Raw genomic sequence first — 71,700 nt, 5'->3', positions numbered from 1 at the left:
ATTGAATTGAAATTCTCATTCTGCGTCGCCGCCATGTGCGTATTGTAACAGGGGTGTAACAGTATGTAAACATAGGCACTGCGCATGCGCGTTTTACCCATATTCTATCGCGATATTTCATTTTCCTATCGTTGCCCAAAATTACACCGGTATTACCGTGAACGGTATTGTAATGTTTGCATGCCTCAAACATTAATGATCACACCTTCAGTAATTCTCAGTTCCATTCTTTAATTCTCAGGCTTGCAGCGATAACACAGTCTGCAGCGCTAACTTGTTCATTTTCCATTTCCTGTTCGACCTTTTCAAAATAAAACTTCTGTAAACATCACAATCACCACCTTTTTTCTTTTTTTTTTTTTAAACAAACTTAGGTATTCAGCGAGGTGAATTATTAATCTGAACCTATGACAACGACACCTAATAAATTACCAGAGGTGGGACCAAGTCATTGTTTTGCAAGTCTCAAGTAAGTCTCAAGTCTTTATCCTCAAGTCTCAAGTCAAGTCTCAAGTAATGTCAGGCAAGTCAGAGTCGAGTCTCAAGTCACTGGTGTAAAAGTCCGAGTCAAGTCACAAGTCTGAAATTTTGAATTTCAAGTCCTTTCGAGTCATTAAAAAAAACGAAAAAAAGCATGTTGCAGTTATGCTAAATGTAAATATTAGACCATGTAATTTTTAAATCTGTGTTTTTCTCAACACATGACAAAATAGTGAACTTAGAAAATATACACAAATTGTGAAATTGCACCTCTTTAGAATGCAGCTCAATTAAACCTAGCTCCAAGAATAATTTTCACTGACAGTTCTGAGATAAGCTGCATGTTATTCTTGGATGCGGTTGTAGGACCGGCTTTAAAATCGCATGACAAAAATATCATACACATTAAAAAAAACTGCATCACCAACGGAGCCTGGAAAACATTTGCTAGTTAGATGAAGTCAGCTATCTCATCTTAGCATATTTATATGCATATTTATAATTATACGGTTCTTGGAGTGAGTGCATACACTCATGAAGTTTAGTAACTTCCGGTCACTGCAACAAGCCCAGGTACAGTTTACCGCCGGATGGGTACAGGACCTTGAAACGCACCGTGTAAAACGAAAGACCATCGTACGTATCATAAGTTTACCAGTCTCACAAATCGTCGTCATAAATACACATTCGTTAACCGTTTATTAATAGGACCTTTGAGCTCAATGGTAATTAATTAGTAGTGGAAATAATTTCTGGTACCCATCACAGAAATGTAGCAGTGACAACAATATTGTATGCTGTAATCGTACTGGGCAATTAGTGATACAAAAAACCTGTTTTATCCTGTGAATAAAAGTATATGTTTTTGTCAATGTACCATAATAACAGAAGCGAAACGCAATATTGTGTCAGGACAATTCACTATTTATGCACAATAAACAAAGGAGCATAGCGCGACAATTTCTGTTCAGCGCCAGACTTGCTTGTAACCTATATCACTAATTATGTTATGAAAATGACGTATTAACTACAACAGCAGACTGACCTTTGTGGAAATGCTTGGAGCAGACTAACCTGTGAGCTGGAGTGTTCTGGGACGTTATATTTGATCTTTGAATGGCTGCAATCCAGGCCATCCGTCGCCTGTTTGTCACTTCGGAAACATGGCTCGAACAATTTCTCTTAAATGTCGTAATCCGATAACAACCGATCTCTTTACCCGTCGGCTTCCCGTGGCTGTCATGCGACCGGCTATTGCAGTTAATAATACAACAGCTTCTTGACATTTTTGTGTTTCTTTTTATCGCTGTGTAACTGATTTTAATTGAAAGCCTGCGTGCGCTAGTACTTCTTGCCACGAGTTCCCAGAATCCTTTGCGGTTCTACCCGTGAATGACGTCACATTTTCAATCTTTATATAATATGCGTGTTAAATTTTATATTTGGGGTGAAATATCAAGTCTTTTCAAGTAAACCGGTTCAAGTCCAATTCAAGTCCCAAGTCATTGGTGTAAAAGTCCAAGTCAAGTCACAAGTCTTAGAACATTTTTTCAAGTCAAGTCTAAAGTCATAAAATTAATGACTCGAGTCTGACTCGAGTCCAAGTCATGTGACTCGAGTCCACACCTCTGTAAATTACTGAACGTTCTTATTACTTGAGTTTCTCCACACCTAAACATCACTTAAACAGCACTGCGTTTGCGCAGATCTGTGACTAAACACTATCAACATTCAACACTATAATACTGGTTACAGTGTTAGATTCAGGAACAACAAACATGTTACACGCAGCATAACCTTTAACTGGTCACTCAGATATTCAAGTCTTAGATCTGATGTAATCAGACAAATGCATAGGTGCGCGTCTGTTTGATCTGACTGGGTATCTGGGCTTGTCTGTTAAGGCGGGGTCGACATGCCGTCCAGGTGGGGCATCTTCAAGTCCATGTCTGATTTTCTTGAAGAATGAGGCATTCCTGACAATTGAGTGTCCATCCCGTGTAGCTGTAATTTCAGAACCCTTAACCTTAGTCACTTTGTAGGGTTTTGCATTGTATGGTGTGGATAATTTGTTGTGCTTGGGTTGGCGATGCAGCACTGTGTCACCCAGACTTAGTGTGTGTGGTTTGGCACGACGAGTTGCATCTGCGAACACCTTCATCTTGATCTTTGCACTATCATCCCTTGCTCTCACTTCAGCATCTGAACACTTCCGTGGAGTGGTGTTAACGAAAGGGAGCTTGGTGTATAGCTGGCGTTGAAACAGTATTTCAGCTGGTGAGCTCGCTGTTGTGCTATGAGGTGTAGATCTGTACTCACGAAGAAAGATGTTTAGTTGCTGTTTCCATGGTGTGCCCTGCGTCTCGGCAACTCTCAGTGCTTTACCTAGGGTTCTCATGAATCTCTCAGCAATGGCATTCGCCTGAGGCCAACAAGGTGTGATTTTGCGATGATGGAATCCTAGGTAGTCTGCAAACTGTGAAAAAGCCTCACTGTTAAAAGGAGGACCATTGTCAGTTTTTACTGTCCTTGGGATCCCAAACATGGAGAACACTTTGTCAATTACTGGGATAACAGAAGATGCTGATGTTGAGCGTACACTTTCAACGACTGGATAGCGAGAATACTCGTCTGTGATAACGAGCAGGTATTCCCCCGTAGGGAGTGGTCCATAAAAGTCTGCACTGACACTGTGCCAGGGCATTTCCGGTAATGGTGACATCTGCAGAGGGTCAGTGTGTGTGACAGGTGTGCTAGCTTGGCATGGCAGACAGTTTTGAACTGCAGATTCTGCTTTCCGATCGATCTCTGGGAACCATACTTTGGTACGTAGCAACGCTTTGGTCTTGACGGTATCCTGGTGCCCTTCGTGTGCCAGCTGTATTGCTCTTTCTTGTAGGACAGTTGGAATGACTATCCTCGTGTCTCTGAGGATGAAGTCAGATGAGTCGGCTACTGTTAGTTCACTTTGAACATGTTTGAATGATTTCAAAATGTCAGCATGCTGGGATTTATCTGTTAGATGCCACGTGTTGTTCCTGATGTGACCGATGACTTCCTGCAGAACCTGGTCTTTCAGAGTCTCTGTTTTTATCTCGCGAAGTGTCATGGCTTTTGGGGTGGAGTGATAAGAGAAGAAATTGACATACTCTTCTGCAACCTTACATGCACGAGCACTTTCATTCTCCTGTGTTGGCACTGGATGACGTGACATAAAGTCAGCTGGATTATCTTTTCTGTATTCCACTCTGAAGTTATATGGCTGAAGTCTCAGTCCCCATCTTTCTATTCTGGCAGGTGGTTTTGATCTTGGGTTATTCCAGATGATTTCGAGTGCCTTGTGATCGGTCACCAGTGTGAATGGATGTCCATAAACATACAAATGGAAATGTTCGCAATTCCACACAATGGCGAGTGCTTCTTTCTCAGTCTGCGAGTATCTCGTTTCCACATCCACATCACTCAGTGCTCTGCTTGCATATGCAATAATGTGCTCCAGTAATATTCATTGCGGTGGTGTAGTTTTCAAACCTCTGAAGCCATTTCGTCCAGCGAGGTCCGACGGAACCGAGGTCGGTCTCCGTGTCGAAGGGTGGAAGTGGAGTAGCGTGTGCAGCCATGTTCTTGTCTCTTAAGCTCCGGGTAGGGCAACTTTCTTCGTCTTGCTTTGGTTGTAACCTTTACTCTCGTCGCCAATGTAATGTTTGCATGCCTCAAACATTAATGATCACACCTTCAGTAATTCTCAGTTCCATTCTTTAATTCTCAGGCTTGCAGCGATAACACAGTCTGCAGCGCTAACTTGTTCATTTTCCATTTCCTGTTCGACCTTTTCAAAATAAAACTTCTGTAAACATCACAGGTATGATATAGCCCAGCCCTACTGCCCAAGTGTCCCCTCTCCCCACTGCCTTTCAGTGGCAGGCAGCAGCAAACAGGTCATCAGAGGAGGCCAATGTGATGATTAATTTTAATATCGTCTACAATATTTCCAAAGAGTGCAAAATCACTTTAAGCACAAGATTGTTAGTTAATCATTTACAAATCAATATTGTCTGTATGGACATAAATTTACCCCCACAAAAAGTGCACATGTAAAACTGTGGTGTTAAGCGATGCGGTTGAAAAATTTGGATGCGCCTAACTTTTTTGCTGGTGCACCAGTGCAACCGTGGCAAAAAGTTAGTCTAGAGCCCTGCCTAGTGGCCCCCGTAAAGATGAAGCGTCTTAGATCCTCCCCTCAATCCTGGTTAAATGACTCTATATGAGATTTACGTTGTATCTGTCGTCAGTCTGAGAGGAGGTGGAAAAAAGATAAGCTAGACTAGACTAGACTTTGCCTCCCAAGCCCTCTGTGAGCAAAAACCGTGACCTAGGACAGGCTGATGGCATAAGATGTAAGTACAACTCCTTCGGTTTCATATGCAAAAAAAATTATTGCGCTAGCCTACATGGTTCCAGTTCTACAGGGATTTAAAAATAGTTATGCAAAACGGAGCGTGCCCGCTCCGACCGGTTTTAAATGGTTAATGGAAAACCAGTTATTGTGGTCATCAAACATGCAGAAATCTCAAACAGTGGAAACAGTGACTTTTTCAAATTATGTTTTGGTCTGAGCAACACTCCAGATTACAAAAAGACTGACTTTACTGTCATGCGTGTCAAAGAAAAGCATCAAATACTGTGTTTTGGGGATTATTTTTCAATGGTTGGATACCCAACACTTTATCCTGATCTGTTGATAAAATGTGAGAAAAATGAATTTTCCATAACTTTGTTGGAGTTTCTTGAAAACTGCTGGAAGCTGTATCCTGTTTGCTTCAACTGTTTGGAGTTTCCATTTTCTGAACTTCTACATTATGAAGCTACATTATGAAGTTTCAGGGGAAACCTCTGCGGATAAGAGCTGTGAGACCTTGCCTCATCCTATCATGTGTCATATTGAGGTCACCTGACACAAGATGTGAGTCGGTTTTCTCTTTCCAAAATGTGGACATTGTCATCCTAGACAGAGTCACCTTTGGCCTTTAGATGCAGATGTACCGCTGAGTGTTGTCCTGTCAAGGTGGCTCTATGTTGTGTCATCCTGTTATGAATTGGCTTTTTTTGGTTTCTCTCTAAAGGCCCCTCACATCTGATGATGAAATGATCATGAATGACATCACAGCCTATTGTTAGTCAGTGGTGCTAGTGTCATCATTATGCAAATGTACTGTTTATAAGGTTGGAAACCTGTAGTCAGCTGAGACTGAAGAAGTTACTTGGATACGTGATTAAACGTTTCTCCCACTGAAAACGTCCAGATGAACAGAATTAACTTTTTAAGATCCAGACAGGTTTTATTCATTTGAAAGCCTCATTCTTAGCCTTCTCCAGTCTAACTGGAAAACTGAAAAGAAGAGGTCACTGTAAAAAACATAATAATAGTACCAAATAGTTGATTTTTTCCATCCATCCATCCATCTTCATCTGCTTTATCCGGGGCCGGGTCGCGGGGGCAGCAGCCTAAGCAAAGAGGCCCAGACCTCCCTCTCCCCAGCCACCTCCTCCAGCTTATCCGGGGGAATACCAAGGCGTTCCCAGGCCAGCCGAGAGATATAATCTCTCCAGCGTGTCCTGGGTCTGCCCCGGGGCCTCCTCCCGGTGGGACATGCCTGGAACACCTCACCCAGGAGGCGCCCAGGGAGGCATCCTTGTCAGATGCCCGAACCACCTCAGCTGGCTCCTTTCGATGTGGAGCAGCAGCTGCTCTACTCTGAGCCCCTCCCGGATGGCCGAACTTCTCACCCTATCTCTAAGGGAGAGGCCAGCCACCCTTCGGAGGAAGCTCATTTCTGCCGCTTGTATCCGCGATCTCGTTCTTTCAGTCACTACCCACAGCTCGTGGCCATAGGTGAGGGTAGGGACGTAGATCGCCCGGTAAATTGAGAGCTTCGCTTTTACACTCAGCTCCCTCTTCACCACGACGGACCGGTGCAGCGTCCGCATTACTGCAGCTGCAGCCCCAATCCGTCTGTCGATCTCCGGCTCCCTTCTCCCATCACTTGAGAACAAGACCCCGAGATACTTGAACTCCTCCACTTGGGGCAGGAACTCATCCCCGACCCGGAGTGGGCACTCCACCCTTTTCCGGCTGAGAACCATGGCCTCAGATTTGGAGGTGCTGATCCTCATTCCCGCTGCTTCACACTCGGCTGCGAACCGTTCCAGTGCGAGCTGGAGGCCCTCACCCGATGAAGCCAACAGAACCACATCATCTGCAAAAATCAGAGATGAGATTCTGAGGCCACCAAAGCGAAAGCCCTCCGCCACTTGGCTGCGCCTAGAAATCCTGTCCATAAAAATTATGAACAGAACCGGAGACAAAGGGCAGCCCTGGCGGAGCCCATCACCCACCGGGAACGAGTCCGACTTATTGCCGGCAATGCGAACCAAGCTCTTGCAACGGTTATATAGGGATCGAATGGCCCGTAGCAATGGGCCAGACACCCCATATTCCCGCAACACCTCCCACAGGACACCCCGAGGGACACGGTCGAATGCCTTCTCCAAGTCCACAAAACACATGTAGACTGGTTGGGCAAACTCCCATGCACCCTCAAGTATCCTGGAGAGGATAAAGAGCTGGTCCAGTGTTCCGCGACCAGGACGAAAACCGCATTGTTCCTCCTGTATCCGAGGTTCGACTAACGGACGAACTCTCCTTTCCAGCACCCTGGCATAGACTTTCCCAGGGAGGCTGAGGAGTGTGATCCCCCTGTAGTTGGAACACACCCTCCGGTCCCCCTTCTTAAAGATGGGGACCACCACCCCGGTCTGCCAGTCCACAGGTACTGCCCCTGATCTCCACGCAACATTGCAGAGGCGTGTCAACCAGGACAGCCCTACAACGTCCAGAGCCTTCAGGAACTCAGGGCGGACCTCATCAACACCAGGGGCAGTGGCGTGTCTAGAAAATTTTTGTTGGGGGGGCAGGTAGGGGCACAGATTTGGAGAAGGGTGGCAGATTTAATTGGCAGATAATGTTTAAAAAAAAATTCTACCAACCCTTAACCATAATTCAATAATCCTATAAACCTAATAACCAAATGCACTTTTAACTCTTATTAGAATGAGATTTTAACCACTACGGTGCAAAGTTTTTAGATACTGCGTTGATAAAGTACAAGAGATACAATCAGTGCTTTGTCAGTGTTTACTCAGCATTCAAGGACAGCAATATTTGCATAGTATTTTTACTGACATATAGTGCACATATGTTTTGGGCAAAAACATTTTTGAATATTAAAATACGAACATTTGTAACAAACAATTGACAAATTAGCCAATGCCAATGCAAAACTTTATCTGCCTGTTAAAAAAAGAAGATAATCTTCTCACAAACTGGTGTTTGATTTTGAAACAGGAAAAAAGTGGGGAAACAAATGAAAAGACTAACATTTGAATAAAACCTGAAAGCAAGTAAATACTTTCTATGCTGCCTTATCGTAAACTTTGGTAATATTGATAAAGAACAACACTGGCTGATGATAAAATACAGTCAGCTGGCATGGTGACACTGCCAGTATTAACCTGCAGGGCTGGACTGGGACAAAAAAATTGGGCATTTTTACTACAGACCGACCCACCAGGTAGTAAAGCCATAAAGACTTTGACTGAAAACAAAACCTGTTGTGACAGTGATGTACAGTCTTGTTGGTATATGTATGATTTCTATACATTTTACGTCAGATAAAAACTTTGGTTGTAAGATTTAGATAATTATTTAATAAAAACTAGGTATTTTAAATGAGAATGAGAAAGAAAAGTATTTCTTTGTGCCCCCCTTTCCCTGTTAATGCCCTACCTGGCCCCCTGGCAAAACTTTGCTAGACCCGCCCCTGCACAGTTACCAGCTGTCAGCTACATAAAAAAGGATCCTGGTGTTATTTGTCTCTCAGAAACAGTTCATAACTTCCCTTCAACTCATTCATGTCACCTAAAAGGTAAACCTGTTTCTCCATCACCTGTTCAGCTCTGATGGTTCAGTAAGGACATCTCCTGGTTTCATCTTCATGTTTCCCTCTCACCACATATCTAAACAGACATCATGACCAGCAGCTTTACAGCTGTGGCTCCAGCAAACATCAGCTGATACTAGAAATTAATATTAAATACATTCTAACAACAGCTGATCAAGCTTAAACGTGCTGCTGTTGTTTAGCGCAATATCTGCTGGTTTCCTCTTTCTGGCGCAAAGTGGGCGATAAATAAACAAGAGAGAAAAGCCGATCAGCTGATCATTGATCAGTTTCATGATTGAAGTAGCAACAGGAGAGGGAGGGGGAGAGAATGAGAGAAGAGGCAGCTGTGCAGCATAAAGACAGAATAAATCCAGCTTTGTGTCTTTTTTCCATTCTAGCTAAAGTCCGGGACAAACCGCGTCTCTTCTCAGCTCAATACGAAACGCGTAATATTTTCTCTGAATGAGGGACCATTCCATTTTTTTAAGGAGCCGTTGGCAACTCTACTAACCTTATGAATAAAATAAAGTTCACTATCAGTAACATCATAGCACCCACCCAGCTGTATAAAAACTCCGTCAAACTGGCTAGAACGCAGTATGAGTTATTGCAACTGACAGTAAAAAGTCAGCAACATGAAAATAAACTCCACCTAAACTTGGTTTATATCTGACCCAGATAGACTGCAGGTCATAACTTCTTACCTGAAGTTCAGTTCACCTGACACTCGGACTGGCGGCTGCTTCGGGTCTCTCCTCCTGCCTCCCCTTCCCTCATCCACCTGTTGCCTCTGTGGAAGCCCCGTCATAGCCACCACCAAACAACGGAGTTATTTCTACACATCGACCTGCATCTGGCCAATCCACCACCTGTCATTGTTCATGCCATTACAAAAAAAAATAAAAAAATAAGTCACCGGGCACATGCCCGGTATGCCCGATGGCCAGTCCAGCTATGTTAACCTGCAACCAAATCTGCAGCTCCATACAGCAATGTTACGACTTAGATTATATCTTATAACGCATAACTCTTATGTTAACTGCCCTCAGTAGCATACTGTCTGAAATATTCCACAGCTGCATTAATTCTTTAAGTGTTATTTTTTTCCTTGGTATTCTAATTTCACCGAAGTTTACTAAACTCAACAAACTTGATATTACTTACCGGGACATTTATTCTGTCCTCATTTTCTTTCACCGAAAAATTGTTTCCTGCAGTGCCATCTTTCGCGCTTGGCTCTCCTACCTTTGCTAACGTGATGCGCATAGCGCAGAAGCCGATGCTGCATTCACTTACACTCGGATATCTGAGCGTCACCGTGAAAACATAATCGGACATTTGATATTTGATTGAATTTTATTGTTTTGCCTTTGGGGTGGCACCTGGGGTGGCCAGTCTGGTTTGGGGGGTGGCCTGTGCCCCCCCAGGCCACCCCGCTGGACACGCCATTGACCAGGGGCTCTGCCACCAAGGAGTTGTTTAACTGCCTCAGTGACCTCGCCCCCGGAAATTGGCGGGTCATTCCCCTCATCCCCAGACTCTGCTTCCTCCTCGGAAGACGTGTCAGTGGGATTAAGGAGGTCCTCGAAGTATTTCTTCCACTGCCTGACAATTTTCTCAGTTGACGTCAGCAGCGCTCCGCCAGCACTATACACAGTGCAGGTAGAGCACCGCTTTCCCCTCCTGAGACGTCTGACGGTTTGCCAGAATCTCTTCGAGGCAGTCCGAAAGTCTTTTTCCATGGCCTCTCTGAACTCCTCCCACACCCGAGTTTTTGCTTCAGCCACTGCCCGAGCCGCATTCCGCTTGGCCTGTCGATACCTGTCGGCTGCCTCCGGAGTCCCACAGGCTAACCAAGCCCGATAGGACTCCTTCTTCAGCCTGGTGGCTCCCTTCACCTCTGGTGTCCACCATTTGGTTCGGGGATTACCACCACGGCAGGCACCAACCACCTTGCGGCTGCAGCTCAATGCAGCAGCTTCGGCAATGGAGACGCTGCACTTATGGACACTCTTATGTTCGAACAGGGTGTTCGTTATGGCCAAACTGTGATTAGCACAAAAGTCCAATAACAGAGCACCGCTCGGGTTCAGATCAGGGAGGCCGTTCCTCCCAATCACGCCCCTCCAGGTCTCGCTGTTGTTACCCACATGTGCATTGAAGTCTCCCAGCGGATGGGCCCATGTCTCCTCTTCGGGCTGTGCCCGGCCGGGCCCCATGGACTAAGGCCCGGCCACCAGATGCTCGCTCTCGGGCACCCTCCCCGGGCCTGGCTCCAGGGCAGGGCCCCGGTAACCCTATCCCGGGCAGGGTAAATAAACTGTTCCGTCGGTGTCCTTTTCATAAGGGTCTTATGAATCGCTCTTTGTCTGGTCCCTCACCCAGGGCCAATTTGCCATGGGAGACCCTACCAGAGGGCAAAAGCCCCCAGACAACATAGCCCCTGGGATCCCTGGGACACACAAACCCCTCCACCACGATAAGGTAGCGATTCAAGGAGGGGTAGTTGATTTTTTTTTCAATAAATTCTTCCATTAATGATTTGATTTATTCCACATACAGTATTCATTCTTTAGTGGCTCTATAGTATAGTTTACACATTTACCTAAAATTTGACATGTCCCTGCTTAAGACCAGGTATTAATAAGGGCATTATCAAACAAACAAACAAAAAAACAAACAAAAAAACAGGTCAAAATGTGCAGATCTGCTGTGGCAACACATTCTGAATAAGGGAGCAGCCAAAATAAGTGTTATTCTCTTTATTTACATTTTAATTAAATAAATGATAAATGTATTTCAATTTGATGTTTTTAGTGTGTGAGTTCAGGAAGTTGGATTTCTATAGTATCACTCTCCTGCTAAGTAGTTTAGCTTGTTTCAACAATTTCAGCATCGTTTGGTATGATTCACATTGTAGGTCTTACAAATGTCTTTAAAAGCATGTATTTTGATGTTTTAAATGGTCCTGGAAACTAGTATCAGTGTATGTAAATGTGAAAAAAAAATTTGTTCGAGTTTCTTGAAGAGTTTTAAAAATGGATCCTGTTGGTTTCAGCTGTCTGGAGTTTCCATTTTTTAAACTTCTACATTCTGAACTTTCTTCAGCTCTGAACAGAACAGAATAGAATAGAAGAATAGAAGGGGGGGAAAATAAATAAATAGTGTTATATATTTACAGTGTGGGTTATTGCATGTAAAATTAAGTATTGCACATTGGTGATGACAGTTGTGTAGTTTTTAGGAAGTCCTGTGATATCAGGGTGGCTTTGGCTTTTAGGAAGAAACTATTTTTGAGTCTGTCATTCTTTTTGCTGATGCACCTGTAGCTCTTCCCTGAGGGAAGCATGTTGAATAGCTCAGAAGCTGTCCTTGATGATGTTTGTTGCTCTGCTGAGGCAGCGGGAGGAATAAATGTCCACCAGGGACAGGAGAGAACTGTAGGTATGAAACACTGATTTCAAATGCAAACTTTCTCTGATAAACTTACATCTCTCATTCTTTATACAGGTTGATGAACTGTGGTTTGTCAGAAATCTCCTCTCTGATCTCAGCTCTGAAGTCCAACCACTCCCAATTGAAACATCTGAACCTGACTTTCAACAACCTGAATTATTCAGAATTGAAGGAGCTGCATAGTTTTCAGGAGAGTTCAGGCTGCAGACTGGAGTAACTGAGGTCAGTCACCATGTTGCTCATTGCTCATTAGAAATTATTTTGTTAAAAAACGTAATTCTAACAGCCATTCCCCAAATCTCTGTGAATGGTACTCACAGCCACTGGTTGCCCATTGATCAACCAGTGGTTGTTGATCAATGGGCAAAACAATTTGCATATTAATGATCAAGGAACTGACCTCACAGCCCATTGTTCATTCTGTGGTTCTAGCTTCAGTCTTTGTGCAAAGATACTGTTTATAAGGTTGGGGAAACTTGCAGTCAGCTGAGACTGAAGAACTGAAAATGTCCAGATGAACAGAACCAACTTTTTGGGATTTCCTGACCTGGATGATTGAGCATGCATCAACACGCATAAAATGTCAGAGTATATATATAAATATGTATAATTTAAAAAAACCAACATATTCTCACAAATAAACACGATCTAAAACATCGTTACATATTTACAGTTCTAAGGGACTGATAAAAGGAAACCAAAAAAACTAATAAAAACTATACCAGACTCGGTCCTTTACATGCTCAAATGGCACATGGTGTATGAACATGACCCAAAAGTCAAATTATTCCGACCCAACAATTGGAATAAGCTGATAACTCAATACCTCAAGTGAGGGGAAAATTGGACAAACTTGACCCGAGAGAAGGAAATAAGATTATGAAAAGTTCAATCAACTTGACCTTTGAATGTGATCATTGAGCTACTAAAAGGACAACTTGAACAACTTATTTTTTTAACTTCAACAATCTCAAAAAAATTAAAGCTTTTACTGAACTTGTTTGTAGATATTAAACTGCTTTCTTTATTTAAGAGTGCAGTGTTGCTTCATATTAGAGTCAGAGTTTATATTATGGTATGTGTTTTCTTCTCTGGCAACATGACACTAATCAAACCTTAGCAAATAATCACAAATGTCTCTGCCCTCTTACACACTCTTCTCCACTGGTCTATATTTATTTGATTTTCGTGTTCATGTTCTTAGTTCTTCTGCAATAACATTAAAGGCAAAAATCATCTTCAAGTTTATCAGGATTGATCTTTGGCTGTTTTTAGATCAGAGTTCCTCGTCCTCAGGTTTTATAGTATCAGTCTAATTGCCTGAGATTCTGTATGAGCGGCAGGTTTTTTTCATTAAAATCATGTCATTGCAGTAAATAAACAGTAGAATCCAACAAAAAACTGCAAAGACAATATGATTTGTTGTAACACTGATCCTGTTTCACTTTGTTCCCTCTGCTCAAAATATCCCCTCGTGTTTTGTAGATTTAAGATGAAGACGCCTGTTCAGGAGCAGCTATTAGACCTGTTGGATGATTTGGGAGAGGAGGAGCTGAAACGTTTCCACTGGTACCTGCTGAATGTACCTGTAGGTGATTTTCCAACCATCAAAAAGAGTCATCTGGAGAACGCAAGCAGAATGAAAACAGTGGATCTTATGGTGGAGACATACACTTCTGGCCGTGTGATGGAGGTGTCCAGATTGATTTTAGAAATGACGAAGGAAGGTCAGTAGGAAAAAACACCTGGTTTAGTGTACGGACACAACTGTTGTAGTTATTTTTCAAAATGTCTTTTTAAAGCATTTTCAGTTTGACTTTATTTTCTTTACCTTGGTTTTGCTCCTCCATAGCTGATGTTTGAGAACAAAAACCCTCTGTTTGATTTTCAGGGTTTTTCTTTTTATTTCCTGGAGTGAAGTCATTCAAGTGTTTTTCTTACAAAATGGCAAAATGATTTAAAATGGAACTGAACTCTATCAGGAAATCGCAGAGCATCAACAGCTTCATCGGCACATAGGAGGCATCAGAGAGTCAGATTAAAGCAGGCACTTACAGGCATGCATGGGCAAAAGTTTCACCTCTACTGCACACTTGTATCGAACTAGTTGGGCATAACAAGTTTCCCAAGTACCAACTGTGGCCACAAGAGGATGCCAAATCATACAAAGCAAAAGTATATTAACACATTCAAGCTATAACAACACACTCCCCGCCTGGCATAAATTATTTTATACTGCTATTTCTTTTACTTTTCTGTTTTTTTTTTTACTTTTTCTGTATACCTCAGTCTTTGTAGTTTCCTTGGGGAACATAAGGATGAGCTGAGAGACTGGACCTAAGTAAATCAGTGGAGTATTTAGAAGACTGTTTATTTAAAAGTTTTGCAGATGCTGTTTCTGACACTCTCAATTTACCAGTCGATCTACGTCCCTACCCTCACCTATGGCCACGAGCTGTGGGTAGTGACTGAAAGAACGAGATCGCGGATACAAGCAGCAGAAATGAGCTTCCTCCGAAGGGTGGCTGGCCTCTCCCTTAGAGATAGGGTGAGAAGTTCGGCCATCCGGGAGGGGCTCAGAGTAGAGCCGCTGCTGCTCCACATCAAAAGGAGCCAGCTGAGGTGGTTCGGGCATCTGATAAGGATGCCTCCTGGGCGCCTCCTGGGTGAGGTGTTCCGGGCATGTCCCACCGGGAGGAGGCCCCGGGGCAGACCCAGGACACACTGGAGAGATTATATCTCTCGGCTGGCCTGGAAGACCTTGGTGTTCCCCCGGATAAGCTGGAGGAGGTGGCCGGGGAGAGGGAGGTCTGGGCCTCTCTGCTTAGGCTGCTGCCCCTGCGACCCGGCCTTGGATAACGCGGATGAAGATGGATGGATGGATGGATGTTTCTGACACTAGTCGTGTGGATGATCTATCTAGAAAGGGGTCAAGATAACAGTTAAGATCTCCAGCCACTATTATATTAGAATCCTTGTTATCTGTGAGCAGATCAAAAACTCTCTTAGAGAAACTCTGTTCATCTGTGTTTAGATCATATATATTTAGAAGTGGTAATGAGTGAGAATTTATAGTACCAGAGACCATTATATATCTACCTAAGGGACCGCTAACCACACAAGTCATCTGAAATGGGACATTCTTCCCCAATAATATGGTGACTGACATATCTGAGATACCCAGTTGCACTTTATCTATGTTGTGTGTCTTTTTTAATATGAGTCTCTTGCAGAAGGATAATACCTGCAGGTAAGGATTTCAAATGCTTGAAAACTTTCCCCTTTTTATAGGATTGCCTAGTCCATTCACGTTCCATGAGATCAACTGCAGGTTTCTCCCCTCTTCCTTTACATCACCCTGGACACCAGCCATTATAAATATAAATGAACACACGCATCTGAGCTATAAAACAAAACAATACCCCCCCCCACACGCACACACACACAGAATTATTACCCAATAATTCAGGGATGAGGATGGAAATAAACTCGGTCTCCCTTCTTCTGAGCCCTCGTTTATGTCAACAATTTTTATATTAAGTCTCTGAGAACGAGCCTCCAAGTCCAATAGTTTGGGTTGAAACTGATCAACAAGCTTTGCCAGGTCCTTGCATTTGGCTTCAAGCACATCCATTCACTCGTCCAGCGCATTGACCGCTAATTCCTGACCTTCCGTTTGGTTCTGTAAGTCATTCTGTATGGACAGCACTGACTGGAACCTGGCCTCAAAAGCATCAAACCGCTCATCAAGTTTCTCCAGGATTGATTTAGATATTGTCTTGCATATTTCCTGGCATATCTTATACATTTCACCCTTGTCATCCGGAGTGACAACTTTAGGCTCAACCAAAACCCTGCTGGTGCAGCTATCATTAGCATCAAGCTCGCTAACATTAGCGTTGCTAATGTATCCGTCGATGGTCTTATTCTTGCCTAGGTTTGAGGCTTTCTTCGGCGGTGACATTTCACATATGCAGGGCAATGATTAAGCCAAAGGTACGAGTCGATTATATCAGCTCCTGAATGGTTTTATCATGGTATCTTGTGTTTTATGGAAAGCTGCGGTGGAGAGCTCAAACCCACACATCTACATCACACACATGCGCACTAACACCTGGGAAATGATGTTTAAAGTGCTCCTTGTCATGTGAGCATGTGTAGGTCCTGAAGCAGAAAGCCTGGTTTAACAGAGAAATGATAATTACAGTGATGATACTCATCATCTCTGACTGGGATTTTAGGTTTTGTCAAATCAGCTAACACAAAGAAAACCTGGACTTCCCATGATGCTCTGCTTTCTTCTCCACTCCCATCTTTTCAGCCATGCTGTCTGTTTTCTAGATGGTATAAAGTTGGTATGAGGGTGGAATTCAGTCAGTGATGCACTGGGGTGAGGTCACCAAAAAGAACCAATCTGACTCTAACACTGACTTATAGCAATGGCCTGTGTTCAGGATCAACATGTTAAACATACTGTAGAATATTAAACAACCTTTAAATAATGCAATTAGTCTAGTTTAGTTTGTTTTGCAGCAGGTTTCACAGTATGTCTAGCCTCAAATTGATTTGATGTGTGAAGGCTCGCAGTGACATGAAATAACTCTCCGCAAATGTGTTAAACCAAAACTAACAAGCCTGTTCTCAAAATACGAGTAGAAAGTACAGAGAGTTGTTTAAAAATGTTTGGAGTAAAAGTAAAAAGCTGCCAGAGAAGTAAATACTCTACTTAAGTCCATTAACAAAATACTTTGTCACTTCCTGCCTCTGGCCAGAGGTGTACTGTACATAAGGAAGTGGCCACTTTGTACCTAATAAAGTGTCAGCCATGTTAAATGTGTGTGTTTCTCATGCTGTATGTCCACAGTCACAATGACAGTCAGTGACACTGACTGAAGGATGAACAGGTTAAGATAGGTTGGAAACTTGTTTTCTGTGAAAGAAACAAGGCTGTGAATCATTTCAGTCTATGTGTATGGATTGAAGTGTATTCGTGAAAATGTTGGATTGTTCCTTTATCAGTGTCTAACATTATGTGTATGAGAGCGATGTAATGTCCATGTGTGCATGCTGAAAGAGACTGTGCTGGTCTGACCCCCCTCCTCCTTTCAGGGTGGAGCCTGCTGGAGTCCGATGGTTGAGACCAGGTCTGAGGAAGTGTAAGTGTGTTTTTAATGTGATTCATTAAAAACATTCAACCATCTTCAAACTGTCACATCACTAATTCACATCTCTGATGTCAGGAGTCATCATCAAAGTGTCAATCAATGAACAGATGATGGATCAATAACTGCAGCTGGATTGTATTTGTTCTCTCCATCAGATTCCTGACAACTCACAATCAACACAAACACAGTACACACAAACCTCAAACTGTCTGATAACAACAGGAAGATGACACGTGTGGAGGAGGATCAGTCATATCTTGATCATACAGACAGATTTCATTACTGGCCTCAGCTGCTGTGTACAAATGGTCTAACTGGTCGCTGTTACTGGGAGGTTGAATGGAGAGGGGACATTATATATCTGTGAGATGCAGAAGAATCGCAAGGAAAGGAGACAGTAATGACTGCTGTTTTGGAGGGAATGATCAGTCCTGGAGTCTGTACTGCTCTGATGATGGTCCTTCTCGTGTCTGGCACTGTAAGAAAGTATCATCAATCTCCTTCTCTGTCTCTAACAGAGTAGCAGTGTATGTGGCACTCTGTCCTTCTACAGAGTCTCCTCTGACACTGATCTACCTCCACACCACCTTCAACACCACATTCACTGAACCTCTTTATCCTGGATTTAGAGTCCATCCTGGTTCTTCAGTGTGTCTGTGCTGAGTTGAGTGTAAAGAATGTCCTCCTGTTAGAGAAACTCTCTGACGGTTGAACAGGTAGTTCAGTCTGTACATGTCTGTCTCTTTCACTCAGAAACATGTGTCCAGATTCATGGATTCAATCAGTTGATGTTCTAAACTCTTCTAAATGACTCCTTGGGAACTTCTTCCTCTTCAGTCCATTAATGATGGAAGCTACAATTATTCCAGGATCCACATGTTCTTTTTCTGTCCTTTTCCACTCAAAGTTATTACAAGTGTTGTTAACTGTTCTTTATGAATCATGCAAGCAGTGTTATGTTAATATAAGTGCTGTATTAGAAATTTCAAGGATGACAAAATATAATATGATTAAAAAATAGTAAGTTACCTCAAATTGCTTTTTAATGGACTTCCGGTTGAGCTTTGATGGAGTAGGACGCGAGTCTGGGAGCTCCCGCCGATTTCGATTAAATTGTTATTTATTCGCGCGTTTTGGCCGTATTTTCAGTCCTGTTTTGGTTTGTGGATTGTCTTGTTGAGAAGTTTTACTCGGGCCGGCGTAAAATGGCAGCAAAAAATGTTAAAACCCGCAGTACTATTCAGACACAACTGAGGCCTAGTTTGCAAACCGCGACCACACCCTCGAGTGAGCCGTCGTCTCCTGCAAAGCCCCCCACATGTCAAGCTAATCCTGATATTGAGGCTCTCAAGGTCGAGTTGCTGGCTTCGCTGAGGAAAGATATCGCCGACATCTTTAAAAAGGAACTTCAGGATACTCTGGGTGATGCTTTGTCTACCATTAAGTTCGACCTGCAGGCGGTGAAGACGCAGCTGGCGATCGATAAAGCTGCAAATGACGCTACCATGTCTGAGCTAAAAGGTACGGTGAAGGAGATGGAGCACGCACTTACTGTCTGCTCTGATGATATAGCTGAGATGAAAAACACTATCAAGGGTCTCACAGCTCATGTAGCCAAGCTGGAAAGTAAGTGTGAAGATTTGGAGTCCAGATCGCGGCGCAACAATGTTAGGATAGTGGGAGTACCGGAGGGCCCTGACACGTGCACCACTGCCGCCGTAGCTTCCTTGCTAAAAGAAGCATTTGATCTGGGGAAGGAGCCGCTTTTGGATCGTTCGCACAGGACCCTCCAACCCGCACCTAAGCCTGGCGACCGTCCACGAGCCATTGTATGCAGGTTTCATTACCACACTGACTGTGTCGACATTTTACGACGTGCTAGAGAACGCCGACAGATTAAAGTTGGAGATCGGACCATCTCAGTCTTCCCCGACTACACCGCCAGGGTGGCACGGGCTCGTGCTGCATTCAACACGGTCAGGCAGCAACTCCGTGGCATTGACGGTGTTCGGTATGGCCTGCTTCATCCAGCGCGACTCCGCATCACATATAAGGGTGTCGAGAAGGACTTTGTTTCGGCAGAGGAGGCCAGTGATTATGTCAAAACTTTGATTTCTGGGTGAGCCTCGTTAGCTCCTCAGTTTGATACTGTAATGCTGCTAAGGGTTCACGGTCTCCTTAGGTTTAACGCCACCTGTGCATTGTTTTCTTAGGCCATTGTGCTGGTTATTGTACTGTTGGTGTGCTGGTTCCTTTTATTTTCATTGTTATTTATTGAAACTGGATCATATAATATACTCTTGAACTTCGGACCAGTCCGGCACAATCTTCTCCAAGCTTGCTGCATTGATTTGCATAGGACTGAGTTGTTTTTCGTTTCTGTTAAATTTTTATTTATTTATTTTTTTGTTTGGTTGTTTTTGTTTTAATTGTTTATCTATTTATGTATGTTGTTTTTGTTTTTTGTTTTTTTAAATTTTATGCACTTTCGGTGATTTGTTGGAAAGTTCTCCTTCTGAGGAAGTCATATTTTGTACTGTGAGATCTTTTTTTGGTTGGTTGGTTTCCTTTTTATTTTTTCCCTTTTTAAAAAAAACATGTTTACTGTTACGCGCACACTGTTATGCTGTAGAGAAGTTGGTGAGAGGTTATTTTTCCCTCTCTCGCTTTTATTTTTATTTAGACAATTAGTCCAGTCACTTCGGTGAATCATTTTTGCTACTTTGGGGGTACACTGCTGTCTCCTTTGTTCTGTTCTGTGGAGACTTGGGGGTGTATTTGTGTTCAGGGTTGGGTTGGGGGGGGGGGGCTGTCCCATTTCGGCTCTTCATGGCCACTGGCATTTTGGTTTGGTCTTTTTCCTCTTCCTTTTTGTAAATGGTTAATGGAAATATAGACCCCAGCATTGCTGGGTCAGGTATGCCTCTTAGATTCATTAGTTGGAATATCAGAGGTATGGGTAACCCTGTTAAGAGATCTAAGGTTTTTACTCACTTGAAACGTCTAAATTCTGACATAGCATTTTTACAGGAGACTCATCTTCGCATTAAGGATCATTATAGGTTATATTGCCCTTGGGTAGGTCAGGTCTTTCACTCAAATTTTAATTCGAAGGCTAGAGGAGTGGCCATTCTCATTAATAAGAAAGTTCAATTCACTTTGACCAATGTTGTCGCTGATAGGAACGGTAGATACATCATTGTTGCTGGTACCCTAATGCAGAAAAAGGTTTTGTTGGTAAATGTATATGCCCCGAATTTTGATGATGCTGAATTCGCTAATAGATTGCTGAGTAACATCCCCTTTCTGAATACACATTTGCTTATCCTTGGTGGTGATCTGAATTGTGTTTTTGATCCAATTTTGGATCGATCTAGTCCTCGTAATTTGACTCAATCATCTATGTCTAAAACATTCTCAGATTTTATGAAACAGAATGATCTTGTTGATCCATGGAGATTTCGCAACCCTTCAATCAAAAAATTTTCATTCTTCTCTCAGGTCCACCAGTCTTATTCCAGGATTGATTATTTTTTCATCGACAGAACTCTTAATTCATGTGTTAATTCTTCCGACTATTCTGGTATTGTAATATCTGATCATTCTCCTCTGCTATTGGATGTTCATCTTTCTACCCATAAACGTAGCCCTCCACTTTGGAGATTTAACTCTCTCCTTCTGGCGGATAAAGAATTTTGTGAATTTATTTCAGGCTCTATTGAGGAGTTCTTGTCCTTCAATCAGGATGATTCTGTCTCATATTCTCTGCTATGGGAGACTCTTAAATGCTACCTGAGAGGTCAAGTTATTTCTTACTCTGTCCGTGCTAATAAAAAGATTAATGCCAGGCTTAAAGAACTTATAGCTGCAATTAGTAACCTTGATCAAAGTTATACACTGAACCCTTCTCCAGAATTACTGAAGCAGCGCCTTGATTTGCAAGCAGAATTTGATCTTATGTCAACCAAAGAGGCTGAGCACTTATTACTACGCAGTCGTGGCTCATATTACGAATATGGTGACAAGGCTAGTCGCTTGTTGGCACATCAGTTACGACGTCAGGCCTCCTCGCGTGTGATCCCCATTATTAAACACTCTGATGACAATATTACTACAGATCCCTTGGAAATTAATTCTACCTTTAAAACATTTTACTCTTTGTTGTACAGGTCCGAATTTCCCACGGATAAAGCTAAAATGAATGCATTTCTTCATAATCTTTCAAACCCTGTTATTGGTGCTAATGATGCGGGGCAATTGGACTCCCCATTATCTGTTGAAGAAGTATTAAAAGCTATTACAGCTATGCAGTCTAATAAAGCCCCGGGCCCGGATGGGTTTCCAATTGAATTCTATAAAACATTTATTGGTAAATTGGCACCATTGCTTTTGTCTGTGTTTAACGAATCCTTGGAAACCGGTTCATTACCACCTACTTTCACACAAGCAACCATAGCGCTCCTTCTCAAAAATGACAAGGACCCAACCTCCTGTGGTTCCTACAGGCCATTATCTCTGCTTAATGCCGATGCAAAGGTATTGGCTAAAGTAATTTCATCTCGCCTTGAGGATGTGCTTCCTCGAATTATATCTGAAGAGCAGAATGGCTTTATAAAGGGACGGCAATTGTTTTTTAATACCCGTACACTCTTTAATGTTATTTACTCAAAGCGTCTATCTGAACTTCCTGAACTTGTGATTTCTTTAGATGCTGAAAAGGCTTTCGATAGGGTGGAGTGGGAGTACTTGTTTGCAGTTTTAGAGAAATTTGGTTTTGGTGATAAATTTATTTCCTGGATTCGGCTTCTTTATTCGTCCCCTAAAGCCAGTGTTCATACTAATGATGTTTACTCTGATTATTTTGCGCTGGGTCGTGGTTGTCGTCAAGGTTGCCCTTTGTCTCCCTTACTCTTTGCCATTGCCATCGAGCCTCTGTCTATTACATTGCGATCTTCTTCTGTATTCAGGGGAATCATCCGTAATGGAATTACACATAAAGTATCATTGTATGCGGATGACTTGTTATTATATATGACTGACCCCGCATGCTCCATCCCTGCTGTTTTAAGTATTCTGGAGAACTTCAGTTCGTTTTCAGGTTATAAATTGAATTTGGGGAAAAGTGAGTGTTTTCCTGTTAATACGGCAGCACGTCAACTTCAACAGTCCGATCTACCCTTTCGTCTCAGTCCGTCTGGGTTTAAGTACTTAGGGATTAACGTGACTCGCTCTCTAGCTGGCCTTAAATCAGCAAATTTGTCTCCTCTTATATCTAGGGTCACATCTGATATTCAAAGATGGGGTAATCTCCCCCTTTCTTTAATCGGTAAGATTAACGTTGTTAAAATGAACATCTTACCAAAATTTTTATTTTTATTTCAGTCAATTCCCTTATTTTTGCCGAAACATTTTTTTGTTTCACTGGACAAGATTATTGGTTCTTTCATTTGGGGAGGGAAGCCACCTAGGGTCTCTAAAACTTTGCTGCAGCGATGCAGATTTAGTGGAGGACTTGCATTACCTAATTTTTTAGTCTATTACTGGGCCGCTCACATCCATAAACTTTGCTACTGGCTAAAATCTTCTGGTTCCTCGTGGTGTAAATTGGAGCTATCATCATGTAAGGGCTCTTCTTTACCGGCTTTGCTCTATTCCTCTTTACCCGTGAGACCCTCTCTGTACACTGATAATCAGGTGGTTCTTAACACACTCAAAATCTGGTTTCAGTTTAGACGTCACTTTAATTTTGTAATGCCGTCTTCCTCGGGTCCTCTAAGCGAAAACCATTTGTTTCCCCCTTCACTTTTGGACTCGACATTTTCAGTGTGGTGTGACAAGGGTATAAAACAGTTCAAACATTTATATGTGGATGGTGTTTTCGATAGTTTTCCCAACTTGTCTTCTCGTTACAATCTCCCTGTTACCCATTTGTTTCGCTATTTTCAAATTCGAAATTTTGTTGCTAAGTGTTTCCCAAATTTCCCCTCTTTACCTCCAGAACAGCAGTGGGAAACTACGTTATCATTTGTTCCTCATCACAGAGGAACCATTTCGAAACTCTATGATGCTATTCTGTCTTTTAGTAACCACTCTAATGTTAAGCTTAAGCGTACATGGGAAGAAGAACTGGGATTTCGAATACATGAGGAGTCTTGGGAACGGGCTATAACGAGGATACGATCTTCCACCTCCTGTGCTCGTCTTGGACTTATTCAATTTAAGGTCATACACAGGGTGCATTTCTCTAAGTCTAGACTTTCTGAATTGTATCCAGAAGTGGAAAATAAATGTGATAAATGCCATGGTTCTCCTTGTCACCTTAGCCACATGTTTTTTCTGTGCCCTGAGCTACAAGGTTTCTGGACAAGGTATTTTGCTATTATGTCAACTGTTCTTGGGGTAACTCTTCATCCTTGTCCTCTGATTGCTGTGTTTGGGATTCCTGCTCGCTCACTTACACTTGATTCCACACAAAGGGATATTATAGCCTTCACATCCCTATTAGCGAGACGTCTAATATTGTTGCATTGGAAGTCTGCTAAGTATCCTACTATTTCCCGGTGGCTTAAAGATGTCATGTTTTTTTTAAAACTTGAAAAAATTAAATATACGTTGAGAGGTTGCACAGCCAAATTTTTTCACAAGTGGCAACCCTTTATCTCTTATTTTGCTAGTCTAGAGGTATTGCCTGTTTAAATCTACTTTTGTTACTGTTATATTCCTCTAATACGTTTGATGGTTGTGTTGATCTGTGTGGGACTTGGGGGGGGCGTTGTGTTTAGTTTTTTTGTTTTTTTTGTTGTTTTTTTCATATATATATATATATGTTAATTTACTTAGGAAAATTAAGAAAGGTTGATTGTATTTCGGTAACTGCAAGTACTGTTTTCTTTTTTCAATAAAAATATTTTCAAAAAAAAAAAAAAAAAAAAAAATTGCTTTTTAATTTAGTAGAACTTGAAATGTTTTTCAGTTTGTAAACAATTAGTATTGCAGTCAGAAACATCAAGTTATTCTTTGTACTGTATAGTTGCAATGAATAAGTTGTCCTAACATAGTCATCTTAAGTAAGCTTTACTCAATTTTTTTGAGGCACTGAGTTTGCATAGTGTTTTTTTTTTTAGTTGTGGGAACTAATTTTACGGTGTACTCAAAGGTAGATTTGGTGGATTTGGTCTGCAGTGCCATCAATCCTCAAACTCACATTATCTCTTTGATGTTATTGTAATAAAATCCCCTCCATCCATCACTCATCCCAGCTGATCCAGAGTAAGAATTGATTTAATGATAATCCCAAAGGCTGAGATACGCATAAGTATGACTTAGTTTCTCCAACCAGACAGCTGACTGCAGATCAGAAGAGGGTTGCTCTGATGGTTGGATAATACCAAGAGCCTTATTGGATATTTAAGCTTTCACTGCAAACTATGACACTAATAGAAATTCATCAGAACTGAACAATATGAACTGTAGCTGCAGCTCAATAAAAGCCAAATTTTGTTTTTTACATTTTTAGTAGATGTCAGGAAGGACAACGCTTTATCAACATATACAGGCAACATATTAAAGGGTTATTTTGCTGGCAGCCCAGCAGTTAAAATGTTTTCATATTAACATATTGACACATTTGAATCTTGAAAATATGCACTCATTGTATGTGCGTGCACTATATATGGAAATGTATATCTAGAAGCTGATTCATTAGGAACTGTTGTTTCTCATTCAACCCTTTATTGAATGAGTGTGTCTGTTTGGTACATCCAATCTGTGAGGGCATATGGTTACTGGGGTTCTCTCTTTTGTTCGCAACTTATAGATGTTACAGCATCTTTGTGTTACTTGGTTTGAGTGGACAGCATTATCTTAAACGTGTCCATTCCCCTGACCACTGCTGCCCATGGTCTTGATTAAAAGCTGGAATAATGCTATTGATTTTATTAATATATATTATTTCGGCACTTTCTGCTTGTGTGTGTGTGTGTGAGAGAGAATGTGAGATGCTGTGCGATCACAAATTCATAAGCCTCGGATAGCCATGTCATAGCTTTGTTTCTAGCTGCACGCTTTGCTGTCGGTGTCTGGTGTTAGTGTTTGTACAGAGTACCTACAGGAAAACCTCTCTAAAATGTGTGCACATTATTCTGACAATTCTTTCCTCTGGTCACTGTTTAGGGGCTGAAATCAACTCACAAAAGTACATGTGTTTTGTGGAGCTCATTGAAATGACTTGTCTTTTGAATTTTCTTTTTCTTTTTTGAGTTGTTTGTTCTCACATGATGCAATCCAATTTGCATTTCTGCTATGAAATCAGGTTTGTTTCTCTTCAGTACTTTGAATAATTTTCCAGAATGTTTGAGCTTTTAATTCTTCCATGAAACATGCTGTGTTGGATACATGCCATCAGTGTGACAGAAATAAATCATTGTAAACAAATATTCTATAAAATATAGAACAAAAAAACATATTTTGATGTATAGGAGGAAGATCAGTCACACTTAAATCAGGCTGAAGTAATAGAGTGAAAAAACATAACTGTACAAGGGAGCTGAATTTGCTTTATTACTTGTTCATCTGGATACTGGTGAGGTAAATTAGGGTCCGTCCTGTTGGTGCTCTTTAGTATGTGAGGCCAAACAATTTTAAATCTTAATGCTCCAATCTTAATTTTTAAAGTCAACCTGGTCTTAAATCTTAATTTATCTGCAGAAACTTTTGTCAGCACCTGAAGCGGACTGTGATCCTGCAACATGAACATGATTTACTACAACTATAAATCACTGAGACGGAATCATCAGTTACAGACATTTGGCCTTTTATAATTTATTCCCTCAGTCCATTTGCAGCTGTAAACTAATATGGTAGAAGGTTTTGTTAACATGTTCCATTAATGAGGAAAACTGTCAAAGAAAAAATAACCACTTTCACCCATGTCATGTAATATAAAATATGAAAACCGATATATGTTAACATGTTTATGCCCATTTGTTCCAGTTATGTCAAAGTACCAAACATAGTTTTCTCCTGATTGCTCACTTATTGCATCGTTCCTCTGAGAAGTGATTATAGAGTCTCTCTACTCTGTCCTGACTGAAAAATGCTGAGTAGAATAAGTACAGTTATCACAAAAGTACAATGAATAAATATGGCCGACTCACTGCATTGATTAAAAAAACAAAAACAAGTTGGCCTCTTTGTTTTGTCTCAATAGTCTAACAAAAAATAAAATAACTGAATCACCATTATTACAGAAGTTTCAGATGTGTAAACATCAGGATGGTCATCTGTCAAGGTTCAGCTGAAAACAGGTCCCAGGTAGCTGCCTGCAGGACTCTCAGGTTTAACAGGTAAATATAAAAATAGGCAAATTAAAGGAGCGTAAAACAGCGTTGGAACAAAACACAGCTGAAACCAATCAGGATAATGAGATGCATAAGCAAATATAAATACAATATACCAGAGACAAATCAATATCAAAATAAAACAGGAAGTAACTACATGAAGGATCAGATGCCAAAGATAAAAACTTGACAACATGATACAAATGGACACAGGTGACGCTGTACTTAACTGAAACACAAAGAAGTAAATATAACCAATACTCAAAATGTAAACAGAACCCAAAGTAAATGTTGCCCAGATATACTACCTCCCTCTGTCCCATCTGGGACTCTAACCAGTGTTGGTCCCACACTGCAATCTATCATCAACGTGTCGCTGAGGCAAGTTTGTGTTCCATCCTATTTTGCTGAGGTAACTCCTCTGTTGAAGAAACAGCTCTACTGGTAATCTAATCTTCTTTTAATCTGACATTCAGAATCTTGGAGAAATATTTGATTCTCCTCTGGGCCTTGGCTCGAATGTAAAATCATGAATTTTTCTTTTATTTTAGGAACATTTCTAAATTGCGACATAAGGTCTCCACAGCTGAACTGGAAAAATTTGTTCATGCATTTGTGTCATCGTGTTTATATTATTGTTATGTCCTTTTTACCAACTTGAACAAATCATCTATTTCTCGACTCCCAAGCTACACAAAGTTCTGCGGCCAGACTACTAACACATTCTAGTAAGCATGTTCACATTACTCCTATTTTGTACTCTTTACATTGGCTCCCAATAGATTTTAGAATTTGTTTCAAAATTCTTGTTTTAACATACAGAGCACTAAATGGCCTGGCCCCAGATTATGTCTACTTCTTACTAAATACACTGCTGCTCGTTGTCTCCATTCAAAGACTCAGAATTTGTTGGTTGTTCCACAAACACATCTAAAGACAAAAAGGGACGGAGGCTTCAGTCTGTGGCACCAAGGCTGTGGAACAGTCTACCACCACAACTACATTTTGTTGACTCTGGATTGTTTTAAAACGCAGTTAAAAACTTTTCTGTTTAATCAGGCTTTCTGCTGAGATTTTTTTAATTGATTTATTTATTTTATTTTAAAAGTACCTGTTAACTTTACTGTATTTTATTATTATGTTTTGTATCGTCTATTTTGGCACCTGACGTTCTTGTTTATTTTAGCCTTTTGTCAACAGTGCTTTGTGACCGCTTGTCTGTGAAAAGCACTTAGTAACTTTACTTTACTTACTTACTATAATGGAGCTCGATTAGACAATTGAGCTCCATCAAAGAAAAATCTGTAGCAGCTGAGAAACAAAAGATACATCAGGATGAGATATATCCTGAGCCTCCATATAAACTGTCTTCTTAATGATCATAGAAAAAAGAAAAAAAATTAACATAGCACTCTAATGTTACTGTGTCGTACATTGCTGACTCCATGAACACAGCACCAGTGTTCATACTTCCTCCAATGTTTTCATTTAATGATGACGAGAAGAGAAAAAACCAACAACTACTTGACGATGATTCCTTCATATCTCACACTGCTTGTGTTCCTTGAAGGCTGCTCTGTGCACGATGTTGTTGCTGTAGAGTCTAGAAAGAGACCAAAGCAGAGAGAGCAGACGTCACTCATTCACTCAGAACAACATGAATCCATGTGAGCTCAGACTGTGAATGATTCCTCTGAGAGTCTGAGGAGAAACTCCTTCACTGATGGAGACTGATTCATGTTGGCTCACCGCACACAGTCGATGGAGGGGTTGATGGAGAGCAGCTGCAGTAACACATCAGTCGAAGCATCAGTGATCTGATTGTGACTCAGACTGTAACACAAACACAACAAGAGGCTCTAAGTGATCACTGCACATCATATTATTGTAGTGTGTGTGAACTGGCTGATGGTTATTGGTGCCTCCCAGAGAAGGATCAGTGTGTGACACTCACTCCAGGACTTGGACTTTGTGCAGATGTGTGATGAGAGGGAGCAGCAGCTGGTCAGTGAGCTGACAGTGACTGAGGTCCAGCTCTGTCAGCCCTTCACACGAGTCCAGCATCTGGACCAAAGACCCACAGGCCCTCTGATCCAGCGTGCTGTGACTGAGATCCAGCTCTCCACCCAGGGCTGCACACAGGGACACCGCCCGCCTCACTGTGTCCCTCTCACTGTTCACAGGAACCAGAGACAGCAGCTGGAGGAGGACAGTTTTACTGACTCTAAACAGGACAAACAGAGCAAAGAGAAAATGTCAGGATGCATCAACACCAGTGTGAACGAGCTTCTCTCTGGTTTAGACTCTTCTGTGGTCTTTCCCACCTGAGGCAGACCCTGTGGAGGACAGGAAACAGCAGGTCCAGCACGCTGTCCTCCACCTCACAGTCTCGCAGGTCGAGCTGTGTGTCCCGGCTGCTGTGTGTCAGGATGGTGGAGACGGCCCTGCAGTCATCAGCAGTCAGACTCAGAGGCTCAGGCTGATCCTCCTCTGGTAGCTCCACACAGGAGGAGCAGGACAGATCCAAGCTGTGCTGCAGAGTCCTCAGCAGGCCTGACGCTGCCTCCTGCTGGACGTCACAGGCAGCACAGCAGTGGATGAACCTGAGCAGCTGATTCCTGTCAACACTGCAAGGAAAAATACAGGCAAACATAAACCAATTCATGACTACTCAGTTTACCTCAGCTGATCAGTTACTAACATCAGCTTCAAATCCAAATATCGCAAACTAAAAATAAAAGACACGAAATTAATTTAAAGGGAATTTATTGTCCATTTCCATTTTTGCCTTCATGATAATGTGCGCTTATTTGTCAAACTTGGTAATAGTGTAAGAATGTTAAACTCTCTTTCACTGGGAAGATAATGGGGATATGGAAACTCTTAGAGCCCAACCTTAAGCTAATTGCACAAGTCACCATAAAGTACAGGATTTACCAAGGAGAGAGTCCCCACTACTGTATAAACCATTGCCACCTGCTCTACATCAGGGACATCAAGCTGTTTGCCATGAGTGAAGAATAGCATTGAGGACAGGTACAAGTACCTTTGAACAAATGGGAACCATGAAGAGGCCATTGGGAAAGATGCGTCTGCAACATAACCTCAGAAAGTAAGGCAAGTCGTGAAGAGTCAGCTGAATTGGAACAACAGAATTGGGGCAATCACCACCTATATGTATCCTGCTGTGATATTAGCTGGCCAAAGGAGGAGATAGAAAACACTGTCATTAAGAAAAGAAATCCCCTTGCTATGTGTGAAATGTTTCACCCCAAAATCCAGCACCCTGAGACTGTATGATAAGCAAAAGGAACAATGCCAAGGACTAGTGAGTGTCAGAACAACAGTCCAGGGTAAAAAAAACAAAGATTCAAAGAGGAAGTGGCTGATATCGAGAAATCCGGAAAATGGCTGAACAAACCTGGACTGAAAGACAGCACAGAGGCACTAACCATGGCAGCACAAGGACATGGTCTACCACACCAGGCAAGACCCCAGCTGCAGGCTGTAGAAATATGCCCCTGAGAAAACCCAGCACTTAACAGCAGGATGCAAAATGGAGCGCCATAACCAAGTGGCTGGCATAGTATACAGAAACATCTGAAAGGACGTGCTTGCAGATGTGAACACTGCCCTAAGCACGATCCCCAACCATCATAACTTAAACCAGTGAGCTGATATATGCCACTGCCACAGTAATCTCAGTATCACTCGGGTTGGAGCAGTTGGAGAAGAAGGCTGGAAGCAGAACTACAGTGTAGGCCATGTCAACTTTCATTGTGCTCTGGGCTACAATTGCTTAATTCTTCTTTCTTTTGTCTTTTAACCAATGTATTTAATAAAGTAGTCTGAAAGTAGCCTCAGTATTATAATTTCAAACCTGTGCATTTTTTCTTAGTAGGTATAAAGACATGCTCTCTTTATATTTTCTAGGGGTGAAATTCCCTTAGGTGGTGTTGGAGCCACAACCTATACATGGATGACATGAAGATGTATGCCAGAAATCAACTATCACTATAGTGAGGAAATCGGGACGTCATTCTGACTGTAAGTGTGGCCAAATGCTTGCAACGAGAGGGAAGGTGATCCAGACTGATCGGGTGGTGCTACCAGAAGGCAGAATAGCAAATATACAGGACAGCTACAAGTATCTGAGTATTTCAAGTGCCAACATGAACCATGCTAAAGATGTATCCATCGCCAAATACTCCCAGAAGGTAAGACAGAGGTGGAAAAGCCAATTGAATGATAGGAATAAAATCCAAGCTATCAATACATATCACCTGCTGGCTGTCAGACACCTAGCTGGAATAATAAGGTGGTCACAGCAAAAGATAAATGCCACTGATGTCAGGACATGAAAACTCATCACAATATACAAAGGTCCATCCATCCATCCCAAGTCTTTCACAGTCAACAGGTCCCAAGCTTTGTAAAGGTGACCCAGGGACTATCGTGCACATAGTAGCAGGATTTAAGATGCAAGCAGGGACAGCATACACTGAGAGGCACAAGTGGCTGGGATAGTTTACAGCAGAGCTTTCCAAAGTGTGGGGCCCGCCCCCCATTGCAGGGGGGGCGCGGTATGAAAAGGAAAAAAAAAAACCCAAAATGCTTGGACACTGCTAGCAGAGGGCACCCACACAAACGCAAAGCAGGAGATGAAGCATAGCTAATATGTTTCCAAACCAACTTCATTCTAAGCCAAAGACTAGAAAATATGGTGAAGCAAATCTTCCCTTTGGCTTCACCTGCACAAGTGCCAAGGTAGGTCTCCCTGCAGAACTGGTTTTCCCTTCGTCGGGAGCAGCGCTGGGCTCTTCAAATCACGGACAAACAGTATCCTACATTCTTGATTTTTAGTTCACAAACACTTGTTGCAATGACTAACTACTCCTGACATTTTGGAGATGTTAGCTCTTTATACAGTAAAGTTACCGTGGGATACAAATAATATCAGACTGATCCGGCCATGATTTGTTCCCTCGGTTCAAATCACGGACAAACAGTATCCCACAGCTGTTTATGTTTTTAAACCCATTTTGCACAGAGAGACATTTTTTGAAAAATGTATTGATAACAATGTTGAATATTATTACACAGGAAAAAAGCAACTACATGTAAAATAATCACACCGCAACGCCTCTGCCTTTCTAAATGGAGGGACAGTAACTGCGTGTGTATATGTAAACGTGTAAAACCTGCAGATGGTAAGATTAACGGTATTTTGTCTCTATCTGCAATTCATCTCATGTAAACAATAACGTGAAAAAAAGGCACATACCTTTGACATTACGTGACGAGCTCTGTATTCCTCGTCCACACGTAAACGCAAAAAAGGAGTTTTATAAAATCTCAGTTTTCGGTGATTCGAAACGCCGTTTACGTGTGGACGAAACAGCTGCGTTTTCAAAAATACCCGTGTAGGTGTGGACGTAGCGTAAAAGAGTTAGTAGTTTATTTTATTACTACCTGTAATTTATTGCAGATTACTTGTATTTGCTTAATTGTTTACTAAATGTTTGAGGTGTGAAATAAACCGCAATGGAGCAAAATATGGGTGTGTGTGGTTGGGGTTTGTGCGCGCGCGGGTGGGGGGGCATTTTTCTTGTAAAACAGGGGGGGCTAGCAAAAAAAGTTTGGGAACAAGCTCTAATATCTGACCTGAGATGAGAAACGTTGTCCAGCATGAAGAGGATGGACTCTGCTCCCTCTGCTGGTATGGAGGTCCACAGGAGGTTCAGTTTGACTCTGTCTCCGTGTTTGAGGATGAAGATCAGAGCAGCACAGTCCACTGAGTCCAGCTCTCTGCTGCTCAGGTTGATCACATGACCAAGTGACCTCAGTAAACTGGGCACAGCGTGACTGTCATGAGCTCTGTAGAGCTCTCTGATGGAGCTCATCACAAAGCTGGGACTGGGCCTGAAAACAAACAGTTTATTTCCAACTTTGTTTAAAGGATCCATAAACTGCTGATTAAAGATGAGACAGCATTTCAAATCCTCCTGATTAAACAGCAGAAACTGTGTTTGGTAAAAGATCAAACTACATTCAGCACCTTTTAAACACAATCCTGTCCAGAAAGGGAAGCAGACGTGTGGTTTCCTCCTGTAAGAAGAGGTTCTTCCTCAGGTTCACAGTGATGGTCTGAGCTGACGCCTGCTGCAGCAGATAGTGAAGAAGCTCCCAGTTCAGACAGCAGGAGGTCAGGTCTCCACCAACCTTACTCAAGAAGGACAACGTTAAGTCCTTGTTCTGGATTTCATGGAGGAGACACAGAAGCTGCTGGAAGCTCTCTTCACTCAGTCTGCAAAAAATAAAGAGAGAGAAAAACAAGTTAATCTGTTTTTAAAAACTACATTTTATTTGGCCTGTGATGTTCAGGAAAGACATTTACTTGACTGTTAGAGGACCATCATGGAGCAGCAGAGTAATCAGACCCTGAGCAGGGATGCAGCTCTCAGTCAGGTCTAACCGTCCGACTGTCCAGTGTCTCAGCAGGGAAGCCAAACTACTGACAGCCCTCAACAATACTCTCTGTGATGGTCGAGCTTTCTTAGGCACAAGAGAAAGCTCTTCCACAGCCAGTGGACAGACCACTCTGCCTCTTCTTACCCACTGAAACAGGAGCAAGGACATGTCGATGGAAAGCCTGAAGATCAAAGAGACAAAAGAGCAGAAATGATGAACACCAAGAACTAAAGATTCAAAGTGGACAGCAGATAAATGGTTTTTATAAGAACACGAGAGAGTTATAATTTCACTTCCTGTGAAGCTGTTTCCAGAACATTAGTTTCACTTACCTGAGCTGTGAGATATAAGGCAGACACTGAAGGAAACTCCTCACTTCACTCTCTTCATGTGAGCAGCCTGTCAGCTCCACTTGTTTCTTCTCTGGTTGGAGTTTCAGCACTTCCAGGAGGATGGAGGTCTTTCTCTCTGAGAGGTTTATGGACCAGACTGCAGGAGCTGACTGGAAAACTGACTGTAATGATGGAAGGACACTCAAGCCTGTTTTAGTCTCATAGTCCTTCACATTGGTGTACAGATTTAGCAGGAAATCACACTGATAGTCATCATCCATGTATCTCTCATTAAACGGGAATGTTTGATATCTGCACACTGATGATAACAGCTCCAGTATCTTCTCTCCTGTCTGCTGCGCTCTCTCTGCTGCTGCACAGAACAGATTCACAAAGAACCTGACTGCTTCTTCATCTGACGTCTCAGGATCAGCACTGGAACAACAAGAAGAAATATTTACACATATGCAGGTCATCTGAACAGCAATGAAAAGCCAATAACATAAGATAAGATAAGATAAGATAACCTTTATTAGTCCCACACGTGGGAAATTTGTTTTGTCACAGCAGGAAGTGGACAGTGCAAAAGTTATGAGGCAAAAATTAGAATACAATAAGAATAAATACAGTACACAGCTGTACAGAATAGAATAAAATAAAATACTATATACAGTAGAATAAAATAAAATAAATATACAATAAGATAAAAATAGAATACAAATACAAATACTGTATACAACTGAGTAAAAATACAACGATGACAGAAAGGATTATTGCACTTAGTATTATTGCATATGTATGGATGTGTGTGCTTGATCAGTTAAAGTCTTTATTATGGAGTCTGACAGCAGTGGGGAGGAAAGACCTGCGAAATCTCTCCGTCCCACACCGTGTAATCGTGTGAGTCTCCGCAGCAGGTACAGCCTGCTCTGCCCTTTCCTGTAGAGGGCGTCTGAGTTATGAGTCCAGTCCAGTCTATTGTTCAGATGAACACCAAGGTACCTGTAGCTGTCCACAGCCTCAATGTCCATACCCTGGATGTTCAGTGGTTGCAGTGGAGAATGCAAAACATATCATATAACAAATACCAGTTTGAACTTATTCTGTTTTTTTATGGAGTATTTTCCTTTCTTTGTGAATTTTATAAAGACTGAATTATTGTCGTTAAATCAGTGCTCTGTGAGTTTATTTTTTATTAAATAAATGAGATTGTAAAGTCATTATACCTAAAAAATAACAACCAAAATCAGCACTCTGAAAAGAACAGTATGTAATTTGGTTGTTGTTCTTTAATCCATAATAACAGCTCAGTTTCATGAACTCATACATGTATGTAAAATACAGCATTAGACTTCAAAGCAACACACAACTGACAAAGTCCAACACAGCGGTGAACATGTTTCCGTATGAAATGGAGTAAAGTTGACATTTAACTGACATATAATCCTGTGTGGATGAAATCACAGTGGGTAAATATAATATTGGTGACAGTGAAATATATAATTATTTAAAAGAGTAATGTAGCCAGGTGGAAGGTCAGTGTTATGGGACATGCCACTGGCTGGCTCTGTTTCTTTTGGGGTACCCCTGGGAGCGCAAGGGATGATGGGGATCTACGGAGACATTCACAGAAGTGCTAGCTTGTATTGGTGTAACATGGGTGTTCAACGCTGTGTTTTCACTGCATGGTCTGTTTAAGCGCAAAGGGTGGAATAGTTAAGGCACCAGGTGTTGCTGTGTTTGACTTCACTAATCATCTCAGGGGGAGCTGTACTCCGTTTTTCTGCTGGATTAATGCACTGTATGTATTTGAGTTCACATCTGTATTGTAATGTTTCATTTGTAAGAGGGAAAATGTACTGTGGTTAACTGTTTAATTTGGTCTCTGTAATTTAGCAGGAGAAGCCACTAGAGTCATTTTTGCACTGCTAAGTTTGTTTTGTTTCTGGACGGGTTTATATCAGTCACACATTGACATTAGACATCTTTGAGTTCCAGACTCTGAAAAGTTGGAACAACTACCTGCAGTAGCAGTGGGTTACCAGTGCACACAGCTGTTACTTGATGAGAACTGTGTGTAGCAATTTTATTTCCTTGTTTTTACAACCTTTCATCTGGACGCTTACTTTATAATTCAGATTAAAAGAACCCCAAAGATAATCTGTGTTTTGGGCTGGTTGATTTAGCCAGGCTACAGTTAAATAATATTTAGATTTACAGGTCTCAAAATGTTGTTGTTATATCTTTTTACCCATAATCTCTGTTCTTATATAAAGCTAATCATGTAAAGTAGAAAAAGAGTGAAGAACTTTATGATTAAATATTAACCAAGGCAGATAAAATAGAAGGACAAGGGTCTAATTACATGTGTGTTATTAGCTATGATGACTTCAGATTAGATTAACAAAAAAAATGCTTAAATACATTATTAGACTGTAAATTAAAAATTGCTTTCAAAGTCACCTGGTAACTAAGCATTAGTTTAACTTACCTGAGCTGTGAGATATAAGGCAGACACTGCAGGAAACTCCTCACTTCACTCTCTTCATGTGAGCAGCCTGTCAGCTCCACCTGTTTCTTCTCTGGTTGGAGTTTCAGCACTTCCAGGAGGATGAAGGTCTTTCTCTCTGAGAGGTTTATGGACCAGACTGCAGGAGCTGACTGGAAAACTGACTGTAATGATGGAAGGACACTCAAGCCTGTTTTAGTCTCATAAGAGTACAGGTCCATCAGGAAATCACACCATTTCTCTTTAAGGGGCAATCGTTCATATCTGCACACTGATGATAACAGCTCCAGTATCTTCTCTCCTGTCTGCTGTTCTCTCTCTGCTGCTGCACAGAACAGATTCACAAAGGTTGCAACTTCTTCATCTTGCCTCCGAGAAGCAACACTGGAACAATGAGAGGGAAACACTTAGTGATGCTAACTGTCTGCTAACTGCTTCCGTCAAAAGTTCTCTGATGACTCAGCAGTTGTTGGCCTCATCAATCGGGCCAACAAAGACAGAAAACTGACCGAGGACTTTGTCGATCGGTGCCAGTGGAATTGCCTAGAGAAGCATCTGGGCCAATAAACTGGACTGGACTAACAATACAAAGGCCATGGACACAGACATAAATAATATTATTAAAATTAAAGTGAAAGACATATATATATGGTATCTTAAAACAAATCAGCCAGGAAACCAGGAAAGTCTGGAAAAATATAAAGAAATGAGGGATTGATCCCAGTCTTTCACAAAACCATAGAGTTAACCATTTAAAATACAGTTCATTTACCTGAGCTGTGAGATGTAAGGCAGACATTCAAGGAAACTCCTCACTTCACTCTCTTCATGTGAGCAGCCTGTCAGCTTCACTTGTTTCTTCTCTAGTTGGAGTTTCAGCACTTCCAGGAGGATGGAGGTCTTTCTTATTGAGAGGTTTATGAACCAGACTGCAGGAGCTGACTGGAAAACTGACTGTAACGATGGAAGGACACTCAAGCCTGTTTTAGTCTCACAGTCCTTCACATGGGAGTACAGATCCAGCAGGAAATCACACTGATATTGAAGATCTGTATATGTGTCATTAACAGGGAATGTTTGATATGCGCACACTGATGATAACAGCTCCAGTATCTTCTCTCCTGTCTGCTGTTCTCTCTCTGCTGCTGCACAGAACAGATTCCCAAAAAACCTTCCTCCTTCATCTGCCCATAAAGTAAAAAAACTGGAACAAGAAAAAGGGGAAAAAAAGAGTATTGATAGTATTTCATGAAAAGACATGGTACATTTTGAATGTAGTGAAGGTATCCCCACAGTTCAGTGATTGTATATTAGTAGAGTTTTTCCTCATGGATGAGACTGCTGCTTTCTTGCACCATTAGGGTTGAAAACTGGGTCATGATTGTCATTTATGTGTATGCTGCATACAGAGTACCCAGCTCTTTAAATTATACATTTGGTGTGCCCTCTATCTTGTGACTATTATCATACTGGGGACTTTAACTCTTATATTTAATTAAATATAAATACATAAAAATACTGTAGTTTTACATTTGAATCCCTCTTGGTAAAGCATCTTGCGTAGATAAAGTCATGGTATAAATATAATAATGATGATAAGTAAATATTAAAATTTAAACTAGTACAATGGTTTTATGGAAAAAATTATTACTTAATGTTGCAGAAATAATTATGGAACCATCAACCAAAATATCACAGAACTTTGCTGCTTTTATAACTACTGTATTTAAAATGTTTGAGGCACAGCCTAATTAAAAATATTCTCCATTATGTTGGTTTCAGCTTTCTCTTCACCACAGAAATGATTCTGCGATCAACGACCACTATTGTCGTCCGTGAAAGTCCAGGTCTTTTTGCTGAGTTCAACAGTGCTTTCTTTTTTTCAGGATGTACCAAACCGTAGGTTTCACCACTCCTAATATTGTAACAATTTCTCAGATGTATTTTTTCTGTAGTCACAGATTAAGGATGGCTTGTTTCACCTGCATGGAGAGCTCATTTGACTGCAGGCAATCTACTGAGAGCCAAATCTTTCACATGCAAGCACCTCAAATCAGCTCCGGGACTTTTATCTTCTTAATTCATAATTACATAACAAAGAAACCTGCCCATGAATTAACCTTGGAATCAATTGTCCAATTACTTTTGGTCCCTATAAACAGAGGGTGGCACATGTTAAAGAGCTGAAACGCCTAAACCCTTCATCCAGTTTGAATGTGGATGTCCTTAAATGAAAACTGAGAGTTTACACATTATGTCCATGTCCATTATATAACTATAATTGGGATATGTTTCAGTAAACATGTAAAAAAAAAATTGTGTCAGTGTCCAAATATATTTGGACATAACTGTATTTCCCACGTTGTCTTTGGTTAAAGCATGTTTATTTGTTGGCTTTAGTTTGTCTTTTCTTCTTATGGACATTCTACTGTGGGCTTCATATCAACAGTTATTACAGGTGCATTTTCATTTCACTTTTGCCCGTCTTCCAATCTGCATTTGGGTGATTATACTGCAAAACACTATAGTACACTCTGGCTAGTAATGCACCCAGCAACCACTTATGGGCAAGCCGCACTTGGAGCCCTGAACATACGGAAGCAACGTTGACAATTTGGGAGGAGGCTTCAGAAAAGTTCTGATTTATTTACCTTTGGCAAGAGTAGATGAGGGACTACAACTACCTTGGACTCTACTCTCTACCCATTGGTCACAGCTGCCACTTCTGAGAGGAAATGGCATTGTCACATTCCTCACCTAAGGTCACTGTTGCAGCCAGGCCCAGCCTTGTCCAGGCTGTTGTTTCTATGTCTAAATCTAAGCTGGCTCCATAGAAACTGTTTATCATGGGCCTGAACCCCTGAGTCTGAGTCTCCTAAGCCACCCAAGCCAGCTGACCCCAAAGCTGAGCATATGTTTTCCAAACATGAGCATTTCGACTGCAAGACTGCCTTCTTGCAGAAATGGAAATTACACAATGATTTAAGAATGTTTTCTCAGCATAGAGTGATTCTATATGAATCTAATCTATCTGGGGAAAGGAACTGCCATTAATCAAAATAAATGTTTTATTTTGAACTAGGTGTTATCAAGCCAGAATGTTTGGGTATTTAAAAAAATAGCTTTGTGCCCCCAAACTGTTTCCATTCCATAATTGCCAGTTTTTGTGGTTCCCTCAGAGCAGCTCTCCTGATGCAGAATTCAACATGTAAAGTAGAATTAATTTACCTGAGCTGTGAGATATAAGGCAGACACTGAAGGAAACTCCTCACTTCACTCTCTTCATGTGAGCAGCCTGTCAGCTCCACTTGTTTCTTCTCTGGTTGGAGTTTCAGCACTTCCAGGAGGATGGAGGTCTTTCTCTCTGAGAGGTTTATGGACCAGACTGCAGGAGCTGACTGGAAAACTGACTGTAATGATGGTAAGATGCTCACGCCTGTTTTGGTCTCATAGGAGCACAGGTCCATAAGAAAATCACACCATTTCTCTTTAAGAGGGAATCTTTCATATGTGCACACTGATGATAACAGCTCCAGTATCTCCTCTGCTGTCTGCTGTTCTCTCTCTGCTGCTGCACAGAACAGATTCCCAAAGAACTTAGCTTCTTCACAAAAATCTGAATTCTCAGGATCAACACTGAAACATCAAAAGACAAACATTTAGTGGAGATTTGATCTGAGCTGCATAAACACAACCACACACTACTGACGGACTCCATCTTGTCCATGTGTGTCCTGTATATAATGAAAGTCCATTTAAAACCGTCTTCCATCAGAGCAGCTGAACATTGTTTTTAGACTGTTACTGACTCACAATTCAATTCAATTCAGTTTTATTTATATAGCGCCAAATCACAACAACAGTCGCTTCAGAGCGTTTATATTGTACAGTAGATCGTATAATAACAGATACAGAGAAAAACCCAACAATCATATGACCCCCTATGAGCAAACAGTTTGGCGACAGTGGGAAGGAAAAACTCCCTTTTAACAGGAAGAAACCTCCGGCAGAACCAGGCTCAGGGAGGGGTGAGAGAAGGAAGACAGGATAAAGACATGCTGTGGAAGAGAGACAGAGATTAATAACAGATATGATTCAATGCAGAGAGGTCTATTAACACATACTGAGTGAGAAAGGAAAAACTCAGTGCATCATGGGAATCCCCCGGCAGCCTACATCTATTGCAGCATAACTAAGGGAGGGTTCAGGGTCACCTGGTCCAGCCCTAACTATATGCTTTACCAAAAAGGAAAGTTTTAAGCCTAATCTTAAAAGTAGAGATAGTGTCTGTCTCCTGAATCCAAACTGGAAGCTGGTTCCACAGAAGAGGGGCCTGAAAACTGAAGGCTCTGCCTCCCATTCTACTTTTAAATACTCTAGGAACAACAAGTAGGCCTGCAGAGCGAGAGCGAAGTGCTCTAACACAAACACTAATCCTGTGTGTGCAATCACTGCGCACTGAAGTGTAGCTGTTTGTGGTTTGTGATGAACATGAGTGGAACAACAACATCTACACTTCATATCTTGTACAACAGTAGCTTCACCTTCCTACTCAGTTTCTGAATTAGGTTGGAAGTGGTGTTTACTATTTTACTTGTGCATTCATTGATGGCTTATAATTTCCTTTTTCAATCACTGGATTGTTAAACTGAAACAGTTAGTTGTAACCCTGGCCTTGACTGCATTGTGCTCTGCCTGTGCCGTTGCAGATTTTGACCGTCTATTTCCCTATGCACAGTTTTTTTGGAATTTCTCCTGTGGTGTCACGAGCCTGACCCTGAGTGTGAGAGAGTGAGAGCACTCTACACTTTGGACACTTTGGATCCCCTGCCCAGAATGCCTTTTCCCCCTGCACATTGTTGAGATTGTTGTAAATATTTTTGGCACTGTAAATAAACACACTGTTGAGCTCCTCCAACTCTACGTCTGAATCCACCCACTTGTTAGCCCTGACACTAAGGCTACGTTCACACTGCAGGTCTTAATGCTCAATTCCGATTTTTTGATCAAATCTGATTTTTCTGTCTGCTTGTTCACACTACAAATAAAATGTGACAGCAAATGTGCTCTAGTGTGAACCCTCAAAGCGGCCCGCATCCGCAAAAGACGACGTCACACACAACGTGCTCTGTTTAGACTCAGAGCAAACAATATTGTTTGACTGATAGCCCTTAATATAAAGACTTGTTTCGGACTTTATGTTTCCCAATTTTGCTTTAAGTTATAAAGTTATTTTGTTATTTACATATGGCCTAATAATGATCCTTATTGCTGTTTTAGAGAGGAGCGGTGCTTCAAAGGATAGTTGCTGATTTCTGTCAGAATCTGCAGATTTTACAGTACAAATAAAATGTTCACGTTGTCTTCCTAACAGTTTCACTAACATCTACACGGGATGGCCAGGAAGCGTTCACGATGTCTTCTCCGGTGCTGATAATTGGCGTCTGTTTTGTGTCACTGACGTAAAAGACGTATTTAATGCGACATGACCATTCAAACAGCAGTCGCTTTCTAAAACATCAGATATGTATCGGATTCAGTACCACATACGAAAGTGACCCAGGATGGATTTGACAATATCGGATTTGTGCTGTTCACACTGTCATGCCATGAACGCATATGGGTCGCATAGAGTCAAAAAAGTTGGATTTGATGCGCTTTCACCTGCAGTGTGAACGTAGCCAAAGAGTTCAGGCTTTGTTAAAAAGGTTGTTAGAATTTTACAAACTGTTTCTACTCTCTATGCTGTATTTCTATGTATGTTTGCACATGTTTCAGCTGAAGAAAAGGTCTAATAAACACAGTTGTTTACAGGGCGCAATGTTTCCCTCTTAAATAAGGGAAGAACTGAAATAAAACTGAAATATGATAACATATAAATGAAGTCACAAATATCGTTTCAATAATGATGAAAAATATATCACTATTGGATTTTGTAAAAATAATTTTTGGATTTGTTTAGCTTAAAATATCCCAGCAATACATTTCTGAACAGATACAGTATATAGTAACAGAAATGATGACTTATTTACCTGAGGTGTGAGATGTAAGGCAGACACTGAAGGAAACTCCTCACTTCACTCTCTTCATGTGAGCAGCCTCTCAGCTTCACTTGTTTCTTCTCTGGTTGGAGTTTCAGCACTTCCAGGAGGATGGAGGTCTTTCTCTCTGAGAGGTTTATGGACCAGACTGCAGGAGCTGACTGGAAAACTGACTGTAATGATGGAAGGACACTCAAGCCTGTTTTAGTCTCACAGTCCTTCACATGGGAGTACAGATCCAGCAGGAAGTCAGACTGATATTCATTTTCTTCAACACCCATGTCTCTGTTATTTAGAGGGAATGTTTCAAAGCTGCACACTGATGATAACAGCTCCAGTATCTTCTCTCCTGTCTGCTGCGCTCTCTCTGCTGCTGCACAGAACAGATTCACAAAGAACCTGATTTCTTTATAAAATTCTACTGGAGGATGAACACTGGAACAATAAGAAGGAAACACTTAGTGATGATTTGATGTTAGCTACATAAATACAACCTACTTATGGACTCCATCTTGTTCATATTTCTAACTGTATTCCTTACTCATAACTGTAGGGAGAAATTCTTTGTGGTAAGTATTTCACTTTGGAGTAGTGCTTGTAAATACAGTCACTTCTCCGAATCTCCTCTAACTTTATTATAAGGTGCGCCTGTAGCCCACTGTCCAGTCTCTCACAGCATTTTGCTCTCATCTTGGTTGCAGATGGCAGTGACCGGCACAGGTATGTGGAAAATGGAGATAATATCTGTAGATTAGCTTTCAGAGCACATTTGTTGATTCCTTTACTAGTGTTTGTGGACCAGGTTTATTTTCCCTGGTGGTTGCTTCATTGTTTAATTTTTAATAATGGTAGTTATATTACCAATCAAAAGCACACAGGCTTATTATTGACAAGGCAATGGTGTTGCAAATTAATTACAAGACTTGTGCTGTAGAAGTTAAACCGCAGGGTAAGAACATTAACATTCAGTTAATTGTTGCTTGATTATTATTATTCACTACCACGATGTAATTAAAATAGCAGTTCAAGCAACCAAAAAATTCATACAATGATGGGCCACTTGGTTAAGCAATCTGCAGGGACGAGCGACCAATGGTGCTACCCGTTGTTCACTAAATGAGCCTCACTACAATCATCAAAACAGTGTCTTGTACCTGTGCCCAGTGCTTTCATACACACACTTGAATGTCGAGGAAGGACTCACCAAGGGTTGTTAGTTTCAATCGTTATGCCAATGTACTGTATTCAGCTGCAGTCAGCTAAGACTGAAGAAGTCACTTGGATGAGTGATGGAATATTTCGCCCACAAAAAATGCTACATCCAGACAGACAGAATCAGCTTTTGGGATTAATGATGTAAAGTAGAATTAATTTACCTGAGCTGTGAGATATAAGGCAGACATTCAAGGAAACTCCTCACTTCACTCTCTTCATGTGAGCAGCCTCTCAGCTCCACTTGTTTCTTCTCTGGTTGGAGTTTCAGCACTTCCAGGAGGATGGAGGTCTTTCTCTCTGAGAGGTTTATGGACCAGACTGCAGGAGCTGACTGGAAAACTGACTGTAATGATGGAAGGACACTCAAGCCTGTTTTAGACTCATAGGCCTTCATATGGGAGTACAGATCCAACAAGAAGTCACACTGATATTCATCAGAAATGTCTCTGTCATTAAAAGGGAATGTTTGATATGTGCACACTGATGATAACAGCTCCAGTATCTTTTCTCCTGTCTGCTGTTCTCTCTCTGCTGCTGCACAGAACAGAATAATCAAGGTTCTTTTGGTTCCTTCATAAAGATCTGACCACCAAGGAACAACACTGGAACAATAAGAAGGAACGATTTAGTGATGATTTCATCTGAGCTGCATAAACAACCACACATTACTGATGGACTCCATCTTGTCCATGTGTGTCCTGTAAATAATGAAAGTCCATTTTAAAGCCGTCTTCCATCAGAGCAGCTGAACATTGTTTTTAGACTGTGACTGACTCACAACACAAACACTAACAGAAAAAGTGAAGAAATTTGCGTTTAGTCAATTATTTCTTTGCGGTAACAATGCTTTTTGGCATTAAGTCCTGTTGAAAACATGCTTTGTTTCCCCTCAAATGGGGCCACATTTGTAAGGAAACTGCATTTGTGGGGTGAGCAAAACTTGCCAAATCTTTTCTGCCAATACCAAACTGTCATGGTCGCTGTGTGGCAGGCAGGATGAGGACCCAAAATGCAAACTCACGGACTCAGGGGATAAACTCAAAATGCAGCTTTATTGCTGACAGGTGACAAACGAAAGCAGTGATACCAAAGCAATACAAAACTAAACTACACTGGGAAAAGCTAATTGTAACATATACCAGAAGACACGGGGAGAACCACACACAGCATGAGGGAGAACGCGACGCCGAACAGAGGGAGACGCAGACAGAAATACACAGAGGGTTAACGAGGAAAGTGGGAACACACGGGGAACACAGCTGACACAGATAACCATAACGAGACAGGGCGGGGTGAACATAACACTGACGGGAGACGGGCAGAGTCAAACAGGAAGTACAGAGGTTCAGACAGGAGGAGAGAGAGCACGGGGAAAACACAGACATAACGGGCTGGGGAAACATGGAATAAAACATAAGGAGAGACGAGGGCTCACAGATACACAGAGGGGCACACAGGGGGTAAAAGCCACGAAGGGAAAACACTTAGGGAACAACACAACAGGACAACTCAGGAAACATGGCCTAAATAGGGAACAAAATACAAACATACAAGAAAACTAAGAATACTGGGCCAACAAGGCCCAGGACCATGACACAAACTGCCTATTCTGCTATTCACTTTTGAAAGGTGTCATTTATTGAATTGGGGGATTGAAGTCTGAAGAAACAAGACATATTTGCAATATAACAAATGATTCATTTAATAAACAGGTGCCTCAGTAGCACCTGGCAGAACCATACACAACCACAAAAGCCTGGTACCTCCTCCTGGTTGGGCTGGTCACCAGCTTGGTCACACACTGCCTTGGGATGGCATCCCATTCTTGCAAGTCAGCCAATGTAGCTGTGTTGTTGACTCTGCCATGAACAGCATGCCCAACTGATCCCTCAAGTGTTCAACCCACAAAACATTTTCCTTACTTGTAATACACAGGCTTTCCAACAGTATGAGATGTATTGCTAAGAAGCAAAGAAATAAATAATCAACCAAAGATAAAATTTCTTACTTTTTGTGCTGCATTTATATGAATACTTAAACCGTACAATAATACCAAACTTTTTGGCTTAAAATACATCTATAAATCATTTTCAAAGCATCTGATGTAGCATTAATGATGCAAAGTACAATTTGCTTACCTGAGTTTTGAGATATAAGGCAGACATTCAAGGAAATTCCTCACTTCACTCTCTTCATGTGAGCAGCCTATCAGCTTCACCTGTTTCTTGTCTGGTTGGAGTTTCAGCACTTCCAGGAGGATGGAGGTCTTTCTCTGTGAGAGGTTTATGGAAAAGACTGCAGGAGCTGACTGGAAAATTGACTGTAATGAATGAAGAATACTCGATCCTGTTTTGGTCTCATAAGAGTACAGATCCACAAGAAAATCACACAATTTCTGTTTGACAGGAAATCCTTTGTATCTGCACACTGATGATAACAGCTCCAGTATCTTCTCTCCTGTCTGCTGCTCTCTCTCTGCTGCTGCACAGAACACACTCCCAAAGAACCTGATTTCTTCATCTAACTTCCACGGAATAACACTGGAACAAAAAGGAAGAAACATTTTGAGCCTGCAATCAATGAGTAACTTCAAGCGGCTATATAAAGTTTATGGAGATGCATTTTAAAGTCTTTGGCAATTTTAGCATATGTGAGAGCACTACAAAACTTTGAAAACTCACTCTGATATATTATACTATTGTCTAGGTGTAATGATTCTACTCTGATTCCCTCCTAAATATCTGACCTCACACACCCACCCTTTGGATGTCAATTTTTCTGTCTCTACCCAGAGTTCATGACCATAGATGAGGGTTGGGCTGTAAATTGACCAGTAAATTGACAGCTTTGCTTTTACATTCAATATGTCTGATGTGTCACCTGAGGTGTCAATTTCCCTCTCGCCTCACTCATGATCAAGACCCCAAGATACTTGAAATCCATTTGGGGCAACAAAACGTCTCTAACCAACAGTGGAAGCTCCACTCCTTTCCAACCAAGAACCATGGCCTCAAATTTCGGGATGCTTCTCATTCTCACCACTTTATACTTGGCTTAAAACCCCTCCACTGCAAACCATCTAATGAAGCCAACAGAACCACAACATCTGCAAAACGCAGAAATAAGATCAACTTCTAGGTAAGTGACCTCCACCTAGCCTCCTTGTATGTGGCTAGGTGGACGACCCAGTAGTCCAACACCCAGTAGAAATGATTCTGACGTTTTGCTGGCAATCAAGCGCTTACTGTGGTTGTGCAGGTACTGAAAAGCTCATAACAACAGGCCTGATAACCTGTACTGCTAAAGCACCCAATAAAGGAATCCCAGAGGAACAGTTCAATGCCTTCACTAAGTCCACCAAATACATGTGGACTGCTTGAACCAACTCACGTCCCTTCAAGAGGATGAAGAGTTGGTCCATTGTTCCAAAATCAGGATGAAAACTCTACTGTTCTTCCTAAAACCAAGGTGAAGAGGCACTGGCTCAGATCTCTGCATGATGTCCACCGAAAGTCTTGTTCCATGGTGTCATTGAACTCATTCCACAAGTTTTTCCTTCAGTTACTGTTGAAGTCATAATCCAGTAGTAGCTGTCAGTTGCCTCTGCAGTCCCACAGGCTGACCAAGCTTGTTAAGACTCTTTCTTCAGCTTGACGGCTCCCTTCAGGAGTCCACCATCTGGTTTGAGGCCTTCCAATAGCCTCCAGTTCTCTAATTTTCTTTAACAAAATTTTTTGACTTGTTTTGGAGCAGCCATTTTAATGGTGTAGGCAGGATTATGATCTAAGATATTTAAAAGTATCAGCACAAAAAGAGATCTTCCATAACATTAATTTCTCATTTTGCCAGCTCCTTCCAATACTGTTGAAACCTGGCCGCATAACCGTACAATCGTTTCTTTAAGTTAACTTATGTGTTTTACTGGCTTGTGACCCCATGATAACGTAAAAAAGTATCTCAAACGCTGCTCCCAAATTCTTTTTTTTCTTTTATGTCACCTACTTAGTCTACTTTGCACGTCATAAGTAGGATGAACATGCCGCTGCACGTCACTGCCATATGAGCGATCAAGACTCATGCTTGCCCTTTTATTTATGAATATTTCAAAAGTCGATTAATATCAAAGTCCCACAACACTATCACCCATGCATTGCTTGCGATGGTTCCACAAAAACTCTTCTGTTTGGTATTTTTATTTATCAGCTCAACTTGGTAAACTGCATTTGTCCAGTTATTAGTTCATAATATGTACAAGCCAATGCAAGTATTGACAAGCATTCTATGGTTCTTATGAAAATCAAATAGTGGTTGCAAAAAATATAACTTGGAGAGCTTTTATGTAGAGTTAATCATGTTAGTGCAGTACATTTACCTGAGCTGTGAGATATAAGGCAGACACTGGAGTAAACTCCTCACTTCACTCTCTTCATGTGAGCAGCCTGTCAGCTTCACTTGTTTCTTCTCTGGTTGGAGTTTCAGCACTTCCAGGAGGATGGAGGTCTTTCTCTCTGAGAGGTTTATGGACCAGACGGCAGGAGTTGACTGGAAAACTGACTGTAATGATGGAAGGACACTCAAGCCTTTTTTAGTCTTATAAGAGTACAGGTCCATGAGAAAATCACACCATTTCCATTTCAGAGGGAATGTTTTATATATGCACACTGATGATAACAGCTCCAGTATCTCCTCTCCTGTCTGCTGTTCTCTCTCTGCTGCTGCACAGAACAGATTCCCAAAGAACCTGGTTTCTTTATCTGAACAGCTAGTGTCAACACTGGAACAATGAGAAGGAAACATTTAGTGAGTATTTGATCTCAGCTTCATAAATCCAACCACACACTACTGATAGACTCCATCTTGTAATGAACAGACATCCCAACAGTGTCTCCACTTCCCAAGAGTTCTCAGGAGGAACAAACTGGAAGAGAAGCTATTGCTCACGTTCAACCCCTCCACCAGATAGAGTATGCTGACATACTCAGTCTCTGTGTGACATGCCACATAATAGGACATTGACCCTTTAGTCTTTTTTCACTTGTCTCCATTATTTTACCAATAAGTACTTTGGTCATAATCACTTTGATCCTTTGTTCGTATGAGGGCTGTTTGCATGTTGCCAGCTCTGAGCCCTGGATAGCTTTCCCTTTAGTCACTTTTCTTTTGTTAGTTTCCTTAAAATGGCCATTCAGGCAGTTCAAAAAACGTTGAGCTGGGTAAGTGATTTAAACTGAGTTTCAGTCCATCAGCTAGCTTAAAATTGACCCTCTAAAAAAAGTGGATGATGTAAAACACAATGTCAGGAGTAGGGATGGGTATTGATAAGATTTTCACGATTCCGATTCCATTTTCGATTCTGTTTAACGATTCGATTCTTTATCGATTCTCTTTAAAAAAGGAGAACACTAAGGTCGATTAGCTTAGAACTTTGTTTTATATCTTCTCTTTGAACAAGATAGAAATTTAGGAGTAACATGGCCTTACAAACCCAACAGTGAGATCTTAAGAGATCCACAGCCTACGGCTCTTCAATGGGGTGTCACAGGGTCCCCGGGGAAAAAAATTGTAAATGTAAAATAATAAAATAAATATTCTTCTGTAGCAGTAACAAAGTATAACATGAATTATTCTGTAGCAATTGCACAAGAATATCCAGTAATGTCCCTGCCTACAATTAAACGCATTCACTTACCGAAAATCGGGGGCATCTGCTGTGGCAAATGCGTTCAAGCCTTTTACCACAAACTTAGTCACTGCTGGGTGACATTCGTCTATCCTGGCCTGAAAGGAGATGCTACCGGTAGACTGCAGCGAGAGCTGCCAGCATCTGAGCCAGCCAGACTCTGTCTCTCTCATCATGGTCACCTAAATGCTCAGTAATGGCAGGTTTTGTAATAAGGCAGATCGCGCTAACATAATATGCACTGTTAGTTGATTATTTACCTGCCGCATTAACGGGAGAGGACGTGCAAACGTTACCGCTGCTGCTGGGTTGAGATTCACGAGTCCGGAGCGGAATTAAAAACACGACATTCATCTAAGGTCATCACGTGTTTTGTGAGCAAATGCTTTTGCATATTCGCAGTGTTTCCTCCCTTAAATTAAATATCTACTTTGCAAGTATTGCAAGTTGCCCTGTTGTCATCCGTTCTCGTAAAGTATAACCAAACTTTTGAGCGTTTGAGCCGCTTACGCGCCGTGTTTCCTGCCAGGTAAATGACGCTCCGCAACGTGATGACGTCATTCGGGGCGACTGGAATCGATAAGGGAATCGTTTGCAAAAATGGCAAACAATTCCAAGGAATTGAAACAGTGGGAACCGGTTCTCAACAAGAACCGGGTTTCGATACCCATCCCTAGTCAGGAGCTCATTTTTCTCATGATCCATCACATTTCACAGGTTGTTGTACTGTATGATGTTGTAAGTTTGTTTGTAAGTTGTATTGCAAAAGCTCAAGACAAACTGTTATATTCAGGATAAATGAATTACTTTTCACTAAAAATCTGTAGGAGAGGTTGTGGTTCTTATGAAAATCAAAAAGTGGTTGCAAAAAAGTATAATTTGGAGAGATTTTATGTAGAGTTAATCATGTAAAGTACAATTCATTTACCTGAGCTGTGAGATATAAGGCAGACACTGCAGGAAACTCCTCACTTCACTCTCTTCATGTGAGCAGCCTGTCAGCTTCACTTGTTTCTTCTCTGGTTGGAGTTTCAGCACTTCCAGGAGGCTGGAGGTCTTTCTCTCTGAGAGATTTATGGACCAGACTGCAGGAGTGGACTGAAAACACGGCCTCAGTGTTTCAAAGTTAACTGAAAATCCTCTGCTTTTAATATGTTGATATAAATCAAGAAGGATGTTTTCTAACTCAGTTTTAACAAGAAACAATGAAAGAAGCTTCTTCGCAACGTTGTAAAACTTTGCTCCGTTATTAAGTGCTGCTTTCAGGCATAAATCCATGAACAGATTCTCCTGCTCCTTCTCCAGTGTCCCATGGTATTTCTCATGGCTCCAAAAAACTGGACATCTGAAGCTGAATAGCAGAATTTCAGAACTGATTAGACACATTTCTGTTGTACATTCTGTAAAACCTTTAGTCTTCAGCACAAATCTTGATACATTACGTGCTAGTGCTACACATATAGACTTGTTGTGCACAATGTCTGTGATTCCAAAGGAGAATAATAAAAATAACAGACATCAGAATTTTAAATTCAACAAGATAAACACCAGCCTGGGACCTGTCGGATTCTGAATCATGGAATTATTAATTTAATTAGACTCCTTACGGGAATGGAGAATGGATGGAAGGATGAATGAGTGGTTGGATAGATGGACGGGCTCCTTAGACTGAGCACTAGAAGGACTCAACTTTAAATGAGTTGTTCACCTGTTCTGCTAAAATGTTAAATTCTGATATATTGTTGTTAAAAAAAAGTCACAAACAGAGGTATTTTAACTTTACTATCAAAAGACTGGATAAAACCAAGCAGACTATTTAATATGCAAGAGCCAAAGCTACATACCTGAGTGAGCTGATGAATGGCAAAGCCTCTAACAGAGACTCACACAGACTCTGGCAGGCAGGAGTTTCTCTGTTCCAGTAGAGGCAGACATTAACCTTTGTAGACATCCACTGCATGACTTCCACAGCTCTTTCAAACAGCTGCTTTTCACCTTGAGTTGGAAGGTGTAAATGATTTCCATCAAGACTAAGTAAGGTTACGAAGTCCATCTGCTCTTCGCTGAGAAGGAAAGCTTTCCAAAGCTGTTGAGGCAGAAGGTTATACCTATAATTGAAAGAAGAGATCGTTATGAAACTAACCAGCATTAAAATTCTCACTGTGTGTTGAAACCAAAAAAAGAAAAAAAAAAACCAAATTCATACCACTCAACATTTTCAAGGCATTCAAACAGCTGTCTCATTCCTTGTTCTGATATGATCACGTCCTCGAGGTTCAGCCTTATTTTCCTTTCCTTTGACTGAGTGACCACATAGGCCACAGCACAGCAAGGGTAAGGATCCAGACTGTCTCCACTGAGGTCAAGATGGTAGTCCAGTTTGTCTAGAAGGTAGACGCATGCTTCAGGACTCTGGGACTCATACAAGCACTGGCATAAGAACAGTATGTCGACATGGAGCCCACTGTCCTCAGTATCAGCCTCTTCTTGCTCACACAGATGAGGAAGAAATGTGTTAATCAGCTCCTTGAAGAACCAGTTAGATGTATTCTTCAGGTCCTGATCTGGAATCAGATGCTTCATCAAACTTGGGCTCTTCTCATTCAACAATCGACACATGAAGGGGATCAGATGTTTCATGTGTTTCTTCTCCTCTGTGAGGCACTGCTGAAAAACATCTCTGACTTTATCAGGATTCTTCAGGAGCCACAGTGCTGCAAAAAACTCCTGCACTGTGTAATGGAGGAATGCATATGTGGTTATTGTTTCAGTCACGGCCTCCTTAATGAGAAGTGGTTTCAGGAAGGACAGGACACAGATGTCTTTACAGGTCAGGTTTGTCAGATTCACAGTTTTTTGTTGAGTTGCAAGAAAAGCAGCTTCAGCCAGAGACAGAATTTCTTCTGTCTTGGTGCTGATGAAGGAATTTAGATCTTTTTTCTTTGTTTTGCTGTTTATCTGAAGGCAGAATCGAACAATATTGATGTATATCTCAGTTATTGTACATGGCTGTGGAGCATCTTTTGATGAAAAGCAAGCAGCCACCATCAGTGCATACATGGGGACATGACAAAGAGTTATCAGTTCCAAGTTACTCAAAACCTTCGTCTGATCTTCACCGAGTGTTGCAGATAAGTATGTTTTTATAGTCTGCTCACTAAAGCCTTTCACCTCCACTCTGTCAAAGTCCCCAGAAAACAAGTCTTCATCCTCATCATCTGGTCTGCATGTTATGATGATCTTTGCGAGCGGCAGTAGGTCTTTGTTCAGAAGTTTCTCCACCACTGATGAAGAGATATCTGTGAGTCCATCAAAAATGATTGTAACGTTATCAGAGTGTCTCTTTATATCCTGTAAGACCGCATCTTTGCCTTCATCTGGTTCACTGAACACAGTGAAAAGCAGATCCTCCAAGTTTTTAACATTCATGATGTGTGCTTTTTCCCTCATGTCAAAGTAAAACATGTAATCAAGCTCACCACTTTCTCTTTCTGCCCAGAGTCTCAGCATTTCATGAGTCAGTGCTGTCTTTCCAATACCAGGTTTTCCAACCAAGAGTATGTTTTTATCTGTTTTCAGCAGCTCACTGGGAGAAATGTCTGGTTTCTCTTCAGGGATGTATGTCCTTAGCTTTTTAGGGCGACTCAGCTTGCTTTTCTTTTTCTTCAGTTTCTTTATTTTAGTTGGAGAAGCATTGCTCTGTGTGTCTAATATAAGAGAAATGTACAACAGATCTGGCTTCTTGTTTTCTTCAAACAGGTTTTTACTTGATGCCCAAAAGTCATTTAATAATTTCTTTACTTTTAATTTTAACTTTTCCTGATATCTGTGGCATGGCCTCGGTCCTACAAAACAGAAATAAACAAATTTACAACCTTAATTTTAAAAAGCTGGAACACTAAGTAAAATGTAAATAAAAAAAACAAAATTCAATGATTGGCACAGCTCAAAAACATTTTATTTACAGTAGAACATATACCTAACGAAATAGCTGGTGTTCAACAGTTTATTAAAGTAAACAGTCAATCACATGACACCAGTGTATTTAGGCATGTGGACATGGTCAAGACAACCTACTGAAGTTCAAACTGACTATCAGAGAGTGGAGAAGAAAGGTTATTTAATTGACATTGAAATTGGCATTGCTGTTTGGGCCAGATGGTCTGGTCTGGGTATTTGAGAAACTACTGATCTACAGGGATTTTCACAGCCTACCTGAGTCCATTGCTTTATGAAGACAGTGATGGCTGCATCCAGTGAGAACACACAGCATGTCAAATAAAGTAACTGGTTTGACCATGGCAAGTAGTTCATGGTACTCAAATGGTCTCCACAGTCAGAACCCAATCCAACGAAGTACCTTTGGGCTGTCCAGAGCTGGGAGATTTACATCATGGACGTACAGCTGACAAATCTGCAGCAACTATGTGATGCCATCATGTCAAAATGGACCAAAATATCTATGGAATGTTTCTAGCACCTTGTTGAATCTGTGCCACAACGAATTAAGGCAGTTTTGAAGGCAAAAGGAGAGACTGAAAATGATATATTTGTCATATTTAGTTCATCTTGATTTTGACAGCAATGACAGTCTCAACAGGTGCATTTTCCCCCCCATTGTGTAGCATCCCCTCTTCTTTTAACAACACTGAACATGGATTTTTGGGAACTAAGGAGACCAGTTGCTGAACTTTTGTAGGGGGAATGTTGTCCCATTTGTGTCTGATGTAGGATTCTATGTACTCAGTCCTGGGTCTTCTTTGTCATATCTTCGGTTTCATGTACCAACTGTTTTAAGCTGGCGAAAGGTTTGGACTGCAGACCAGCCAGCTCAGCACCAAAACTCTTCTACCACAAACAGTCTTCAGTTTAGCAACTTATTGCCAAAATATGCAAGGCCTTCCCTGAAAAGGTTGTCGTCTGGATGTGGGCATATGTTGCTCTAAAACATACACACACATATATATATATATATACACACACACACACACACACACACATACACACACACACATACACACACACACATATATGTATGTATGTATATATATATATATAGGCACTGAAGCATCTCCATACTATCAAAGATACAGGCTCCTTAAGTGAGAACCAATAACAAGGACATGATGTCCATGATGACTAAAAAGAATTTCACCTTTCAATTCTTGTAACCTCAGAACAGTTTTGCACCCTGCCTCAGTCCATTTTAAATTAGCTTTTGTCCCAGAGAAGACAGCAGCATTTCTCTTTGTGTTCAAATATGGTTTCTTTGCATGATAGAGCATTAATTGCCATTTGTGGACGGCCTGGTGAACTGTGTTCACAGGCAGTGATATATAGAAGTATTTCTGAGTGCATGCAGGTATTTCCATGACAGAATGATGCCCGTTTTTAAACCTGTGCTGCCTGAGGATCAAAATAGCACAGTTATACGATAATGTTTTTCAGCCATGACCCTTGCATGTATAGATTCTCTGAATCATTGCATTATACACTGCAGATGATGAGATATCCAATGTCTTTATAGTTTTAGGCTAAGGAACATTATCCTAAAACTGTTCCTGATTTAGTGGTAAAATCTTTCTCCAGCTGTTTGTTTTAGCATCATTTACTTTTCCAGGATATATTTATTTATTTTCAATATTTTGTATCTTTTCTGTTTTCTGTGTTTAGTTGTGAATAAAAACTGTTTTTATACACTTTGCAAATCTTATTAATCTTAAAATTAATTACACTTTACCTAGCATCTCAAAGTTTTTGGAATTGGGGTTATACTATGAATTAAATGCAGTTGTGCACATTTTTATAGAATTAGTGCATCGAAGAAACTAAATAATGAAAAATGAAACAAGTGACAACCAGACTTTTGTCCTAAAATACCTTGTAAGTAGTTCCTGTCCATTTGTGGTTCTTCCTTGAAAGAAAAGCAGCTGATCCAGTGGTGCAGGTCAAACTTGGTCTCTCTGGAAGTTTCATTCGTTTTCTCAGAAAGAAAAGGAAGCCTCCCTAAAGTCCTCTTCCTCGTCATGTCTATAATCTTGAGTAACTCATAGCAGGCTTCTTCGCCTTTTTTAATGACTGAGTCCAGTATCATTCTTCTTTTGTTTTCATCAGTTTTCTCTGTCTGTATTAAGCTGACCTCTTCCTCACCAAGAACCCCTTTCTGATTCAAATTCTGCACAATCACAGACAGATTCTTCAATTCTCTCACAAGATGGACTCTGGCAGTCTTTACATAATCTTTGGCAGACTGTGATGTACAAGCCATGTTTTCTGAGTTCGGTGTGTCCTTCACTCTGAACCAACTTCACTGATCTGCAAAACAAGATACTAGTTTGAAAATGTTAATTTAATTATTATACTTATGATGTATTATGTTTTATGTAAAATTCAAACTGAATTTATTTCACAGTAAGCCTCTCTGCAGGGTGAGAAACCTAGAGTTAAAGAAGTGTGAAAAATAGTTCAGGAAGAAAACTAAGCAGGCAAAGATAAACCTCAACACTGTAATTTTCATGATGCTTGGCAAGGTCTAAACCTCATGGTCAGAAAACAGTGTCAGCTGATTATGTGCTGAAGACCTGTGCTACTGAGTTGGAATAGGCCCTTACTTGATTTTTTCCAGTGCCTTCTGCACTCTGCTGGACTCTGGGTGCACTCTGCACCGTTCTGTCTAAAAAAAGAAAAAGAAAGAAAGTTAAACATACAGCTGATTACAGATGTGTTGCTTTAACATCAATGCTGGGCAAGTGCATGGAGAGAGTCGTGTTTAACCTCTCTAAGGCAAAGCATGGTTTGGAAGATTGCAACTTAATTGTAGTAGACACTGTGGCAGCAGCAGAGAACCACACTGGGCGCCACTCCCATCACATTAGAACAACAGGCTACAATTTACCTAGGATAACCAAAACTGGAGAACAGGTTATTGGAAACCCACTGTGGGAATCTTGTGCCAAAGTACTGGAAAGGAGAGTTCATCCTTTAGATGAACCTTGGATGGAGGAGGAACAATGCAAATCAACCACAAGCATCAATTTCCTTCCACTTATCCAGGTCACAGTTCAGTCCATGGGGTGACAGGTGAGGTACACCATGGACAGGTTGCTTGTTTGACACCCAGAGAAAGACAACCATTTGCACTCAACTTCACACCTATGGAATCACCAATATAAATCCACTACAAAAATACAAACTCCACACATGAATTTTCAAGTCACAGATTTGAACCCAGGACCATCTTGCTGTGGGGTAACAGCGCTGCCCCACAGTGCTAACACCCGCAGCAACATGTTGCCCGAACGCCAGCTAATCTAAATAAAATGCTTTTTTTTTTAAAAACTGCACAATTTGTCAAATGCTCCAAATCCCAAAAAGCCCAACAAAATCCAGCACACATTCAGTCCAAATTTGAAAACTCTGTGTTTTTGCTCTCTCATTAACCTCATTTACAAAAACAAACTGTTCTAATAAAGAGCCTTTTCCTGCCATTTAAAAAACAAAAAAGTCTCCCCCACAACAACAGATACAAAAGTTTTTCCTTATTTTAATTCTTTCCTCTCGCTTCTACTCACAAATCCGTCTAGCACCGTAATCCGGTAATCCGGCCCGTGTTTTCTGGCTGTTTCTGTCAGCTGTGGGTGTTCCGTAAACAAGACAAGAACGGTAAGACGAGTTGTGAGTCCAGGGCCCTGTTTCAGGAAGCCGGTTTAGTGGAAAAACTGAGTAAGTATACCCTGAGTTAACGAAAACTCTGGGTTTTCGGTTTCACAAAGCGAGTTCAGCTGCAGCCTGAGTGAGTCACTATGACGACACACTCCGTGAAGCTAACCTGCCCCCTAGCAGGTTTACTACAACTAACCCTGACTGTCTCCGCCCCTTTGTCGGAAACCTGACAGTAGGAAGTGTCGGACATGGCGTGCCACTTCCTTGAAGAGCCAGTAGATCGTGAAGCCCAAATTCTCCGCAGGGCTCTCCGCCGGGAGAGAGTGATCAGAGCGCGTTTGGACATTTTATCATTTCCTGATGATTTTCTGTGCGAACGTTACCGTTTCTCAGCACAATCTATAATTTATTTGGATAACATCCTCAGGCCATATATTACGCATGTGACACATCGCGGACATGCTCTCAGTTCATTGCATATTATTTGTATTGCACTTCGGTTTCTTGCAAACGGGAGCTTTCTGTATAATATTGGTGACGCTGAGCACGTTTCCAAGGCTACCGTCTGTCGGGCAGTCAGGAATGTTACAGTTGCACTGAAACGTCTCCTGTACTCGTCTGTGGTGTTCCCCGGTCATAGACCCACAAGATTTATCAAAGAGGGATGCCACAAAATTGCAGGTATCAGGATGACCAAAACTTAATTTATGATGTGGTGATACTTGGACTACTACTTAAATTGCACATTTATTTTCAGGGTTCCCAGGCGTGATTGGCTGTACAGATGGCACTCACATTCCAATCATTGCTCCTTCAGTAAATGAAGGAGACTATGTGAACAGGAAGTCTTTCCACAGCATTAATGTACAGGTACATAGTTCCCTGTAGCATTTCAAACTAACAAATTATTTCATTATAGTAATGGATGCTAATTTGTGTTCTCTGCACTGTGAAGATCATATGTGATGCTGCCAACATTATCACAAATGTGGAAGCCAAGTGGCCAGGCTCTGTCCATGACTCACAAATATTCCGTGAATGTACACTGAGCACAAAATTTGGACATGGTGAGTTGAGAATACTTTAAAATATATAAAGACCAATTGCTTCAGGGACATTTGAACTGAAGTGTACCCTTCTGTCTTAGGAGAGTTCACTGGCTACTTGCTTGGTGATAGGGGGTATCCATGTTTACCCTATTTGCTTACCCCTTACCCTGACCCGGGCCCACAGCAGCGATATAATCTGGCTAATTGCAGGACAAGAGCCAGAATTGAAATGACTATCGGAATGCTTAAGGCCCGGTTCCAGTGCCTGCAAAGACTCAGGGTCACCCCAGAAAGGGCATGTGACATTATTGTGGCATGTGTGATTCTTCACAACATTGCCACAATTAGAGGAGAACACTGTCCTTCTGAACCAAACATCAGCAGTGATCCAAACCATGAACATCCTGACCCTCCCACGGACATACAAGATAGAAGAGCAGTCAGAGACACCATATGTCACAATCATTTCTTTTGACCCATCACCTCAACATGTTGAAAGAAGAATAAACAGATTTTTTGTTCAACTGGCTTTATTGGTCGCCTGTATTTCCTGTACACAAAGTATTAAAAGATGTAAACCTCATAAAGTGTCTCTGTTGCTTCCTCCTCTGTAACAGCTGTCAATGTTTCTTCATTATTTTCCTGTAGTAAAGAAATAAACAACATTGCTGTTCTACTGTAAACTCATATAATCTGTGGAGTATTACTCACAACTGCATGTTGGTCTGGCTCAACAGGAGGCTGCACCAGATGCAGTACACCATCACCATCAACTGATAGAATATGAGGTTTATACAGGTCACTTATAACTTACAAGGGACCAAATGGCAATTAACAAACATACCAAGCACCTTACACTTCATTGTCATTATGCTCTCAAAGACAACCAAGGCTGAGGGAAGGCAAAATCAGTCGGAAAATAACTTCACTACAAAATAATCCATTATGGTAAAGAGTTTATCAAATGAATGTGTCGCACTGCAAAGGTGACTGTGAAGAAAGGATGTATGCACATCATGTATTATTTTGAATTTACCCCTTATGTAGGCACTTGTGTCTTGCGGGGTTATTGCCTCAGAGGATGTCCCCGCAGAGATGCCTTCGGCCACAGGGCGCCCACTGTTTTGGCTGAGGGCCAACTGCTCAGCCTCTGTGAGTGGTGGTGGTGGAGGACCCCCACCTGTTTTTCGGGCCTCCGCTTTTTTTCTGTTGGCTATAACGGGCCACATTTGAGCATACAGAGTAAGCAAATATGTACTTGTAATGTGCTCAGATAATTTCAATAAGTGCTTACAGAAAGAAAATTAATGTAGCCTCTAACTGCAATTGATTTACATGGGACAAACAGACCAAGCACTATGGCTCATAATACAATTACACCTTACCTGTTTGGACTATATTTTTATATTTCATTTTTACTTGCTGCCAGGCACGTTTGGGGCCTGTTGGGTTGCACCTGCGCTCACATCACATCACAAAATAAAATGTATAAAATAACAAATAAAATAACATATGATAAAATAACGTGTTAAATGGGTGGAAATCCCTCGATCAATGTTTAAATTAACACTCACGCATTGACTCTGTCGGCTATGTTTTGCCATGCATGCTTTTGCAGCTGTGGCTGTGTTACTTTTTTCCGCGGAATTTGCATGTTATCGGCATATGCTGCCATCAGAATTTCGGCCTCAAGCGCTGTGAAATACATTGACCGCGCCTTCTTTCCCTCCGTCTCCATGGTGACTCGCTTAATCTGTGCTCCGCTTATCAGGGCTTTATGTATCCTCGTCCGCGCGCTTCACTTGGGGTTAAAGCAACTCCGCGTTGACTGAACTAATTGTTATCAGCCTTTCTGAAACCGAATATTCCGAGTTGGACAGTTCGGGGTTACTCAACCCTGAGTATCGTTTTTCACTCTGAGTTTTCCAAACCGGCTTCCTGAAACAGGGCCCAGATGTTGCAGGATGAAGATGTTTTGAAGTTCAGCAGCACCTGCCGCCAACTTTTTCGACCAAACAACTTTGGACAACCTCTTTACAAACTCCTGCCTGCCTTCCGTTTGCTGTCCACCGTGCTCCGCAGTCTGCCGCGGGTTTATGAGCGTGAATGTTTTTGGCGCGAACCGGAAAAAAGCGAATGCCTTGTAGGCGTGTTTATATGGGCGTTTCTTGACAAGGTAAACAAAAATAGAAGTGGGTTATTTGGCCTTTGCCATATATAACCCTAATTTAAAAAAGGGCGTGGAGGTAGATAATATCTGAACATGTGAACACGATTCATTAATTCATGTTCTCTGTAATAAGTTACAGTTCAGCCGAGAACAAAATTTTTGGTTTCTTTACCATCAGGTCACCTACAAAAACACAAACCGCATCTTGCGAGTCTGTGCAACGGCATCAGGAAAACTTTCCTCCACAGCTGTTAGCCTCAGTGTTTTTGCAGTGGGAAAGCCCAAAAGTGTGAGCCTGTCATTCCTTTGCCTGCATATCTCATATGGAAACAGCAATAAAGTTTCTACATTTTAAAAACCGCCCAGCTCTTCTTGATGAATCTTACCTGTATGGCACTGTGTTCAGATATCACACAGACGGTTTTATTTTCTGCGTGTGTCCACGCGTTGGCGACTTTAGGAAAAATGCCGCCAGTCATGTCGTTACTCCCAGTTTTCATAAGAACGCATCCTGTAAAAAGCGGAACTCTTAATGCCTGGAGGGTCCACTGGATGCCGCCATTGGACCAGAAGACGTCAAAACTAGTCCTCTTAAGTCCAGACACTTTTCTTTCCAAGCTCCTTAAACTACGATGACCTGGATGACTGAGAACCTTCACAGACATAGTCCTCTTATGTTTACCGAGCAGTGTACACAATGCACCAATATACTATACTACTTCAAATAATAGTTTCTATGTACGTTTTTATATAGATTTTTTCTTCTTTTGATTATTGAAAAAAAAACTGTACAAAAGAAACAAACAACATGGTACACTTTAAGTGCTTTAAAAATGAACTTATCATTTCAGAAGTATTTAAGATGAATCAAGTCTAAAATTAGACTTTTAAAAATATTTTACGTTAAGTCCAGCAAACCAGATTTTAGATGAAAACTTAATATTTCTTATTAAAACATCATGTTAGTGTTGCCATGGTCCCTGTGTCTTTGAGCTTTAGGGATGTTTTGAGTTTTCTTTGATCATCTTTGTTTTATAGTTTTGTATTCTGTTTTGATTATATGTTAATATCTCTGTTATTTCTTAGTGTCTTCATGTCTTATTATTTCCTTATACCTTTGGTGTTGTGGTTTCATGTCTTTAGTTCTCAGTTTCTAAATCTTTAGGTTAACCCCCTCTTGTGTTCCCATTCTGTCCCCTCAGTCTTGTGTGTTTTGTTTTCTTTCTCTGTGTCAGACTCGTCCATTTAAGTCTTAGTCCTGGTCTCAGTGTTATTTATTTCCTGTCTTATGTTGTTGTTATTCTGTTTTTGTGTGTATTCGCTCAGTTGCCACTCATCTTTTGTCATGTTTTTTCTTGTGGCTGTGTCCTGCTACATTGTCTGTTTCCCAAGAAGAATAAAAGTTTTGGATATTTTGTTTCTGTTCTGCTTTAGTTTGTATTATGTTAAACCTCAGCAATAAAGTTGCTTTTAAGCTTATGGGCCCTTTATTTTGAATCCAACTCCTGTCTGCTGCAAAGCTGCCTTGACAGGTGTAGAAGCCATCATATGTGTTGCTATTGTTATATTGATTAGAGTGAAAGTCTTCTGTGTCAGGTCAAACGTGTATGTAGATCAATTGCTATTGCAACCCTTTTGATAATAAGGTAGCACCTAAAAGTACAGAAAGATTCCTAATCACGTATTTAAGCTAGTGAATCACTGCTCAGTCAGTGTGTGGACCAGTCTTTGGTGGTGAGATTTAGTGGCGTATTCTGCATATGTTAAAACTTGGTGTTTTCTTTGAGCTGCTGGTGAGTAGCAGGTATCTGCTGGCAGCAGAAGTGTACCTTTAATTTGGTAAACCATTTCTTTTGTCTTTCCTTAGGGTATTTTAGTTTGTGGATGACTTTTGTTTAGTTGAAATAGCAGTGTTGCCATTTCTTTGAGTTGAGTCCTTTTTACTAAAAACCTTGAGTTTCACACTTGCTTTGTTTGCCTTTTTCTTTTCTAGTCTCCCCTCATCCCCGAGCCCGTATTCATTGAGGCGTAACAGTAGTTGTTGTCCTGCCTCCACCTGGTGTGGAAATGTGAGTTGCCTGGCTAAAGGAGAAATCTCAAACTGCCACTCAGATATTTGCTGAGTCAGACCATCTACAAAGGAAAAGACAAAAGCAAAACATTTATAAAGCAAATAAAGCATATGAAACAAAAATGAAAGAAGCATGTTTTTTTTCTTTTGTCTGTCTGTCTGTCTGTCTGATAGCCCTGCGGCAGACTGGTGATATGTCCAGGGTGTACTCCACCTCTTACCCTGAGCAGCTGGCGTAGTGCTCCCCCACACGTGCTCTCATGTACTAAACCCAGTTGTGGCAGCAGCAATGTGGCAGGTTACAAAACTTGAGAGGGGTGCCAAAAAGTGATTTACAGTGTTTGATTAAAAAAGGATTTTCAGTATTTAAATTGTCATGAATGAGTTGTTGTTCCTTAATCTGTCATCCAATTTTATTTCACATATATCCCTCATGAATGTCACAAAGTAGAAGTTGCAATCAGTTTTTGGCCTTTATTTATCTGTGTAAAAAGTCTCACTGACATTAAACATGTAGAGTACACTAGATATGACCATTGGACCAGGAAAACAGATTTCTCCTTTTCTGATGTTTACCAACCAAGTGTATCAGTTTACTACCACGAGGATCACCACTGAAAATACTAAAATAGCACATGTATTTATTTTTTAATGGAAGACTTCTATCTTCATCTAAATGTATTTTGCCAAGAACATGTATTTTAAGGCAAAGTGTGTGTTTCTATCAGACCACCAGGAAAAAATCACCCCTCCAGGAATCTGTGTCTCCATGAGAAGTGAGACGTCTATGGGTAAATTTGAAAACTTTGAGAATGAACACCAGAATGGCTGTGATAGGTGGGAATGAAATAATGTTTTTGATGTTTTTCTGTACAATTATCTGCACCAAATCCACAATTTAGACTGCCATATGTACATTATGTACCAACTTTCCAAAAGACAACACATTTGATTGTCTGATATTTTCCTCATTAATGTTAATCTTAACATTGTATTGACATATATTGTATTTACAGTAGCGGTTTTTGATATGGGCGACACGGGCAGTTGCCCAGGGCGGCATCGTGGTGGGGGCGGCGCGGGATTCTCTGGCTGGCCGGAGCAGCATCTGTTCGCCCAGGGCACCAAACAGGCTAAGACCGCCCCCTGTGTATTTACTTAAAACCTCCACCTAAGTTCATTTGAGGCCAGTTTAGTTACTAAAGTACAATCATTAATCTCATTATCACTCAGATTTTAAGAAAACTAAAACTAATTGTACCATGAATTACATTATAATTTTAATATCACTTATTTTCTGTCAGTGCCCAGCAGGAAAGAACAGCTTCCCCATGCAGTGCCATGTCCATCAGTATTGAGTATGGATAAACCTGAGAACTTCAGAAGAACACTCGGTGTTGAAGATTTTATTCTAAATTATTCTAATATGTATGTGTTCCGATTGATCCATGCATTTGTGTGTATACATATATATATTTTTTCACTGTTTGCTTGTTTTTAACTCTGACTTCTAAATTAATCTGGTTTTTTTTCTTGTTTTCTAATCAGATGACTGTGAGCACAAACTGGACCAAAACAGCACAGATTTATCTCTTCCTGTTTGACGACAATAGGACTGTGATACCGCTGAGTGAGGGGAAGCCATATTCTCATTATCCAGAGCGATATGAAGCTTGGCCCCAGTCGCGACATAGAATTGGTCTGACTGGAGGCTGTTACTGGGAGGTTGAATGGGAAAGAAAGGTCAACATAGCGGTAACTTACAAAGATATTGAAGATTATCATAGTGTACTCCTGGAGCTTGTATTGTTGTGAAGATGGTTACTACTCCTTGCATAATAAAATCATCAGACCTATAAATTCTCCTCACAGCTGGTCCTCCAACTAAGTAGGAGTACATTTGGACTGGAATGCTGGCACTTTGTCTTTCTACAGAGTCTCCTCAGACCCACCAATCCACCTCCACACTTTCTACACGACATTCACTGACTCTGTTTGTGCAGGATTTGCATTCTGGGAAGGGCCTGGCTCCTTAGTGTCTCCCTGCCAGCTCTAGTTTGATGGGAGTCCGCTTGTCTTAATAGACAGTTTGCCAGCACTTGCTTTTTTGATAATCTTTTTGAAACTGTGCATCACATACACATTAGAAGTGGCAGTCATGGAGTAAACAAACATACTACTGTATCATGATATGTGGTCTAAAATAGCAAAGATGTCAGTGTCATGGTACAGAAGTTCAGCAATACTTGACATATTAGAAGGGAATCAGCTACAGTACATAAATATGTCTGTGTAGCAGAAGGAAAGCGACGCCCAACAACATTCTTATTTTTAATTAACTTATTCACCACATTTGTCCATTTAAATAATTTGTTCATCTCATTTCATTATTGGTGTGATTTGCTGTGTCTGATGTTTCCTTCTTTACTTGCTGCTTTTTATTTTGTTTGGTTTAATTAGATTTATATTTTGTCAATGTTTCATGAAAATGTTTCATATTTATAGAAGAATGCTAAAAAAACTCTTCCTGACACGTTGCAAATATGAGTCAACTATGTTAACAGCTGCTCAAAACTTGTAAAGTAGAAACACCGACTTGAAGCGATGAAGCTACAGAGTAGTATCATGTAGTCACTGCCTTTAAAACATAATAATAATAATAATAATAATAATAATAATAATAATAATAATATGTATGATAGTAGCATTTTACAACTTTAAAAGAAATGTTTCATTTGTAGATCATTGTCACACAGACGCTAAAAAGTTTTGAATAGTTTTTTAAAATTGTTGTTTAACGTATTATCATTATTAAACATAAAGAGGACATGTTTGGTCTTTTATTCGTGGAACTGGTTTCAACAAAAATTTTGGTTTGTTGCGAGAAGTCACGTGCATGTCTGGTCTCGCCGCTGTTTTTCAGTTAAGTGTGAGCTCACTGGGTAAGTGGGTGGACCCGCAGTGAGTCTATTAGGGCAAAGTTTACCCTGTACACGGGTGCAGCAGCAGCAGCAGCAGCAGAGATCCTGAATACCGTTTGGAGAAAGCAAAAAGAACCGATCGAGAGATGGCTGATAAGAAAGCCATCCTGTTCAACTTCTGGGGAGTCGCCGTCTCTGCCAGACGTGCTGCCATTTTTAAAAAGCTGGAAGAGTTGCACAACCTACCGGGGTAAGAAGTGACCGTTTTGTAACATCTCTGAACCGCACAGATGTGTCGTATGGAGACCGCTTTGTGTTTATATTTGATTATATTAAAAAACAAAACAAAAAAGCCAATAAAATACGCAGCTGCTGCACGAATTTCTGATTGTTTATTTACAGTGTGAGTGAGTGTGGATATCAGATCTGCGCTTCAAGCTGGATAATTATTACAACAGCAAAGAAATATTTGACTTAACTGCTGGAAATGAGCAGGTGCACGTAAGCTACTACATGGCCAAAAATATGTGAACATACTTGGCAACTTTTTGTTAATAACAATGTTAATTTTAGACAGCAACAACAAAAAAGTTGTGTCCATAACATTTTGAAATTATGGCAAGTATTGATCATGTTGATGAGATAGAGGTCTCAGAAACACTTACAGCAGGGATTTTCTGGATTACCTCTCAGTGTTAATTTAACAGACTGGACACAGGTCCAGTCTGTTAAATTAACATCTCTGCCTTTTCGTTCGATTGTGTAACTTTTATTCTGACTTGCAAAAACGTATAACTTCCTCAAAGTCTTTGCTCTTTGCAGGCACTTCTAGCTGATTCTGTTTCATCTCAGACCTGATCTAAGAGTTCAGTAAACATTTGCCTGAGAGCTGAGTGTTATAGATAGAAACCACCAAGGCTCGCCCCTCTCAGTTTCTAATCACCGCATTAATCTGAGGTTTTGTGCTCTGTTTCTCAGAGGTTTTCTCTCCAGTTTGGAGTCCAAAGACGACGGCGCCCTGAGGCAGGCTGAGAGAGGAGCCATGACACTTACACAGGTGGGCGAAGACATTTACAGTTTCACTTCATGCCTTTTGTTGCTATTTCACTGATGTACAGCTGTGTGTCTGTGTGCAGATGATCCCAGCTTTGGAGGCCGAGTGTGTGCAGGAAGCCCGGGACAGGAGTGTGACTCTGCCGGCTGATTGGTCAGTTAAAGGCCTGCTAGACAAACTCACAGAGGCAATGATGGACGTCCAAGCAGCTGTGCTGAAGACAGCTGCTGGCCTGCGACGCAGCGGTACACACAACACTCTTTAAAGAAGCAAACTTACAGAGGAGTTGGAGCCAGAGGAGTTGAAAGAAAGCAGGTTTAAGCCACGTCCACATTGGCTTCCTCTGCATAAAGAAATAAGTAGAAAAAAATTCAGATCTGGTTGAAAAACCTTGTTTAATTTCTCTCACTGCAAAATATTTCTGTTCTGAATTCCTGTGTCCCTCATCTTTGAAGGAGACAGTCTACTTCACCTTTATTTCAGCACGATATCTGCGTAAAGTGAACATTGTCACTGTCACCGCTACCTGCTTGTTTAAATGCATTGTGGGGAAAAAGTAGGTCACTACCAATGATGTCTAATCTTTGCGTCAACCTCTGATCTAAAGGGTTACTGACAGCTGTGCTGGCCAATCACTGGGTAGATGACAGAGCGGCTGGAGATGGCACAGGTCGCCTTCTCTCTCTGCTGGGAGGCCATTTTGACCTGGTCCTCCAGTCCTGCCACTTGGGTCACAGGGTCCCTGAGCCCGCCATGTTCAGCTCTGCCCTGCAGCGCCTGGGGGTGACACCCAAACAGGTAGAGGGTTTCGTGATGTAGACAATAAATATGCAGCATCACTGAGATTAATTCTTGTATATCAGATGTTATGAGTCATCTGTCTCTATTCAGGCGTTGTGGCTGGATGCTGATGTTGAGGGTGTAAAAGCCGCAGAGGGAGCAGGGATGAAGGCCGTCTTGGTGGAAAATCTGGATGCTGCTCTGGAGAAACTGTCTGAATTTACTGGCTTTCAGGTTTGTGTCACTCTGAGTATCTTCTCTGATGCAGTGGGTTTAAAGACCCTCACATTTAGATCTAACTACAACAAAGAAAATGATTACATTAATAACATTTGTATACGTTTGAATCTCCAGGCTGTTGGAACAGTGAGCCCCCCACCAGCCTGCAGCCCTGATGAAGTGTCCCATGGCTACATCACCATAAAAGTATTAATATCTATCAGTGCCAGCAACCTGTTGAATTATGAAAACACAACACAGAGCTGAAATGCTGCTGGCTGTCTTTTCCAGCCTGGTGTGAGGACTCATTATGTGGAAATGGGCTCCGGTCCACCGGTGCTACTGTGTCACGGTTTCCCGGAGAGCTGGTACTCCTGGAGGTACCAGGTAACCTGTTTCCATTGGATATGTTGGAACGCACGAAATAGTCACCTTCCAAAGTGTATTCAGAGGGTGTTTGAGATGAGATACACTAAGAGTCAGAGATATCCCTTCTTATATTTATAGTTTGTCTTGTTTTCCATTTAATTCAAGTCTTTGTTCTGATTTATTTAAGTTTGCAGTTATATTTACTTGTTGTTGGTGGTGTTTTGGTTCTTTTAATCCTGCAATAAAAGCCATGATCATTAAACAACCCTCTCACCCCTGTGCTAGATCCCAGCCTTGGCTGCAGCAGGGTTCAGGGTTTTAGCTCTGGACATGAAAGGATATGGAGAGTCCACAGCGCCCCCTGGTAGGTTGAAATACTGAAAGACTGAAAATATAGACTGTACTTAAAAGATGTATGTAGCTTCCCAGTATAAATTCTTTATAATGAACAGCAGGGATATGTCACTTCCCCTAGCCCTTAATGCCCAGGATCAAAAGACCTAAAATGCTCAGCTTGAGGCTTAACTACCACACTTTTACCAGTGTGTGACGTCAGAGAAGCTACAACCATCCTTTATATACAGTCTTTGTGTGGAGTCAGCTCAGTGTTGGTGTAATTCCTGCCGTATTGACTCTCACAGACATAGAGGAATATTCTCATGAGGAGCTTTGTAAGGTACACATTACAAAAATATTAAATCTACAGATTTAGTGTTGTTTTAAAATGTTTTTCTGAATCATATTTTTCTCTCTTTTTTCAGGAGTTAGTCGTATTTTTGGATAAAATGGTGAGTATCAACACTGTCATTGAATAGCATGATAACTTAAAGTTTACACAAAAGCTTATGGTCCCCTGTTCCAGTCCATACCACAGGTCACCCTGGTGGGTCACGACTGGGGCGGCTCCCTGGTGTGGGCCATGGCCCGCTTCTATCCCGAGAGAATCAGGTAAACACACACACAGACACACACAGTCCCCCAGAGCCTGTACAGTGAAGTTAAAGTGCTTTTCCATGTGCGTGAAGGGCTGTGGCATCGTTGAACACCCCAATGTTCAAGTTGAATCCTTTGGTTCCTGCTTTCGAGAGACTGAAGGCTATTCCAATATTCGACTATCAGGTCTACTTCCAAACACCAGTAAGTGTTATATATATATATATATATATTAATGTTTGTTTCTGTCACAGAAAAACTGCAGCTTCATAAGCGGGGTTTGTGTTTCAGGGTGTGGCGGAGGCCGAGCTGGAGAAGGATTTGGAGAGGACGTTCAAGATTTTCTTTTCCAGCAGTAGTGAAGCGGTGCGTGGATCGAATGTACACACACACCCAGCATTGCAGTGTGCAGTTTCAGAGCTAAACAGGTGGAAAAATCACCCACACGTGATGAATGTTTTTCTCTGTACCACAGAAGGGTCGTCCCCCTCTCAGCACCGCAGGAGTGTGCGCTCGAGGTGACGTTTCCTGCTGGTTATCAGTGTTTGCTGTGAATGCTGAAGATTTTTAAATCTTCATTCACAGATCTCATGCTGTGTGTGTGCGCTTTATCACAGGTGGCCTGTTTGTGGGTCTGCCGGAGCAGATTCCCAGGAGCTCCATGCTGACAGAAGCCGACCTGCAGTACTACGTCAGCCAGTACAAAGAAAGAGGCTTCAGGTTGCAGATTTTCCAGCTTCCTGTAGATTGTGTTTCTGTGTGCTCGCCAACAAATAATATTTATGTTTATTACATGAAAGCATCCACTGTGATGGGTGATTCTTACACAGCTTTTTGTTAAAATTAGCATTTTAATTACATCCTGCAGTTCCTGCTTTTATGTTTGTGGCACTAAAATGAGTATTTTGCAAATTGTAGACTGCTGAAGAGGTGAAGAAATTTGATGTCATAAGCAAATATTCCTGAACAGTCAGTTAAATTATCCAGTTCTGTGGAGAATCACTGAGTAACCTTTGGGCTTTATTTTACAGGGGGCCCTTGAACTGGTATCGAAATAGTGATGCAAACTGGAAGTGGATGTGTTCCCGGCCCTTTGAGAAGGTTTGGTGCAGTGTCACAAACGTAATACAGGCTGTAAATTAAAGCTGTAACTATTGAAGAAAATGCAGAATTGCTTTAAACCTGCATTCTTCCTAATGACCAGCAGGAGGCACCTCTGGAATCATAATCATAATCATAATCAGATCAGAATCAGAATACTTTATTGATATAATGAAGGATAAATCAGACTTGTTGACTTGGCAGTCACATTTTGTTATCAAGCTTTCTGATTCACAGTCAGATGTTTGCGTGTTTTAGCTGCTAATGCCAACAATGATGCTGACGGCGGGTAAAGACCCCGTACTGCTGCCGTCCTTTACCAAGGGCATGGAGGACTCGGTAAGAAACAAAAGCATTGACACAGTCATATGAGCAATCAATGGTTATTGGAAGTTAATCTGATATTTGTTATTTATTAACTGAAGATGCCAAACCTGACCAGGGGACACATCGAAGAGTGTGGACACTGGACACAGATGGAAAAGCCGGCAGAGACCAACAAAATCCTGATATCCTGGCTTAAAGAGGCGCACAAGAAGACTGAAGGTGGTACTGTGGCTCCCAAACTGTGAGGGAGGGAGGGAGGGAGGGAGGGAGGAAGGAAGGAAGGAAGGAAGGAAGGAAGGAAGGAAGGAAGGAAGGAAGGAAGGAAGGAAGGAAGAATTCTAACAAGATTTTCAATGTGGCACATAAAAGTTTATTTAAAACAATTTAGACACTCACAGGCAGTTTTAACAGTGAATGAGCCTCCCATGAAAAATGTATTCAGACAGAAACTGATGTGCAACCAACAGGGAGGAAAATGTTCTGCTAAAACAGGGAAAAACTGTACTACAAGTAACAAAAATAAGAAATATCACAGTTCAAGATAAAGATTATATTTTAACAAAATGTATAAAATCTCATCATTTTAATGAAACAGCATGAACATTTTCTCTTTATTTTGGAGAACGAAAGTGCCATTATTAAACACTTCTAAGGTCATCTTAACATCCTAATGTATCTGTTTTATGGTTGTTGTTTTTTTTGCTTTGTTTTCAGTTTGGTAATTGCTTTTTTTTTCTTGCACAAGTACTTCTTTTTTTTCCTGTAAATGAAATTGAGATTTTAAAAATCAGTGCATATACATGAACACATTTAACAAATAATATAATATTAGTAAAAAAAATTACAAATACAAATAATGATAATTATTCAGAAAATCAAGAACAAAACTAATGGGTGGGGGGAGGGGTTTAGAAAGGAAATGAATGAGGGACATAAGGATAATGGAAAGGAGGTGAATAAGGAAGTAAGGAGGTAATATGAAGGAAAGGGAGGAATTAAGGGATGGGATAAATGAAGAAATGATGGCAGGAAGGAAGGGGTAGGGGAAGAATAAGGAAACAGGAAGGAAGAAATGTAAAGAAATAGAAGTGAGGATATGATAACAAGGAAAGGTGGTGGGAAAGTAAGTAAATAAGAAGGGAAGGAATGATGACAGAAAAAAGGGAGAATGCGAGAAATAAGGAGAAGTAGAATGGAAGAAAGGGTGACACAAGATAGAGAAGGGGGGGAGGTGTAAAAAGGGACTAAGGTAAGGGGAGGAACTGAGGAGAAGGATTCTTTTTAAACTTCCTCCAAACTTCATGCAGCTGATTCAGAGAAGAACAGCACCCCCTGGTGGTGAAGATGAGCGCACACCTGGTTTACAGCTGTTTCTCCTTGAACAGTTTCTTCCAGGCTGGCATGATATACTCGTAGATCTCATCAATCTGCAACACGCACACACAAACACACCAGCTTTAAGCATGCTTCACAGCAAATAAACAGAAGGTGGCGCTCTTCCCTTGGCTCACCTGTTCAGACTTCTTCACTCCGTATCTAAAAAGTGTCGCCTGATGTTCGCTGTTGTGAAACAGGATGTCAAAGGTCACCTCGCGGCCCATCATGTCCTCGATGGCAGGCTTCACCACACCGTGGAAGTCCCGCGGAGGGTGCGTGTCATCCAGCATGTTGTTGACCTGTTTTAAAACACACTTGAAGTCGCTGTCTTTGACAAACTCATCATGTATGTTTAAACCACTCATGCTACCTTGTATTTCTTCCCCAAAAGCTCCAGAGGGTCCAGTTTGACCTCTGACCTGAGAGCTCGGCCGTACAGCAGCAGTTTGGTGTCTGAATCTGACAGACAAAGACAAGAAATCAAATTATTTTAAGAGGCAGATTTCCAGAGGAAGGTTCAAGAAAAATAAAGTTTATCTGTCATATTATGATCTTTGTTACATGAGCTGATAGGAAACCTTTTTTTTCTGTGTTATATGGAAAACTGAGCCGATTCTTGTAGGTGTACATGTCGTCCATCTCTTCTCAGTAGATATCATCACATACAAAGCATAAATCCTGCGTTCTCACATCATGTCCATCTTTCAAAGATGAAAAATTTCTTATAGACAGTTTTACATTTTTGCAGAATTTGAGACTAACATAATAACCTCTTGCTGATTTTCATTGTTTAACACTCTTTTCTATAAAATAATTGTATTTCTTTTAACCAAAATTTGAGAAATTATTCCTGCTCTGGCAGACTTTTTTCACTTGTCTGTGGAGAAGTAAAACCTTAAAAAGTGTCACCAACCTCGACACGTTAGGTGAGCGACGTATGGAACTCCGTCCCTTTCTCCATAGTACACTCCGAAATG

At 41.2% G+C, this 71,700-nt stretch overlaps 3 protein-coding genes across 5 annotated transcripts in view; 1 reads left to right on the top strand and 2 right to left on the bottom strand.

Annotated features, from left to right (window-relative positions):
• Nucleotides 1-26,206: 26,206 nt before the first annotated feature.
• LOC308393395 (uncharacterized protein) lies at nt 26,207-61,521 on the bottom strand. Of its 2 annotated transcripts, none has more exons than XM_080877118.1 (21): nt 59,958-61,521; nt 55,302-55,363; nt 54,571-55,005; nt 50,897-52,535; nt 50,535-50,798; nt 49,619-50,041; nt 47,383-47,784; nt 45,149-45,550; nt 43,172-43,612; nt 41,787-42,230; nt 38,983-39,390; nt 36,527-36,958; nt 35,737-36,138; nt 33,246-33,680; nt 32,840-33,094; nt 32,501-32,749; nt 32,107-32,364; nt 28,767-29,069; nt 28,397-28,666; nt 28,192-28,275; nt 26,207-28,045 (listed from the first exon to the last, which is right to left on the bottom strand). In XM_080877118.1, the coding sequence occupies exons 3-21, from the start codon at nt 54,956-54,958 to the stop codon at nt 27,982-27,984; spliced, it is 7,563 nt and encodes a 2,520-aa protein (XP_080733244.1). In that variant the 5' UTR covers nt 54,959-55,005; nt 55,302-55,363; nt 59,958-61,521; the 3' UTR covers nt 26,207-27,981. The 2 variants fall into 2 exon arrangements, with proteins under 2 accessions (XP_080733244.1, XP_080733243.1); XM_080877117.1 differs by lacking the exon at nt 59,958-61,521 and adding an exon at nt 56,262-56,374.
• A 3,043-nt stretch (nt 61,522-64,564) lies between these two features.
• Nucleotides 64,565-69,987, top strand: ephx2 (epoxide hydrolase 2, cytoplasmic). Of its 2 annotated transcripts, XM_080876920.1 has the most exons (19): nt 64,565-64,813; nt 65,542-65,620; nt 65,700-65,862; nt 66,225-66,415; nt 66,509-66,631; nt 66,752-66,823; nt 66,908-67,003; nt 67,271-67,349; nt 67,627-67,661; nt 67,747-67,773; nt 67,848-67,933; nt 68,011-68,122; nt 68,210-68,284; nt 68,394-68,436; nt 68,536-68,638; nt 68,950-69,019; nt 69,278-69,358; nt 69,445-69,593; nt 69,642-69,987. In XM_080876920.1, exons 1-18 carry the CDS (start codon nt 64,710-64,712, stop codon nt 69,589-69,591), a joined length of 1,686 nt encoding a protein of 561 aa, XP_080733046.1. In that variant the 5' UTR covers nt 64,565-64,709; the 3' UTR covers nt 69,592-69,593; nt 69,642-69,987. The 2 variants fall into 2 exon arrangements, with proteins under 2 accessions (XP_080733046.1, XP_080733045.1); XM_080876919.1 differs by having other exon boundaries at nt 69,445-69,987.
• Nucleotides 69,988-70,232: 245 nt separating this feature from the next.
• plaat1l (phospholipase A and acyltransferase 1-like) overlaps nt 70,233-71,700 on the bottom strand; it is a gene marked incomplete at its 5' end in the record, with an annotated part of 2,192 nt that continues 724 nt past the window's right edge. Inside the window, 4 exons of the mRNA XM_080877648.1 lie at nt 70,233-70,773; nt 70,858-71,022; nt 71,094-71,182; nt 71,637-71,700. The exon at nt 71,637-71,700 is cut by the window's right edge and continues 66 nt beyond it. Coding sequence (XP_080733774.1) covers nt 70,708-70,773; nt 70,858-71,022; nt 71,094-71,182; nt 71,637-71,700 — 384 coding nt within the window. The 3' untranslated portion in view covers nt 70,233-70,707. The remainder of the gene's footprint in view (nt 70,774-70,857; nt 71,023-71,093; nt 71,183-71,636) is intronic.

Source organism: Rhamphochromis sp. 'chilingali' (genome assembly GCF_963969265.1).
Source record: "Rhamphochromis sp. 'chilingali' genome assembly, chromosome: 3".
NCBI classification, from domain to species: Eukaryota; Metazoa; Chordata; class Actinopteri; order Cichliformes; family Cichlidae; genus Rhamphochromis; species Rhamphochromis sp. 'chilingali'.
Note: the sequence above shows the minus strand (reverse complement) of the source record. Positions and strands in the feature narration are given on the sequence as shown.

Coding starts and splice junctions, on each gene's coding strand:
- LOC308393395 (XM_080877118.1), bottom strand. CDS start 54,958: ATGGCTTGTACATCACAGTCTGCCAAAGATTATGTAAAGACTGCCAGA. Junction 33,681..35,736: donor CCTTATATCTCACAGCTCAG/GTAAGTTAAACT, acceptor TTGTTGTTCCAG/TGCTGATCCTGAGACGTCAG. Junction 32,365..32,500: donor GACAGGATTGTGTTTAAAAG/GTGCTGAATGTA, acceptor GTTTGTTTTCAG/GCCCAGTCCCAGCTTTGTGA.
- ephx2 (XM_080876920.1), top strand. CDS start 64,710: ATGGCTGATAAGAAAGCCATCCTGTTCAACTTCTGGGGAGTCGCCGTC. Junction 66,824..66,907: donor ATGGCTACATCACCATAAAA/GTATTAATATCT, acceptor TGTCTTTTCCAG/CCTGGTGTGAGGACTCATTA. Junction 68,437..68,535: donor CGCAGGAGTGTGCGCTCGAG/GTGACGTTTCCT, acceptor GCTTTATCACAG/GTGGCCTGTTTGTGGGTCTG.